Raw genomic sequence first — 72,089 nt, forward strand, 5'->3', positions numbered from 1 at the left:
TTGCCTGTGCCTTCCTGACTGTTCGCTCAATTTCCACTCATGGGGGGTGGGGGGACATAGGATGGGGGTACTGAAGCTGTACCACTGGGATGACATCCAGAGGACCTCTCGTCACAGCCCACCCTAACCCCACCCACAGTCTCTAGGATTACATGGTGCCCTGAGGATGAGAATGAGAAGTGCCTCAGCCTGGAGAGGGAGTTCACAGGGGCACACTAGACAGGACAGTGATGTGGGGCAAGGGCCATCAAGGACAAAGGGAAAGGGGATCCCTGGGTGGCTCAGCGGTTTGGTGCCTGCCTTTGGCCCAGGACGTGATCTTGGAGTCCTGGGATCAAGTCCTACATCAGGTTCCCTGCATGGAGCCTGCTTCTGCCTCTGCTTCTCCCTCTGCCTATGTCTCTGCCTCTCTCTCTCTCTCTGTGTCTCTCATGAATAAATAAATAAAATCTTTAATAAAAAATAAAGGACAAAGGGAAAGGCTGGGCCATCGAGTGTCAAAGAAACACCACCGAGTCAGTGTCTCATGTGCTAGGAGAAGACAGACCTAATATTCATGTGGAGATCATATATTTATGCGCCTCAACTCAGGACACGTGGTTTGAGACAGAGTCTGAAAATGGAGCAGAATATTCAGAACTGATACTGTCCCCCAAAGTCACTGACATGCCAGATACTGAGGTGCTTTTCAAGTCACTTGCAGAATGTTTGGCTGCATTCAGCTGGGGAACAGGGTCACCTTGTAAAGGTGTGTGTGTACACACTTGGACGTGCAGAACTGCAGGTTCCAGATGGCTCTGCAGCCCCCTAAACAAACAAACAACACTGGTTGAGGACTGCTGGACAGACCAGAACACAGCCCATTCATTACACAGAGGCCTTGGGCTTGATATCATACACTATTTGACATCATATATTCAAACATCCCTGCTGCATCTCTATATATTTAGAGAGAAAACAAAACCCCAAACCCCCAAATCTTGCCTCATATTCATGGCACACATCTCTGGCATTGCGGAACCTTCTGAGGGTTCTTTAATTAATTACAATAGAACAATAATCCTGACCTCCCTCCCTCCCCTACAACTGCCTGAGGCTTCCGCAAGCTGCCTTCTGGATAGCTCTGTCTTCCGATAATAAGAGACACTTCAAAAGAAATGTCCCCCTTTTGACATGGAGAAGAGCCAGGGGAAATTCCCTTCAGACAATCTCCCATAAATGCTTCCATTTCCTGAAACAGGAACAGGAGGCCACAAAAATGAACTTGGATGAGGCACTATGGTGGCATTTGTCACAATGCATTATAATCATTTATTGTGATTTTCTGGTTCGACTATAAGGGACTCTGTTTTAGCCAGCATTTACAGAGTAGCAGGCACACAATAGATACCCTCTAAATTTTTGTTGAAAGGGATGAATGAATTCACTGCTCCTGACATGAATAAGGAACTTTAAGCTCAAGTGAAACACACACACACACACACACACACACACTTTACTTCATTGGTCATTAAGAAAATCAAATGAATAAACACAGTCATTCCCACAGTTATGACAATATTTCTTTCTGCAATCCTTTCCCTCTCCTTCCCCGAAGAATAAAAAAATAATCAAATAAAAAGCCAAAAGAATTAGTTTAGCTTTTTTTTTTTTTTTTTTTTTTTTTTTTTTAAGTAGGCTCCACCCAGTGTGGAGCCAAAAGGGTGCTCAAAGTCACAACCCTGAGGTCAAGACATGAACCAAAAGCAAGTCAAGCCACTCAGCCGACTAAGCCACCCAGGCGCCCCTAGCTTATAGCTTTTTAAACTTTCTTTTACTATCAGTAAAATACTTCTTCCAGGAAACTTAGAGTATGACTCTTCTTTCTTAGGGATAGCGAACTTTCAATGGGTGCTTACCCATGGTAGGCCAATCCCTACACAAAAGGCATTGTTATCCATTCAACAGAAGAGAAATTGTCTCAGGGAGCTACAACAGCCTGCTCTTTGTCACACAAATATTAAGTGGCGAGGTTGTGATTCAAACCCGAGAGCTAGCTTTCACCATTACAAATGACCTCTTCACCAGGTTCATAACCTTGCCTTTTTTAATCTCAGAGAAAAATTGAGCCAGACTGGGAGGAGTGAGAGAGTTGAAGAGCAATCAGGAGCAAGAACACTGTCTTGGAGGAAGTTAGCCTTAATAGGAAACCTAGCATGCAATGAGACCTCAGGAGCTGGAGGCAATGGATCGTTTATGGAAACGCCAGGCAGTGGTTTTGCTAAGAGTGAATTTTAAACCTAGCCAGAAGGATAATGATATCGGGATCATTTACTCCTGCTGAGCAAAAGAGAGATGATGACACAGAGCAGCACAGAGCTCCAAAACCAGTGAGTATCAATATGAACACAATTAGTAGGGCGTTGGGCTGTTTGCTGGCTGTAGGGCTTAGAAACACAAGAACTAATATCAGAAACTTGAAAAGCTCCTTTATGAGGGTAAGGGCACATAAGAAAAAGCCTCTGTGAGGCAGAAGAAGTAACTAAAGCAATTGCAAAGGTGCTAAGACATACAAACTTCAACACTTCTTAAAAACCACAGCTTGTGGGGGTAGCTGGGTCTCCAGTGGAGAGGTGGATTTGGAGGGTTTGGCCCAATTGATGTTGGACATGGACTAGGGTTGATCTACTCCTAGTTTAGTTTTAGGGCTACCAAAGGTCAGTCTCCAAAAGCTACCCCCGAAGCCTGACACGGCATTAAAAAGTCCACCAGTAGGATCACAATCGGTTGGGACACATGAGTGGCTCAGTCGGTTAAGCGTCTGCCTTCAGCTCAGGTAATGATCTCAGGGTTCTGGAATCAGGCCCCACATCAGGCTCCCTGTTTAGCAGGGAGTCTGCTTCTCCTGCTACCTCTGCCCCTTTCATGCTCATGCTCTCTCTCTCTCAAATAAGTAAATTAAATCTTTTCCAAAAAATCCTGTGGGGTTAGACATAGGATTCAGAAAACCCCTGCTGCTTTGCAAACTCCCAAGAGTTAGAAACACACCACATTGTTTCCAGCGCGGTATGGAAGTTCCCAAACAGAAAGCAAATTGCCACAGCGATTGGGCAAGACAAGCAGTGTCTGCAAAAAGACAGAAGGTGTCCAAAGCATAGAGCACACAGCTGTGCCTGAGAGGAGGCAGGAGAGGGGATGGAGTGGGAGGTGGCAAAATGCAAATCACTCCCTCAGTCAGCAAATGTGACTATGTGCCAAGCACTCTTGGAGGCATTCCGTAGATGTAATGAACAAAAAACCAAAAAACCTTGCCCCTTGTGTAACTTTCAAACAAGGAAAAATATAGGTAAATTGTTCTGACTTGACCATTTCCCTTTGGCTAGTCCAATAGCATGAGTGGGAAGTTCTTCAAGGGCATCAGCAATAACAGTAAAATAACAAACTTGGTCCGGCTTAAGCCGATGGTAGTCTGTTAGCTCTGTATTATTCTTGTTTCACCAGAGGAAACCAGGGTTAAAGTCCAGGGAGAGATGATGCAGCTAAGCAGGGACTGAGCTGGAGTCACTCCTCAGGACTCGGTGCCTCCTCAGGAAGCGGCCCAGGGTGGGACATGGACTCTGGGTCAATAAAACTAGAACCAGTGTCCTCTGTGCTGCTCACGTGACCTTGGGCAGTGTATGCATTTGCGATTTCATTCACGGTTCTGGTATGCAGAGTGGGGGTGACAGCCTGCTTTAAAGGGTTTAGGTAGGGCAGCCCGGGTGGCCCAGCGGTTTAGTGCTGTCTTCAGCCTGGGGTGTGATCCTGGAGACCAGGGATCGAGTCCCACGTCGGGCTCCCTGCATGGAGCCTGCTTCTCCCTCTGCCTGTGTCTCTGCCTCTCTCTCTCTGTGTGTCTCTCATAATAAATAAATAAAATCTTAAAAAATAAAAAAAAATAAATAAAGGGTTAAGGTAGAGCTAGCATGAAAACTGATCTGAAATCCTTAGACCAACCCCTGGTGTGTAGTAGGTGCTCAATAAATGAAAACTGTCCTAAACAAGCAACAGCAACTAATCCATGTTCTTTCCCTTTTCCAGTGCCTCAGGCTTGGCCCCTGGATGGAACATCCACGTGAGGCTGCAGGGCCCACCCCTCCCCTGCCCGTCTCCCTCTGCTCCTGCAAACTGTAGACAGGAAACAGTTGCAAAGAAGCCCCAGCCAGGGATAGTCGTCGCTCCCATTCCGCCCGCACAGCAATTACACAGCATCAGCTGGTCGGCTGTGCCTTATTTTTGGAGGCCATGTTTGAAAAGTTGTCCCTTTGAACACACAGAAGTCAGGAAATGCAAAATTAAGGTTCTCAGAGTAACCATAACTCACTCACAATGCACACTGAGACATAAATTTCACTGGAAGCACAACAACATAAAACACTGAGCACACCAGAGTGGGAAAAGTTAAGACTGTTGCTAAAGCCATAAATTTGAATTTTGTGACTTGGGTGCATTTTCATTGTCACCCATGACACTATATTAACACAGCATTCACACTTAGAAACTGCAACATAATTCAGAGGCCGTTGTGCCTATGACTGAGGAAGTTTTTTCTGTAGGGACCTCTTCTCAGACATTCATAAGGATTTTCAAAATAAAAAAAAAACAACAACAACAAAAAAAACCTGAGAAGAAATATTAGTCCCCTGGGGGAATGCAGCTAAATCTACTCAGCATGAAAGGATTAGCTACATTTATTTTCTAGCAAGCCCTGGAAGCAAGCAACCTTTTTCCTTTCAAGGGCTACAGCCCTGAGAGAAGGTAGTTTACTCAATCCTTGCCATCATCTGAATGTTGCACTGGGTCTTGAGGGAGTGTGGGATGTAGATGTCCTATCTCCTCAGCGGAGACAGGAAGGATCAAATAAATGGGTATCAAATAAATCCATGTATGTAAGTTGATAACTTGTATATTTACGGTGGCAATCGATCCAACATTCCTGCAAGTTGTAGAAGTCAGAGTGAGAGCTTCAGGGTTCTCAGGGTTCACAAATTGTCAGAGGCCCATAGGATCAAGGTTCCCAGAAAGTGGCCACCTCAGTTCCAGGTCTCCCTCTACCTGGGCCCGGGTCCCTTAAAAGGAAATCTAATGAAAATAACACTTACTTTTCATTGAGGGAGGAGACTATGGGAACTCTTATGGTCCTGCCTTCTCTGTGATCAAATATTCTTCTGTCATAAATTCTAATTTTAACATATTTTTTGCACAGATGATATTCCAAGACTAGAATTTCTCCAAAGGTTTGCAATTCTTTCCCTTAAGTATCTCCTTGTCTCAGAGAAGGTACACACTTCCTGCACAGAGAGGAGACTTTTCAAGGGCTATTAGCGATAGAGATAGTCAATAGGGTGTTCACTTGATGCTCGTTGCACCTCTTCTTTGTCTTATGCTTCCTTCTATGGTAATTATAAGGTTTAAACAAACAAACAAAAAGTATAATAAAGTGCCTGACACCTCGTAGAAGCTCAATGAATTTCAGTTTAGTTTAAGTTACTTTGCCAGGTAACTAGTGCCCTCTCTACTAGTTACTAGAGGGCATTCTTCTCTACTAGTTAATTTTGGGTTGTGGAGCATTCCCTTGCACCTTCTTCTCTATTCTCCCCACCCCTCACCATACAGAGCAAGGAGAGAGGATTGCCATGCTATACCCTGGGCTTCCTCTACTCAGAGTACAAGCTAATCCTTCGAGGACTTTCAGACTCTAACTTTGTAATACCCCCTCCAGTTCCTCTTGGACATTGCCTCTTTCATTTCAGTAACCAGAACACAAAATCTAGTCAAGATGTGCCTTTGGTCTTCCTTGCTCCGTCCTTCATCAGGAAAGTGCCCTTGGCTTCCATATGTCCCCCTATGGCTATCATACATCTGTACTTCACATGTAATAAAAAGCTGTGACAAACTGAATGCTAGCCTTTGCTCAAAGTCGCACCTGTCTGAGGACTGGGGCTGCTAAGTACATTACACAGTCAAGGAGAGTTCAATCTCTGATAGCTCATCCATCACACATCTGCATATCACCAAGCTCTGCAATCCTCCCTTTGTGGTGTTTCTCTGGTCCTCCCATCCTTTCCATGTGCACTGCTCTGCCCTGAGACCGGTCATGAGAGACTTACAGTTGGGCTTTTTCCCAACTTATTCAATATTGTGACTCAAAATACTTTTCTTTAATTCTTTTTTTTTTTTTTTTTTTGGTCATGATACAACTCTTAATCAGAGCCTGGTGGAGGCTTTATTTCCCCTCATGTCAAATCCTGACTCCTAATCAAGTTCTACAAGGCTCTTCACTGGAGCTTGCCTGTTCCCTAAAGACTGAGAGCTCTTAAAGTTAGAGGCAAGAAGATCAAGGGGTGACTTAATCATCATTTTCAAACACTTAGGTACTTTTTAGGTGAAGGATGTGTTTTTACCCAGGAGACATAATACGAAAGTTTAAATAGCCATTTTTAAAAAAAAGAAAAAGAAAGAAAAGAAGAAAGAAGAAAGAAAGAAAGAAGAAAGAAAGAAAGAAAGAAAGAAAGAAAGAAAGAAAGAAAGAAAGAAAGAAAGAAAGAAAGAAAGAAAGAAGGAAAGTGTCTTGACTTGACTCTCGGATCTAGCATATGTCCAGCCATCTCCACAAGGGTCTCCTTAAGCCTCTGGCTCTCCCTACTAAAACTTTCCTTCATTTGACCTTACAACCCTTTTCTGCACCATTTATTTTGAATTAGTCTGCCACTTGGCTTTCTGACAGCTGTTGTATTGTTGCTTTGCACATCATTTACCTTGTTCGATATGTATGTCACACCTCTTCTAGGCATGGTGTGCCTATTTTTGTTCTATGAATCCTTTCCAAAGCATTTGAACTGCAGCTGGTTCCCACAATTTCAAAGTTCCTTCCATTGAATGTGATCTGTGTACTTGTGTACTTGCCCAACTCTCCTTGTGCCTCTATGACTGTCTTCTCATTCCTCCACCTACGCTCTAAAAGCTCATGCTGCTGAAGTATCCCCTTACCGGTCAAAATTATTTTCTGGTCTTACACAAGGAAATTTTACATTTTAAGGCTGTGGAATCTTTGGGAACCTGTGGATAGTTATAGACCATCTCTCCAGAGAATTGCACGTACAAACTAACTTTGGCTTCTCTGAAGTCAGAAAAAAAAAGACTCTTTAGAATAAAATGAATCCCAGGAAATGCATGCGTGCTCTGACCTGCTTTCTGGTTATCTCACTGAAACTACATGCTGCTGTTTTCCACACTGGTATCTTCCTTCTCGGTCTCCCCCTTGTGCTTCTAACACTCAATCTTATTGACCTATTAAAATATAGTGTCTGACCCCTGTTCCTAATTACTAAGATATTTTCCTTATATTTAAGGTAAATACTGTATCTTCTATATCCCAGCACTGTTTCTCTACTGTGGGACACAGAGAATGAATGAATCCTTCTCTCACATGGTAACCCTTCCCATATATGGAGACAGCTGTGACAAACCCAGCTGCTCTGGTCTCTCTTCTTAAAATGAGTGTCTCCAGAATGCTCATCTTCATCTGAATGAGTAATGACTTGTCATTGTCCCTCTTAAAGTTGGGACTTACAGTGGATCACAATATTCCAGATAGGTTTTGACAGTGTAAAGTATCAATCATCTCCTGTGTTAACACACATAACATCTTAAAATTTGATTTTTCTCATTTGTGATTCATATGAAGACGTTAACTAGAACTCCAAAATCTTTTCACAATTATTGCTGTTCAAACACATCTCTCACATGCTGTAATTCTATGGCATGATTCTTTAAAATCAGAATTCACCTTGGTTTAAACCTGCTATTCCAACAGCCAACGTCATTTTTGAGTATTTATTCAGTCATCCAAGTTAGTGCCAAAGCCCTGTGACATATCGTTAGAAACACCTTCCATTTTGATTCTGGTTCACTGCTCTCTCATTACTAGCAGCAATGGGCACCTCTAACTAAACTACAGTTAAAACCAATTTTTCAGGGCACCTGGGTAGCTTAGTGGTTGAGCATCTATCTGCCTTTGGCTCAGGTCGTGATCCTGGGGTCCTGGGATTGAGTCCTGCATTGGGCTGCTTTCAGGGAGCCTGCTTCTCCCTCTGCCTGTGTCTCTGCCTCTCTCTCTGTGTCTCTCATGAATAAATAAAATCTTAAAAAATTTTTTTTCAACAAACATATAATGAAAGACTTTTCCAAATAGGTGGAGGAAAAACATATACTGGAGGCAAATAGTCACCTGGCTAATCAGTCAAGAGATTCTTTTTTTTTAATGTACTGTAGGATATAATGTATCTGAACCTAAAGATTTCAAAATAGTTTAAAAGTTAGATGCCTTTTGCAGTAGCTCACCTATTTGGGGCTTCAGTTTCTTTTTTTCCCATGTTTTTGTTATTCTTTCTGGTTTGAAGACAGTTTTCTTTATCAGAAAGAATGAACCCCAAGGGAGTAGAACAGCTCAGTTTCCTGCCTGCCATCCTTTCCCAATGTATTCCAACCCTTCCCTTGTTCTTTACTATCTGTTCATCACTGATTTTGGTTGTCGCATTTTCCAATCACTTTTCCCTGCAGCTGGGTCATCCTTTTTATTCTGTTCTTACCCAGTTTCACATCATCCCTTTGCAAGTGTTCTCGACTGTATGCTCTCTCCTCTACCTTTGACCTGCATACTTTAAAAATCTGACTTCAGGGACACCTGGGTGCCTCAGTGGTTGAGCGTCTGCCTTTGGCTCAGGGCGTGACCCGGTCCGGGGATCAAGTCCCACATCAGGCTCCCTGCGAGGAGCCTGCTTCTCCCTCTGCCTGTGTCTCTGCCTCTCTCTGTGTCTCTCATGAATAAATAAATAAAATCGTTTTTTAAAAATCTGATTTCATTTGAAACCTCTTTGGTATGAAGTATACTGTGACAGCCTTTTTGGGTGCTGTAAACTGCTACACCAACATTATTATCTAGAGGAAAACTGCTTCTCTTTTATTGAACATTTTAGTTACTCTTGTGTAAGAGTTTCCCTTTTATCTTTGAGTCTAAATTATTTACATACTAGAAAATTGCTCTGGCTTAAACAGGGAAAGAGGAGATTTTAAAATTTTGTCAGTAGGCCAAGAAGATTTAAGACCTTGTGGAAATGGTATTTATTCCTCCCAAACTCCAAACTTCTCTATCCAGGCCCTCTCAGAGTCCTCTCCCGCTGAATGACACTTTTTCATGTGGACATACTTCTGACGTCATCATTCTCTCTCATAAGGGCCTGTGAAGCCCAGCTGGGATTCTTGCAAATGATTTTCAGTTGAAGTTGGAGGTAACCTGTTAGAAACGATCCATCACCCCATCCTGGAGCCCCGCGTGGACTATTCTGGAGACTTCTTTCTTAGCCAGACTTTTCCCGCTACGATCCCTACTGTCAAGTAATTTCTCCCAGACATTCAACTGAAATCACTGAGTTCCATCCATGTCACAGCTGGGAGGCTGATTTCCTGACAAGGGATGCTACAGTGACGGTTAATGGAGACTTTCTGATAGGCCTTTATCTGAACTCCTTAAAAGCTCAATACCAGGAAAGTACAGATTAACATGTAGCAAGAAAATACATTCAGTCAAATATAATCCCATCTGTACCTGCCAAAATCTTCAGTCCGCTTTACTAACATCCTTGTAATAACATTGTTAAAAGGTTCTGACACTTCTCAGATAAGCGCTTCATTCAGTTCCTTGCCTCCGTTCAGGAGGAAACAGGAAAAGTCCAAATACAGTCAACTGAGTTATCAAGGTCTTCTTATCCAGTCCGTGAAGGATCCAAGCCTTTTGTTTGGGATGTATTAGTTCCACTCCGTACCCCCACTTTGGGGCACTTTGAGAGAAAAGACTCTTGGGTTGCCAGCAGTGTTTTTATTTTACTTTTTATTAGCATGCCTAATAAAGAGCCGGGTGAGTGAAGTCTTTGGAACCAAGGCACAAAGCAAAGCTTGATGGTTCCAAGTAAATCTGACTTTGAAACACTTAGTTCCAAGATATCCTGATTTAGGAACAACAATGGCTACCCCCCAAAATGGGCCTCCTTCCCACAGAAATTGCTAGAGATTTCTTTTTGCTTTCCCTGCTGATCCATTTTTGTGCTATTTTCTCTGTCAGAAAAGATAAACTATCCTTTGTGAAGCAAGATTCGTTGTTGTTGTTTTCTTTTTTCCGCAAGAGAAAGACAAACATGTTTTTTAACACTGCATAAAAAACAAAAACAAAAAAAACACTGCGTCACACATACACATGGGACACCCAGTGATGAGTGACCGGAGGGGCTGGTCACAGCTGGGGGTGGAGGGAGGCTCACCATTTTAAGTGAAACAAAGGGAAAGGGCTTGACTTCTGGGTGGTTGAGGAAGGAGTCAGGGAAGGATGATGGTAAAGGAGGGCTCCATGGTAAGGTTTGTCATGCAGATTTAAATCAAGGACGTCACCATCCATAGAAGCTGTGTAGAGTCCTCTTGGAGCTAAGGGAGGGTGACACCTTTACAAATGTGGATTTCCTTTGCGAAAGGAAGACTTGTGCTGGCTTTTAAGAGTTTTTCCTGCATGGTGGGTCTTTGATGACCTTAGCTCAAAATCATCCATATGCCAAAAACGCCTGCTTATTTATTTATTTATTTATAAATTATACATACACACATATATTTTTAAGTAGGCTCCAAGCCCAGTGCAGAGCTCAACTCGAAGCTTGAACTCATGACCTTGAGATCGAGACCTGAGATCAAGCGTCAAACACTTAACTGACAGAGTCACTCAGACACCCACAGCAAAATTAGTTATGATAAATAAACTGTGTGCCATTGGTCTCTAAAATCTTTGCAAATGTTGAGAAACCTCGATCATGATATCCATCAAATTTCCATCCATCTCTTATCCTTTTCTAATTAAGGGATACAGGAAAGGAGGGAGATGAAAAAAAAGAGAAGTTTTTAAAAGCCAACCCCCACCCCCTCAACACTCCCCGGTTTTGTATGATTATGTGACTGTTCTCTAGTCTTTATGTAGTAAAGGGGATTTGACCTGCATCTGGTTTAAATAGGCTTCGGAGGGTTATGAGAGCCAGAGAGCCTAACTGTGTCTACCTCTGTTTCTTTACAGAAAATGTGTTTGGGCTTCCAAAGAAATGCTTCACAGGCAAACGTTGGAACAAAACTTGTTTATAACATAGAGCCTACCTAGGTCCCTGGACTTCCCTTCCTGCAGTGCTAACGGAGAATCTAGGACTCAAACATTCCCAGTAGAACTGACTCTGAAATGTTTTAAAGAGAAGTTAGAAATTGATTCAGGCAGTTAGTTTGAGCATGCAGGCTAGGACATTGCTCGAAGTTGTATTACTTCCTATGGCACCTGGGACTTAGTTACTTTAAGTGCATAAATCAGCCTTCTGAGAAATATTCCGTTTCCTGAGCTTAGTTTAAGCTGAATTACGAGTGACCCTATAGAATTATTTTATTCCCCTTTTGCCTGAATTCCTGTGGAAAGGATTAAAATCCTACATTGTCTGTTTTCATTGGCATGTCTCCTCTCACCCCACCCCATTTTAATAACTTCGTCTCCTTGAATCTGTATTCTGTACACGACATTTTATAGCAATGTGCCAAACGTGTAAATGCCCAAAGTTAACTAGGCCCTAACTATTTCTACGACAACCGGTGCATATAGAGAAGTGATGGCCCTTTGGGTACCAATAATTTCCCAGGGACATAAAAATGAGAGTCGCTGCTTTGCCAGATCTCCCAGCACTTTATGACATCACCAGGCGTTTTGTGACACCATCACTTTAACATACAGGCTTTGGCCCTAGACTAGAGGCAAAGGGACATGTTTATTGATGGAGGCAGTGGAGGAAGGACTGGAGATTGGAAAGGAAAGAGACCAAAACTTCCTGGAGAAATGTTTCTGTGTCAAAACTAGATCCAGAGATTTCCTAAGGGAAGCAGATGCAGGGAAGGCAAGGAGGACCAAGGTTGAGGCAACACTGAGTTGGAATCAGACAGTTTTTGAAAATCCCAATCAAATACCAGTGCATTGTGGTGGTGGTCAATTTTTTTTTTCAATTTTAAATTACAAGGTGAACGTGAGAGTTTCTGAGGTTCAGTATATCAGACTCTAAAAGAGGCAATGAAGAAGCAACGCTAGACGTAAGTTGTCATCATACAAAACCGAACTGAATTTGGTCCTTCCTTCAGGCTCCCTTACCCCACACTATTTGTTTTAGATTCCCTGGCCCTGGAGTTAGGACACTTAATGCTTTCATTCTGGAATTTCTGGCCCATGAGGGGCACGCTGTGGACTTCATTGACACAAGTGCCCGTTCTCCATTTCACACTATGTGAAGTTGGAAGTCTCTAAAGAAATAGTTACTAGAAAAATTTTTTTGTGAGCTTATGAATTACCAGGCACATAAATCAATTGGGAAAAAAAACTTTATGATAAAGTGTCGGTTCCTAATTATAGTTTCATAATATGTAGACAAAAGTAAGGATGGTTGTTACTCATTGCAGGGTTCTGGGCTTCTGGACCCATTTCTACATCCCAGATAAAACAAAAACTAAAGTGAATGTGAGGCCAGATTTTTCACTTTTTTTTTTTTAGGGGCGGGGGAGAGGAGGGGTAGAGGAAGAGAGAGAATCTTAAGCAGGCTTCACTGCCAGCACTGAGCCCAGTGTGGGATTTGATTTCAAAACCCTGAGATCATGACCGAAGCCAAAATCAAAAGTTGGATGCTTAACTGACTGAGCCGCCCAGGCAGGCACCCCTCCACTTTTTTTTTTTTTAACCAGAAGGCAGATTATAGTGAGTACTGCAACCACATTTCATGGAAATATGTGTTTCTCTCATCATATGATTTAGGCATGATTTTGGATGATACTACTAAGCTCCCTTGTAGCTATTGCCACAGAGAGAGAACCCTGGACTGTAGAGCCTGGGCATCTGACCACTGGTATTTCTTTTTTTTTTTTTTTAAGATTTTATTTATTTATTCATAAGAGACACACAGAGAAAGGCAGAGATATAGGCAGAAGGAGAAGCAGGCATCTCGCATGGAGCCCGATGTGGGACTCGATCCCAGACCTGCAGGATCAGGACCTGAGTGGAAGGCAGATGCTCAACCACTGAGTCACCCAGATGCCCCACCACTGTGATATTTCTGAGACTTTATGTGTAATAAGGAATCTCCAAATTCCCCCAATAAGACTCAAATTTCTTCTATCTCTGAGTCCATAACTGAAAAAAAGAGGTAACAATGATATAGACGAAAAAGGGTGAAAACCACAATCACCAAAGCCTCCACACACAGCCAGGACTTATTCCCACTTACTCGTTACACCCACTTTATTGAGAGAACCCAACAATTCAGTTCTTGAGCCTCAGAGGACTCCCTTTTCCCCACAATCCCAGGGCAGGTGTGGAGGCCTCCATTTCTCCTGGGTGATACACTGATCTTGCTCTTACCAATCCACCAAGAGAGCCACTCTTCCTGGTGGAATCTCAGTGAACAGAAGGAGAAAAAAAATACAAATGCTTCTCATCCAGAGCTATGAGGTTTACAGTCCCATTGCTTTTCCTCCTCTGAAATTAAAATAAACCAGAAAGAGAAAACCGGATAAATGAAGTAAAATGATAATGATGTTTCTCATCTTGGTAGACTGCCTTCGGGAAATAACGGAGTTCTCACTGGAGAATTTTATTACACACAATTTCCATTTGGGAGAATCTTTATGCTCCTTGGAGCAACTAGGTTAAGGTTTGTTTGGAGTTTGTTTTTTTCCCCTTTTTTGGGGGTGGTGGTGCAGTGCTGGTCTAACAGCAGCTTTATAAAACCCTGGAAAATACATAAAGTCTAAGAACTATAGCAATTAGAGATGGAGTAGACCCATTATATCATCCTGTAGGCCCGGGGGAATCAATGGAGGATTCTTTCCTAGAATAGATTTTCTAATTCCTTATCCTGTTGATTTTCAAATGGCTCCAGGGATGGAGTTTCCACCACTTCCTTTAGTACATATTTCCCCAATCTCATAATTCTCGCTGTCATAATTTTTCAGGGTGTTTAATCCAAATGTTCCTTTTCTAAAAATGATGACTGCTCTCCTTTACTCAAAATTGTGTCCACCTGTTAAAATGGACAATACTCTTTTGAAGCTGTAACCATTTTCCATCAGAATTCTTTTCTGATTTTTTCTCTCTCTCTGTCTCTCAAAGCCTTGTAGCTGTAGGTGGGGCAGTGAGCATGTCAAAGAAATCTCTGCCATCGGCAAATGGCATTTTAGGCTGTGTGAGCCGTGATGTCTCAGAATTCCAACACCAGAGCTCCTCTCAGTGTTTCTGGGCTTACACTGCCAGGCTGATACCTCCTTGCAGCGCCAAATACAGAGCGTACTCTTAACATTGACACCTCTGGAATTTTGCAGTGCACAACCTCAACAAACCTACACGGTCCTCTAAAACAATACCCTTTCCTCATAGTCAGTAATGCCTCATTCAAGTTCAGCTTGCACATGAATGCACGTTGATGTATCTATGTGCCTGTGCGTGTTGGGATTATAATTGTAAAATTCTTAGGTGTATTTCCCCTCATGGGGGTCCTGATAGAGGACTGGCTGAGAGGTGTAAGAAAAGCATAAACCCATGCTGTCCAGCCTCTTTATTTAACAGGCAGAACTAGAAAACCTAGAAGTTCTGAGCCCAGATGGAACTTATCCAGACGATAGAATCGGAAAAGAACCCCAATATCCTCTGACGGTCTACCGCTTCTACTCAGCTCTTGTTCTGATAATTTCTTCACTACACCTTTGAGAGTATCTTTCGCTTTCTCTGGACCTCATGTTTCTAAGTCTGAAATGAAGAAGTGAGCCAGATAAAAGGTGGCAAACTGGGATCCCCAGAATGACATTCCTAGCAGTGTTTACTTTTTAAAATTAAGTCAATAGATTTTTTTTTAATGTAACCATCTGCATTTTTAAATTCCAATGAATGCCACTTAGTTGTCTCCTCACATACATTCTTATCCACCCTTCCCTTACCCCCCCACTTTCAGCTCCTGCTTTCCTCTCTGAAGAGATGTCATCCTGGGGGACCAGCTACACCAGCAACTCCTCTCTGAGCTGGTTTCTCATTACTTACTTCCTGCAAGCTCCCTGAATCACTGGTTTCACATGATAGGCAAGAAGATCTCACAAGCCAGGCCAAAATTCCTCATGGCAAAATGAGCCGGAAGCCACAGTGGCTGTCTCCTTTCCATGGGCTGTGCACCTTCTAGGCTCGACTCATTCTCTCATCTGGCTACCTGTCTGCCCGGGCAGGGATTTTAGCCTGTGACTCTCAGGTAAATGGCACATTACATTCTTTTATACACTATATACATGCATCACATGTGGATGTGGCCCTGGGTGGACACTGTGATACAATCATCTACTCAATTAGGTCAAATAGCGAGATTTTACTGTGTGACCAGGCTGTAGTGTAAACTGACCAAAGAAACTAGTGGTTTTGGCTTCATGTGAATGCTGCCTCACTAAGGCTCTGCTCAACTTCATGTAGAAGTATGGGCCAAATTATATGCAAATTTGTATTTTTCATGGGAGCTGAGAGCTTTGGCACTTAATTTTGATTTTTTATAGCTAACTATGTAGCATTGGCCAAGTTCTGCATGTTTAATCCTTTTAATCATTCAACATAAATCATGCTCTCAGCCCCTTAATCATTCTTGCTATTCTTCTTTGAACCTGCTCCAGTTTCCTTACATCCTTCATTGCATAAAGAGGAGTTCTTGAACAGGCCTGTTTCACTTCCAAGAATCCATTCTGTGATGGAAACAGTGGGGGTTAGAAGATCCAGTGCCAGGAGAGAGACTCCAAGGGAGATGCAAGGCGTGGTTCTCGAAAAGTTGCAGACATTCACAAGAACTAAAAGGACATCTGACCCACTCGTCTGCCACATCTGACCCAGAAAGATGAGTTTATATCCTTTTTCTCTCAAGTAATACAGAGAAGGATTTATATGAGATCCCTTGGTAACGTCTTCTACATTATTTCCTTGTGTATTTATTTATTAAGCATTTACTAGGTCCATGAGAGAGGTCTTGCCCTTCCCAGGTTGAGTCAAGAGAAATTAATAGCTGGTAGGATCACATCTCTTAGGATCTGAGATTTATCTATCATCCATCAACTCTTTCCCCTTTAATCTGGTTAGAGGGGTCCTGGAGAATAGCATCTCAAGGAAACTCCAAGGACAGACAGACCCTAGAGGAAGTGGGAAAAAGTGAAGTTGGCAAAGTGTCTTAACATATAGCCGCCTTCTCTTGTATGTACTCCACCCCTCCCCCCATAGGTCCTCCCTGCCTCCAACTAGAGTATGAACTCAAAAGAAACTTTGTTTTGCTCATCAGTCTACCCCCAAAACAAGAAAGGAGCTTGCCACATGGTAGATGTTCAACACATGCTTCAGGAATGAATAATCACCTTCAGCCTATCACTTCATGCTCTCATAAGGATAATTGAAATTTATTAATTGTATGTAAAGTTTTACACAAAATATAGCTTCAAGACAATCACTGAATCCTTCCTCACTTTCTAATATACCTTTCAAATTGTCTTTGTGCTAAATATCCTCTTACAGAGAAATTTAGAGCCACCATTGTTCAGGATCATTTAATCCCACTGATGCACGAATCTCCCTTACAGGCCATCCTGCCAGTAATCATTCGGCCCTTGCTTGAATACCTCTAGAAACAGAGAGCTCATTTTCTCCTAGAGCAGCCATCCTGTACAGCTGTGGCTATTAGAATACTCATGCTTAAATTTAGCTAATATCTTTTTTTCTACAGCCTTTACCCGTCTTAGTTGTCAGAAGCATATTAATCTTTCCTTCCACTGGGCAACCCTTCAGGTATTTTGAGACATTAACATGTCCCTCCTAAACTTTCTCTTCTGTTTATGAAATATCCCTTGTTCCTTTCTGTACCTAGAAACGTATGACACAAAATCCAGCTTGGGAGTCTTGGATATATTCACCTCGAGGAGTCAAACACGAACAACAGGAATGGACCAGCAGGGTGTCTATTTAGGGGGAAGATGAAAGAGCTTCATAGGGAAATAAGTAAGTAAGTGGTTAACCAACTACCAGTCATCTTTCAAGAGCCAGAAATCAACAGGAGAATGGAGGAATGTTCAGGGACATGGGTTCAGCTTGTTCTGTGGATCCAGTTTTCTTCCTCGGGGAGCTTGTGACAAACTTCAGGAGAAGGGACAAATGCCAAGATCACAGAAATCTCTAGGCAACACTGTTTTGGAACCTGAGTGATGTTGGATGACACCACATAGGCTGGAGAAGTGGGGGAGATATCGGATCATTGGAGAAAGCAGTACCAGGGTGGCGGGTTCATTTCCAGAGCAGCTAGAGTGGGAGGGAGAAACAGTGCCCCAGAAGGAGAGAGAGGGTCTGCTTCGGGAAGGGAGATACCCCTGGGTAGCATCTGAAGAGGCCTGTAGTTCTTATAAATCTGCTAAGAGAATTGCTATTTCGTTACTGTTATTCTCCAGCCTCAGGAAACAGGGTTATAAGTCATAATGCTAACCCTAGCTTCTCTCTACTCAGTCTGCCTATGGCCCCGGCACTGCACTGACACCCAGGCAACCCATTCAATCCCTGTAATAATCCTCTGAGGCAGGTACAGTTCTTGTTCTCATTTTACAGATGAGAAAAGTAAAATATAGTGGCTCCGTCATATCCAAAATTATAGTGCTAGTAAATGGCAGAGCTGTGAAGCAAAGCTACTTCTAACTTCAAGCCTGATTTCTCAAATGATATAGAATTATGTATTGTAGTAAAATTTCCTTGTATCACAGCCCAAAGTTCAATAGGAAAGCGTTTACATTTGAGTCAAATGTGTTTGGTGCTTTAACTAAAGCTTTTTTTAAAAAAAAAAAAATTGCTGAACCTAATACGTACATATAGCACATCATATAAAACAAAAACAAAAAACAAAAAAGTAAACACACGCACACACACACACACACACACACAAAAACCAAACCAAACCAAACCAAAACCTTATGCAGAGAAGACAAGCTAGTTGATTTCTGCAGAAACTGTCCTTATCAACAGTGACTACGGGATCCTCCATTGCCTGTCACAGAGCTGGGGGTAAGTGACCATTGGTCTTCAGGTCCGTGCAGCCCCCCATTTCAGGCGCAGGACTAGCACTTCACCAGGGGCTGTTTATCTGAAGCAGCCTCCTCCATTAAGCATCAAGTCAAGAGTGATGAAGGAGATGAGACCCATCACTATCTTCTTGTGTCCCTGCGTGTTCCCCTCACCAGAGAACTTTTCTTTCTGGTCCAGTGAAAACTGAATCTGCCCACAAGGAATTTTGGGGTGTCCTGCTTTTAAGAAACCTTTTATGGAACCATAAAATACCTCACCTCCTCACTTTTAAGAAATTGGCTTCAGAAACTGTAGAGCAAACCAGCACAGCACTGAGCTGAAAATAAGCAAATTGTTATTTCTCCTGGATAAAGCACCTCTGACTTCCTATTGTTTCCTTACTAAAGCATTTAAGCAAAAGGAAACAGTATTTTATTTTATCTTATTTTTTTTTGGAAACAGTATTTTAATTGCAAGTTCCATGTTACAGCCCACAGACTCAGGACCTAAGCCAGGGGCAGACTTCAGTATACAGAGGAAAGTGTTCCAGACAAACTAATACTTTATGTGCCTAAAAACATGGCCATTTACAACCGAGATCTACTTTATTGCTAATGATCTTGGAAGTTAACAAGGTTTGCAGAATCTTCTCGGCATTATTATTACTATTTATATTAATAGCATTAGTGATCTCCTTTATTCTTCCAAGATTTAACACTACTAATTGGCATCAGTATAAACAGAGGTATAAATGCTATCGTGCAATGCAAGCAGAGCCAAATCTGGCAGCTTTGTGGGTTTAATATGGAAATGTTTGCTATCTAATGAGGACACAAAATGTTAATCTGCAGAACAAATTGTATTTATAGAGAAACTAATTATCATATGCAAATGTGACACACATCACTTGCAAAATTCCTGTTGCCTCTGGGGCGGCCCTCTGTGACCTTTATGAAATGCAGCACTTTGAAAAACTAGCTAATGGTTTCATGCACTAAGGCAGATTACTTTCATTTTCATACAGAAATGAGCTAAATGGGAAGGACTCTGGCTCCGAATAAACACAACAGAGGCATCAGCTTCATGATTTCTTATCCTTCCTTTTAAAACCCAGAGTTCTTCCACTGCTTTCGTTGTATCTGAAAAGCCAGATTACAGATGACCAGAGTAACGAATGTCTTAACCCATTTAATAAAAGACTTGAGATGCTCTTATCCTGCATGTAGTCTTATTGAGTGAAGGTTATTTTGATGTTTTCATAATTATTTTTGGTTTTTGCTGTTTCTCTTCCTCCTTGAGTAAGAAGCCCCCAGGTATAGATTAAGTCTAATGGAGTATGGTGTTTAACTCTTTTTCTTAGTGCTTTTTCTTCTTCTCTTTCAAATATATGTATTCTGCAGTTTGAAGCCTCACAGGAGTATAAAGTGCTGGAAATTAAATGGTCGTAGAGATCATCCAGTGAGTCCAAATATTTCATTTACAGATGAGGAAAGTATGGCTCAGAGAGGTCAGATGGCATACCCAAGATCACATGGTGAATTGGTGCAAGACACTGGAAGGTAGGTGCCCTTTCTCTATGCTTAAACAATAAAGAAACAACAGCCACAGTAGCAAGAGCAACAATGACAAAACACACCTCTACTGTAGCACTGCTAAGTTTAGAGCTATGTGAATGCTCAAAAGTGTTCTTAACTCTGTATGAAAGATGCTGCTGGCCAGAGATCCTTGGTCAGCCATGGATATGTAGTTCTGCTAATTCTCATCCTGAGCATGGGGATCTGGCTCAGCATTCTCCAAATGCCTTTTGGACTCCAAGGACAGGAAGGTGAGGGAAATGTGGCTTCTTAACTCTCATAGAACCCACAATTTGCTGAGGGAGAACAACATGCAGTGAGACAATTTCAATGAAACAGGGTCAGTGCATTATCACAGTATACAACTTCGATGGAAGCATAGAGAAGAAACAAGCACTCTATGAAAAGAAGTCTGCAGGGTGGGGTCGTATGAATTCTATCTCTATGTAACAAATTATCTCAAATTTAGTGGCTTAAAAATGTACATTTATTATTTCCATGGGTCAGGAATTCCTGTGTGTTTCACACAGTTCTTCAGCTCCAGGCCTCACAAAGATGCCGTCAAGGTGTTGGTCAAGCTGCAGTTTTTTCTGAAGCTTAGTGGTCTCTTGCAAGCTCATGCGGTTGCTGGCAGAATCCAGCTCCTTGTCATTGTAGGACTGAAGTACTGCTTTCTTGCTGGCTGTCAGTGAGGGCTGGTCTCAGCTCCTGGAGGTCCTCCAGTTCCCTGCCATGTGCCCACCCCCCCGCCACAAGTATGGCAGCTTACTGCTTCAAAGTCAGCAGGAGAATCACTTTCTTCAAGAAGGCCCAGTCCCTTTTTTTAAAAAGAGCTTTCACTGATTAACTCAGGCCCACCTAGGATAATCTCCCTTTCAATAAATCCCAAATCAGATATCTGACTTGAGATCTTAATTACATCTACAAAATCCCTTCACATTTGGGATATATATAATATGACTTGATCATAGGAACGAAGTCCCTTCATACATAGAAGCCCCATCCACACTCAAGCAGAAGGTGTTATACAGGGTGTGAAGGTTGTATCAGAGGGGTGAAGATCCTGGGACACATGCTCGCCTCCCTCAAGTGGAAACCAGAGGGGTAGAGTTAGAACAGGTTTTAGAAAGCATGAACTGAATCATAAAAGACAAATAGAGGTAAACACCTGAAATGATCAGTTATTTTTGTGATTTTCTTTTTTTAAGGTTTTATTTATTTATTAGAGAAAGAGAGAGAAAGCAGGAACAGAGGGATAGGGACAAGCAGACAGTGCTGAGCACAGAACCTGTTGCAGGGCTCCATCCCACGACTCTGAGATCATGACCAAAGATAAAATCAAGACCTGGATGCTTAACCAATGAGCCACCCAGGTGCCCCTATAATTTTCTTGAAATTATTTTTTCAGCAGAAGGCCGTGTTCACCAGCTATGATTTTATGTATCTAAGTCAGATATGGACTGAGAATGAAGGAAAAAGAGGAAATCACCAAGAGGAAAAGAAGAGAGAAAGAAAAGAAAGAAAGAAAAAAAGAAAGAAAAAGAAAGAAAGAAAGAAAGAAAGAAAGAAAGAAAGAAAGAAAGAAAGAAAGAAAGAAAGAAAGAAGAAAGAAAGAGAGAAAGAAAGAGAAAAACTGTTAGGATGAAGGAATGAAAACATGAGACCTAGGTGTGAGCTTAGAAGAGAAAGCACTTTTGGAGGCCTCCATGTTCTCAATTGAAAATACAGTGATTATTTGCAATATATGAGAAGAAAAGAACATTTAAAATATTCTCATTAAGTAAGAACATATAAAATATTCTCATTAAGTAAGAAAAGAAAAAGAAGAATATTTAATTATAAAAATGGGCTGGCAAGGCCTGGATGGCACAGTGGTTGAGCGTCTGCCTTTGGCTCAGGGTGTGATCCCGGGGTCCCGGGATCGAGTCCCACATCTGGGTCCCCACAGGGAGCCTGCTTCTCCCTCTGCTTATGTCTCTGCCTCTCTCTCCGTGTCTCTCATGAATAAATAAAATCTTAAAAAAATAAAAATGGGCTAAGATTGGAATTGTAGGGTCAGGTTCCTATTATGGGCTCCATCTTATAGACACAGAGAAGTTAAGTTAGTTGCCAATGGTCACCTTGGCAAAAAGCAAGGGGCAAAACCCCAGTTCCTCCCAGGTAGTCTGGCTGTGCTCTAGCAGCACGAGTTCCTGCCTGGAACATGCACCGAGAAGTCAATGGTGGTTCGTTGGTACTTGTTCAAGGAATGCCTAGCTTTGATGAGGATTTGGGAAAACAGGCACTCCCAGATGCCATTGCTGAAAATGAAAACAAATTAATCATTCTGAGAGGTCTTAACAGTTTGTATCTAAAGTCTTCTTTAATGTAGCATTTCTTTCATGTTCTTTTATCCCAATGAAAACAGTACCTGTATAAATATTTAGCTCTAAGAATATCTGTCAAGTTATTCCTAATTAAAAAGAATTTCTTCAATGGGAGCAAAGGAGAGGTTACATCAATTACTTGCCATTCATGCCATGGAATACTATACAGCTATTGTGGCTGTGTTGTACATTTTAGAGTATGAACAAGAAAAACTGTACTGCATATGAGGAATTGAAGGCAGGTTACATAATACCCCATATTTGTTTTTTTAAAAAATCCTGCATATAGGAATATTGAAACAGGGGAGGAGGGGAGCCTGGAAATATATTTACCCAACTATTATATGTGATTGAAATGTGGTAGAGTTATATTATAATTATATGTTTTTAAATTTTTTTTTGAGTATCTCTTTATTCAGTAAGTATCATACAACAAGAAAAAGTAATATGAGATTTAATTACATGATCTATAAATGCATTTTCTTCACAATTCAGTCTCACACCTATGTTTTGTCAGTTGTTTCATATAAGCAAGCAGTTGATCTCATTTTGTGGCATCAACACTGAGCTCAGAGTCTGGTGATCTGCCTTTTGCCCTGACCTCAGTTACAGATTAACTCCAGCAAGTTAGAACTCCAGAAAGTTGGTCATTAGAAATCAAATGATTGAACATCTCAGTTTTATAGATGAGAAGCAAAGGCTACAGGGCACAGATGATGTGCCCCAACTGATACCTGGGCGGGAGGGGGGGCAACATATCCACCCTACCTACAGCATGGGACCAGTTTTTTTTACTGTGCTGTCTTTCTGGGTTTGCATGCCCTTAGTTGTGAGATCAGAACCCTAGAGCAACAATTTCTCAAGGCAGAGTGTGGTGGTCCCAAACGTTGGATTTGAGGTCAAGCAGCCCATGTTCAATGCCAGCTCTGTTGCTGAGAGACCTTCAGCAAAAGAATCAACTATTGTGAGCCTTACTTTCTCAACTGCGAAATGGTAAAGACTTAGGCTATGATGAAGATTTTTATTTTATTCTACTTTTTTATGATTTTATTTATTTATTCATGAGAGACAGAGAGAGAGAGGCAGAGACATAGGCAGAGGGAGAAGCAGGCTCCCTATGGGGAACCCTATGTGGGATTAGATTCCATGACTTGAGCTGAAGGCAGATACTCAACCACTGAGCCACCCAGGCACCCACCCTCTCCACTTTTTTTTTTTTTTTAAGATTTTATGGTCAAGATTTTTAAATACGATAATATATTTAAAATGTTTAGCGCAATACTTGGCTTCTTGAGGCCTCAACAAACATAAGTTTGTTATCATTCTATTATGTATCTTTGGGTATTAGAGCCTGATTCTGACTACAGTGTGGTCCTGTCCTCTGGCAGGAGAGAAATTGAAATGGTGATTGGCTGCCATGGCCATGGTACCATTTTCCCATCTTTGGAGACAGAGAAGAGCCTCATAGGGGTGCCTGGTTGGCTTGGTCAGTAGAGTACACAACTTTTGATTTTAGGTTTGTGGGTTCAAGCCCCATGTTAGGTGTAAAGTAATCTCTATTACTTTAAAAAATAAAATCTTAAAATTAAAAAAAAATAGACTCATTTATCTTTCCTGATGAAGGAGGAGTTACTATTGTCTACTGCCTACCCTCTGGGGAAATCAGTTTTGTGCCACCGACATGTCAGTAAATCACTGAGATTTATAAGGAACATAATTTACGACCTGAGGAACGTCAGCTCCTCACATGACCAAGTAGTTAAAATAATTGCTGAGGTTGGCTCACTCTGGAGAATGCTGTTGATGTTGGGATCACTACTCACAGGAACCTGGACAAGATGCATAGATGAGGACACAAGCACACACAGACCTATACCCACAAGTCCTTCCTAGCTTGTGCAAAATCACAGAAGTAACCGGGAGTTCAGCTGCCATTACAGTGGGGATAGGACATGACAAAACAAAACAAAAACAACCTGATACTTAGGCAGTGGGTGAAAACCCTGTAGCCCAGTTCCATTAACTAGCTCTGTTGCATGCACTTGGGCAAATCTTGTCAATTCTCCAAGGTGCAGGAATTGGGCCACATGGTGGGAAAGGTACCTTCTGAATCTGACACCTTATGAAAATAAGATTCACAATCTAAGGCCTCATCTTTGTGTATTCAGGGTGCATATACTCAAGTTAGAAGGTAAAACTTCTGTTTCTATGGAAACAGTGGGGAAAGCTTATTGAGAAAGCCCTCCTTGAGCAACCCTCCAGCCTCTCCTGGCCTGTAATTCAAATCTGTGTTCCCACCACAGAGAAGCCAGTAGAATTTATGAGGGATCTTGAATTCCCTAATCCCATTAGCAACCTGCCTGAGGATTTGGCCTCATTCACCCGTTGCTCCCTTTCCAATATTCAAACACATTTAGGTTACATTTGGTTGAATATCGAGGAGCTATTTTAAAATGGTGATAAAAAGAACTCATCACATTTGGCCAAGCCAAGTTGCAAGTCTTCCAACTGTTCATTTGCGCCTCTTATTGGAGCTCAGAGAAGGCATAGGCTCACATCAGCCCTGTAAAGTCATCTCCGACATGAGGGGAAGGCAAACACTGCTGTTCCTGAGTAGTAGGGCAGTTATTACCCAATGACTTCCAGAGGATCCAGTCTATCAAAGCAACTCCAGATGTAATTTTAAAAATCCTATTTTCCATTATCATTGCAAGTTTATGATCATTTGACAGTTGAAGACTCTCTTGTCTATCAGGTGGCAGAGAGGAGGATCCATCAATAATACCCATTCCCTTTGCCCTCAAAATATCTATAAATGCACCACCACTGAAAGGCGACAAGCTTTTTATGGATTCATGGTGACTATCAACCTTCTGCTTGACAGCAGAATGGAAAAGATCAGTTCTTACACATCATGGGCAGAACAAAAGGGAAAATGAAGAACTACCTAAGAAATGCTCTTGAAAATTCCTGAAATCAAAGTCAAATAGTGTGAAGGCCTGAGTTTATCTTCATTTCAATTCCATGGTCCAAAATCCCAGAGGTTCTGGAGAAATGGACTCCGACATAAGCCATCCTATCCAGGTGAGGAGGAGCAGAGAAACAGGGTCTCCAGGCTGGCTTAGTCATCTAAATGGTCTAATTAAACAAAACAATTAGAGGTTGGCTTCTGTCCTGCACATTATTCTCTGACTGATGAAATCCCAAGGAATGGCAAGGAGCCAAAATTTCTCAAGTGACTTCTTGTTTAACTCAGCCATTTAAGTGCTCATCAAGTGTTAAATTTAAATGTGTGCAAAGATTATTGCAAAACACACACACGCACACACACATCAGGGGAAAACTGTGAATATGCATATAGAGGGCCACACGTATAGGTCAAGAGGGAAAGAGCTTCGGGGATATTTAGAGATTTAGCTTTTAGCAAAAGTCATTTTTCTCCCTCCAGTAAGCCTGTGAGCTTTTAATAGCCACTTTACTTGATTGCTTCTAGATCATCGTCTGCTGCCAAGTGCCCCAATATGAATACATAGACACTAGGTCTTGAGGGGGAAGAGGGATTTGAGAGGATCTTCATACCAGAATTCTGAAAGCTTTCCCAGACTGAGTCAACCATGTCATTCTCCTAAATTATGCAATAAAATAAAGTCTCAAGCTCAGATTTCAGGAATCATTCCTTTTAGTTCTTAATATTTTTATATTTTGAGTAGCAAGAAGTTCAGGAAAATGGCCCCCTCCCTCAGACTGCCTTACATGTTTCTGAAAATATTATGATGGCCTTGCAATTAAGATATTTTAGAAAGATGTGACTGTTCACTAAGTGAATTATTAAAATAATTTATTATCTTGAGAGTAATGATACTAACTTGTTCTTTATTTCTTTATTAGTATTCTTTTGGTAGAAATTATTGACATTTTAGTAGGTTTTTTTCCTCACAAGTAAGTATGTTTGTTGAACTAGACCTCATAGTTTTTGGTCCAGATTCTAAGAGTAGAGAAACTCTAGCATAGTCTTTGTTCTAATACAAAAAACAAAAATAAAACACCCAAAAAAGACAAAAAGTAAGCAAACAAAAAACAATAAAGAGGCAAAGGATATACCCAAGATCAAAGACACAGGTGAGGGAACATAGGTGCCCAATACTCCTCCCTTAGACCTCCCCAAGCCCATGACTCACCTCATTATCTACCAGGTGAGAAATCTAAATCTATGGATTTACTGGCATTTATACCATTTAGCCTGCCTGTGAGCTTCCCAAGAGCTCCAAACAGGACTCAGAGGTCCATTCTATATCAAATAAAGGCTTTTTGGATGGACCACTACTGCATACTTACTCTGTTTTATTTTTTACCAAAACATTGGGTCTAAAGGAGATTTTTGCCCAGCGGGTTGGGTCACATCAACTACTGTGGTGATCTTCAAAGAGGGCAATATTCTTCCTTTTGAAAAACCTGCTCTTATTTATTTTCCATAACCACTTGCATAATATAAATAGTTCTGAAAAAGAATTCAATATTGTCTACATCTGAAACACCACATTTACTGAATACCCAGCACTTGAATAGGTGTTGAGTTTGCTTCTAAAGTATGTTGAAGGTACAGACCTTGCCTTGAGTGAAATTTGGAAGAGAATTACCAAAACCTAAACAAGAATTCAACATTGCAAACAAAGGGCCACACTTTTGTTAAGTGTGGAGTATTTGCCAGGCACTGAGCTAGGCAGTTTACGTATATTATTTTAGTTTCTTAGTATCTATTCACAGTAAGCTACAGGAGACATTTTATAGATGAAATAAATTATGTCCTAAGAGATTGACAACTCTTAAATATCACACAGAAAATATCAAAAGATTGCAAGTGGGATAAGAATAGGAATATTTCGCCTAAAGCTGATATATTTCTTCCATTATACCACATTGCCTCCTAGCAACTAGGAGTTCACAACACTCTCTCCTACCCGTCTTTTCAAAAAGAGGCAGATAATAAAAGAAACGTATGTTTAAATTTTTATTAAAATGTTAATGCTTGGTTATATCTACATCAAATCAACATGTTGTATAATTTGAATATATTATAGTTTTGTCAACTGTACTTCAATAAAATTGGAAAATTAAGTTGAAAATAAAGCCTTATGAAAGTCAGCCAAATCTATGGTATATTAATAAATCTCCAATGTCAGTTTCAGGTGGTGATCCTCAAGCACTGAAGACTCTAGTTCTATGCAATCTTAAATTTTGCCCATCAAAGGCCAAGGGTCTTTTGTTCCCTTTTTACTGTCCATGGAAGGGAGAGAGGAATTCATTCTGAACTTTTTGAGAAGGTGTTGATGGGAATGTGTTGTCAATATTCTAGATTCCAAGCTTGAAACATAGACCATGAAATTACCTTTACTAGGTTGCTGAATGGATATTCAAATATAGGCAGAAAGCAATGTAACAAACCATCCTGGGCTGCCTGGTTCTGTAGGGGTTCATGTTGTGAGAACCAGTGAAGTCCCAGGCAAACCAGGACAAGTTGATCACTCTCTCTGAGTGTGCTTCTCATAGAATTTTGTACCTGGACAGCTAAATTTTGAGTTTAGATATTCCAGTAAACACACTGTTTTCATGCTGGTCTATAAAGAGATTAACTCCCCATGCAATTTAAACAGGAGCAGAAGTAACAGTATCCCCACATTAAAGTATAATGGGTATTATTATATTTATGAAATGTTGGGCAATTTATATTCTCTTTTTCAATTTTTTTATTTTTTTGCATATTCCTTTATTGGAGTTCGATTTGCCAGCTTATAGTATAACACCCAGTGCTCATCCCGTCAAGTGCCCCCCTCAGTGCCCGTCACCCAGTACCCCATCCCCCTGCCCACCTCCCCTTCCACTACCCCTTGTTCGTTTCCCAGAGTTAGGAGTCTCTCACGTTTTGTCACTCTCTCTGATTTTTCCCACTCATTTTCTCTCCTTTCCCCTATGATCTGTTTCACTATTTTTTATAGTCCCCGTATGAGTGAAACCATATGATTGTCCTTCTCTGATTGACTTAACTTCACTCAGCATAATACCCTCCAGTTCCATCCATGTCAAAGAAAATTGTGGGATCCGTCCTTTCTGATGGCTGAGTAATATTCCATTTTATACATAGACCACAGCTTCTTTATCCATTCATCTATCAATGGACACTGAGGCTCCTTCCACAGTTTGGCTATTGTGGACATTGCTGCTATAAAAACATCGGGGTGCAGGTGTCCTGCCATTTCACTGCATCTGTATCTTTGGGGTAAATCCCCAGCAGCGCAATTGCTGGGTCGTAGGGCAGGTCTATTTTTAACTGTTTGAGGAACCTCCATACAGTTTTCCAGAGTGGCTGCACCAGTTCACATTCTCACCAACAGTGCAAGAGGGTTCCCCTTTCTCCGCATCCTCTCCAACATTTGTTATTTCCTGGCTTGTTAATTTTCACCATTCTCATTGATATGAGGTGAATTTATATTCTCTTAAAGTGTTCTCTATTTTTTCTGAATTCCACCTGCCCATTTGGGATTTGAGGATTAGACCTTTTCTCCACATGGATCCTACACTCACCTAACAAATAGTAAAATAAACTCTATGACAAATTTCAGCAAAAAGGGCCGGAATAGATCTGTTCAGAGACTTGCTGGGCTCCTGCATAGTCTGGAAACCATCTGGAAAGTTCTGTTTTGCTTTGTGAAGGGATGTGAAAAGTGGCTGATGATACCGGTTATCTTAGAAGAGGGGTGTGCATCTCTGTTGTAAGGACAAAGGAGAGATGCTGCAGCTAAGGAAATGGTGCCATATGGCAAATCTGAGCTGATTTTCAGGTTATATATAACTAAAGCAGTGCTCCAACCAATGAGGAGAGAGCAGCCCATGTGTTTACCAGCAGCAGGCCATATTAGCAGAAGTCAGCAGGATGAGCTGAGATCTTAGATGAGCCATCATCTTCCAGAAACTGGCTGTTATTGACAGAGACTCACCTCATCATCACTTCCGAGATAATAAGTCTAGACTTGACTGAAGGTACAAAGGCCCTTCTCCATCCTCCTGAGGGCACAAGATCCTTCCCGGTACACCAAGACTCATCTTGGGAAGGAGAAAGACGTAGGTTCAGCTCTGAATACTTGAACATTAACCTAACAGCAACCACTATGAACTGAAAGGAAATGATTTTTTAAAAAAGAAGACACTAAAGGGCACCTGGGTGGTGCAGTCAATTGAGCCTCTGACTCTTGGTTTTGGCTCAGGTCATGATCTCAACGAGATTGAGATTGAGATTCTCTCTCCCTCGCCCTGTCCCTCCTGCTTGTGCGCACTCTCTCTCCCTCTCTCTCAAATAAATCAATAAATCTCTAAAAGAAATGAAAGAAAACACTGAGATAGCGTTTATTGACAAAGTTAAGTTCCTCAATGATCCAGTAGAAAAGGGAGCTTGTAAGGAAGAAGATGTGGTAATAAAGAAATATTAGAAGTGAGCGTGTGACTGAAAGACAATAAAATTTATTCTGTTTGATTTTCATACTTCTAAGTAGTCCTGAGAAACTCTGCCCACCCACTACAAAGTACTTTATTGGAGGGCTTGGAAATCAAGATAAGTAAATAAAAGTACAATAATTCTACCTCCCAGTAATAAACATTATCAATATTTTGTTTTCAGGATAGTGTGATGATAAATAGGGATTGTATATATGTCATTAAGCTCTTTATACAGTTTTGTATCTTGCACATGTTATGACTGCAGAACTAGGTCAAATTTTTAAAATAATTGTCAATAGTTTTATGATAGCCAATAGTCTGGAGAGACCTTGACTGATTTGACCATTCTAATATGCGCCCACTAATTTATTTACTCCTACCATTATAAACAATGCTGCAATGACTTGATGCATAGATCATTTCCACATATTTGACTGTATTTCGCTTTAATTATTCAAGCTGAAACCATTGAATGAAAGGATGTGATTTTGTTTTCATCTTTTGTTAGGTTTAGCAATGTATTTCCTGGAAGTCTATGTGGATTTTTCCTGTTGGCAGCAGCCCCCTGAGCAAGCGCCTTTTCCAAGGCACCCTTGTAGTAGGTGGCATTTTCAAATCCGAAAAACCTTGATAAAAGAAAGATAGGATCTAATTTTTGTTTTAGTTTGTATTTTTGGTTTGATATTGAAGTTGAGTATTTTTTTAAGATTTCATTTATTTATTTGAGAGAGAAAGCATGAGCAGAGGGAAGGGGTAAAGAGAGAGAGGGAGAACCAGGCTCCCCACTGAGCAGGGAGCCCAAGGGGGACTCGGTCTCAGGACCTCGGGATCATGACTTGAGTGGGATGTGGATACTTAACTGACTGAGCCACCCAGGTACCCCTGAAGTTGAGTATTTTTATTATGTTTATTAGCAACTTGAGATACGTGAAAACTTCTTTCTACATTTTTGGGGTATTTCCTTTTTTATTTGAACAACTTCATTGTAAAAGCATATTAAATGCCATACTTGTTGCCTATATTTTTTACCTTTTCTTTTTCAGTCTTTGAGACTCCCATTTTTGTCTTCATGTGGTCATATTTTATCCATTGCCTTATGCTCAGAAAATCCTTGTTCTAAAATAACATACACAAATGGTTTTTGCTTTTTTTTGATTCTACGTTTTCTTTTTCACATATATGTGAAACATACAACATTTCAAAGATAGCATTTTAATCTACCTACTAATTTTTCTTGACATACTGGGATTTTTACTTTCTTCTATATGGTTAATTATTTGTCCTAGCAGCATCTATTTCCTTAAAATCTAGTAATCTGAAATTATTTCTTTATCAGACAGTGATCTTATGAGCGGTTCCCATGCCTTTTATTCTACTCTAATGATCCATCTGATGATTTTTGTTCTAGAAAGGGATCATTTTAATAATTATAGTTTTCTAAAGTATATCCATATCTTATATTGTTCTTCTTTTTCAAAACTTTCTTGGGTACTTATGTCACTTTATTACTCTACATTGTCAAATTTCAGAAGAAAAAACAAATATTGGGATTTCCATTGAAAAATTAATCTGAGACAATTTTGAAATTATCTAAATTTACCAATGTAAGACCATGTTTTGCCTCTCCATTTACTCAATTCTCCTTTTGTTTCCATCAATAAAACTTTTAAGTTTTATTAGTTCTTGCATAAATATTTTTAAAATTTATTCTAGTTATATAATATTTTGACAACTATTTAATATTTAAGAATTTTAAAATAAATTTTTAATGGATACATCTGGTATATAGGAAATACTTTAAAAATGTACTTGACTTTATATGCCCGACTTTTAGAAATCTTATCAGTTTTAAGGATTTTAAGCAATTTTTAAAGATTCTACTCTGCATTTTTTAAATGTTTAAAATGTTTTAAAATGTTTCCTCTACAATCAATATTAGTTTTCTTGTTCTATAATTGATGCAAGACTTCTACTAGTTAAATTAATGAATTCGTTGAATTAATTAGTACTTATAACAAGATCATTGAAGCTAAAGTGTATGTTAATCATTAAAAATTTGACTTCATGTGACATATATAATAAAAAAGAAAAGACAGCAGTTTCCTATTGCAAACAAACAAACATTATAGTCTTGTAATATGGTAATTATTTCATTGAATTTCAAGTAAATTCACAGAGGAGAGCTTCTTGCAAACAAACTAGTCATGCTTCAGTATTCTGATGACAAGATACAGAATAAATAAAAGTCTGCTCGGAAGGATCTTCACCCCAACATCCCTCATTTTTATATGGTTTAGCGTCTTCCAAGTAACCATGTCTAAATCTTTTCTAGCTCTTCTTGTCTATATTATGAAATGTAATAGCAAGCTCGAGTGCTTTATACTCTGAAACACTGGGATGTGAAAGCCAAAGTATATTAATCTCTGAAAGACTCAACTCTCAAAAATTGTGTGGCCTCTGATTTTTCCTTTAATTTTAGTCAAGGCTGAATTAAAGAACTTGAAATCAGAATTTTTCACAAAATTATGTAATTAGCAAATACTCGTAATTTTACATTTCTGCTTTATATTTTATTTTATTCTGTTCCATATAGATTGACTAGAATCTCCCAAACAAGCTTAAGTAATGTGAACAACAAATAATGTGAAAAACAGTGTTTTTCTTTAAAAAAAAAAAACATGAAAATCTTTGCATTATTACCCATTCTATTTATTTTTTATTTTTTTTTTTAGATTTATTTATTTATTCATGATAGACACAGAGAGAGAAAGAGGCAGAGACACAGGCAGACGGAGAAGCAGGCTCCATGCCGGGAGCCCGATGAGACTCGACCCTGGGACTCCAGGATCGCTCCTTGGGCCAAAGGCAGGAGCTAAACCACTGAGCCACCCAGGGATCCCCTATTACCTATTTTAAAGGGAAATCATCCACATTCCATTATTAGGATGTTGACTGGCAGGTCTTTTTTTTTTTTTTTTTTTTTTGAAATTTTTGATTTGTGGTTCCTAAATGATTTCTTTTATTGTAGTAAGAAAATATTCACTGGTTCCTGATCTTTTACAGGCTTTGAATTTTATCAAATGCAATTTGCCATCCCTTGAGATTATTGTTTTCCTCAACCTATTAAAGGAATTTAAAAAATATTTTTCTTTTTTTTTTAAAGATTTGTTTATTTATTTTTGAGAGAGAAAGATGGAGTACACACACACAAGCAGGGGAAGGAGCAGAGGGAGAAAAACTCAAGCAGACTCCTTACTGAGCCTGGAGTCCAATGTGGGGCTCGATCTCACAATCTCGAGATCATGACCTAAGCCGAAACAAAAGTCAGACACTTAACCAACTGAGCCAACCAGGTACCCCTAAAATGTATTTTTAAACACAAAACATCTTCACATTTCTACGATAAATTCTCTGGGGTTATGGTAGACAATATATTAAATTTTTGTCACACAAAGGAGTGTGGACTGGAACTGGTAATGTTGAATGGACACTTAGAATCAGAAAAGTTGCAGAACAGCCACCATCACCTTGACTCTCTTATCCTACCTTGGTATGATACAGCAGGACACATCAATGGAGGATCTCCACTGCTGGTTCCTTTACCAATTTACAGGGGGAGTGGGGGTGGTTAGAAGGGATAGAACATGCTCAGTGACCTATGCAACAGAGGGACCTTGCAGGTGAGGGTAGGAGGCTCTGTAAGAAAAGGAGAGCCTTTGGAGCCCAGCCTTGGGAATTAACCAGAGGGCCCCTGATCTTTCACTGAAGCACCCACACTTGCTAAGCTGGCTTTTTGCTAAACTACTGAAAGGTGAGGAAGAGCATTCCAGAGCCAACCAAGTCCTTTTTTTTTTTTTTAAGATTTTATTTATTTATTCATGAAAGACACACAGAGAGACGGAGAGACAGAGACACAGGTAGGGGGAGAAGCAGGCTCCATACCAGGAGCCCGATGCAGGACTCGATCCCCAGACTCCAGGATCACACCCTGAGCCGAAGGCAGGCGCCAAACTGCTAAGCCACCCAGGGATCCCCGAGTCAACCAAGTCTTAATGTACCTCAGTCCCCCTTCAACTTGCTAGTATATTTTAGTATTTTTGCGTATTTGCTCATATACACATCTACAATATATACGCAGGCCTATTTCTTAAAAAAAAAAGATTTTACTTATTTATTCATGAGTGACACAGAGATAGAGAGAGAGAGAGAGAGGCAGAGACACAGGCAAGGGAGAAGCAGGCTTCCTGTGGGGAGCTGATACAGGACTCGATCCCAGGACTGCGGGATCACTATCTGAGTTGAAGGCAGACACTCAACCAACTGAGCCACCCAGGTTCCCCCAGGCCTATTTCTATATTTATCTATTTACCTATCATCTCTGCTTATCTATCTACCTCAGCTCTGTCACTTTACTCAACATAGTTTATGGCCTTAACATTTAGTGTCTCATTTGCAAAACAAACTATAATCTCCTATTTCATGAGGTGGAGGTAGTGGTGATACAGTAGTTGGCACAGTGTCTGACACATAATATGCTCAATAAACATTAGTTTTATTATCAGTATTATTCTTGTGTTCCCTTCATTTTCAATATTTTTATTTACATATTTGATTACATTTGATTTTATTTACATATTTGATGATATACAGTATATGACTTTGTAGACTGTGCATAATAGCCTTACAAAATGGCTCCTTGTCCATTTTATGTTCTGTGTCTTGGATTCTTTATCATTAACTCCTATTTTGTTTGATATTTTGTGTATACCATCTTGTTCATGCTTTTTCTGTCACTTTTTAGTTTATTTTGTTTTCGTAAATCACTTCAAGTATCTTCATATTTTAACCTGTTTATTAGTTGCTGTCATAAGTGACATAATAGGACTTATTTCTGTAATCTTATTTTTTATGCTTCCTTAATATTTTGTCTTATTCTCTGCCTCATATGGACTAGATATTAATTTTTTTCTGAATACCTTACTTTTAATTTTATTAGTAATTTTCTTTAACTTAAAGACAAGTAACATAAATGTTTCTGTGCCTACTTTTGTTGTCTCACCTGAATATCATCTCAAAAGTATGGCCATTGCCCCAGAAGTATTTTGATAAGGAATTGGATTTTACTGAAGAACATGTTACACTGCAACCATAAGAACCAACATTTTTAAAAATTCTGCTTGAATGACTTTCTTTCCACAGGACTCCTATCTTTGAAAGTCTTCCAATCATGATCATCTCTTCTCTCTCTTTTTTTAAATTTTTTTTTTTTAAAGATTTTATTTACTTATTCATGATAGACACAGAGAGAGAAAGAGAGGCAGAGACACAGGCAGAGGGAGAAGCAGGCTCCATGCCGGGAGCCCGATGCGGGACTCGATCCCAGGGCTCCAGGATCACGCCCTGGGCCAAAGGCAGGCGCCAAACCGCTGAGCCACCCAGGGATCCCCCTCATCTTTTCTCTCTATTTTCTTCCTTGAACCTGGTCAGGTTGCATATGCTACTTATGTACTACTCCCTCTTCTACAATGTGTTTGGGTTAGGCTCAAGTCTTGGGATTCTGCGAGTATAGAAAAAATAATTCACACAGTTCAATAGCTGTGTTCATTTATTGATCATTATGTATGCTTTTTGTGCATGGGGTTGAGATGGAGTGGGAAGATTCAGGGAACCTCACCACACATGTTCGAGCCTATGTTATCAAATTTAACAAAAATTATACTTGATTCTTTGCTTATATGAGATAAGGAATTAATTTGCTTCTTTTCCTTCTTCAATTCCTTTTCAGTATTTTCCACCTTTATTCTGAGATTAAACCCAGACTGCTGTTATTATTGGAATTTGTATATTCTTCATGTTCCCTTTTGAGAAACAGTTACACACACACACACACACATACAAATCTTCCTTGACTTACAATGGAGTAACACCCAAAAAACCCATCATAAATGGAAAAGGTCACAGGTTGAAAATGCATTTATTACATTTAACCTACTGACCATTATAGGTTAGCCTAGCCTACCTTTTTTTTTAAAAATATTTTATTTATTTATTCATGAGAGACACAGAGAGAAGCAGAGACGTAGACAAAGGGAGAAGCAGACTCCTCTCAGTGAGCCCAATGTGGGACTTGGTTCCTGGACTGGGATCACCCCCTGAGCCAAAGGCAGACACTCAACTGCCTACCTTAAACATGCCCTTAAGAGTTATATTTAGCTTACAGTTGGGCAAAATCATCTAACACAAAGCCTATTTTAAAATTAAGTGTTGAATATCTCATGCAATTTATTGAACACTCTACTGAATGAGAGAAACAGAATGACTGTACAGCTACAGAATGATTTTATACGTGTGGGTTGTTCACCCTTGTGATAGTGTGGCTGACTGGGAGCTATGCCACCCACTACCCCGCATCATGAAAGAGAGACATCCTGCATATTGCCAGCCCAAGAAAGGGTCTACATTAACAATTCCAAGTACAGTTTCTACTGAATGGGGATTATTTTCACACCATCGGAAGTCAAAGGATAGTAAGTTGAGGACTATATATATTATGTATTTATATTATAAAATAATCATTTAGGCCGCATGTATTCTTGAGAGCTTGTTTGGAGATTCTAACTGGGGAACACAGGTATTCATGTACACTTGATGGAAGAAAGGTCCTTCTCCATGGAGGAAGGTCACCCTCTTCCACTGAGGGCACAATTTCAGGAGGGACGCACAGGGAGTGATGAGAGCAGGAGAGAGAGCACCCTGCTAGCTAGCCAGATCAGCCAAATCAACCTTGGCAATCAATCAGTGACGGATATCACAGCCAGAGCACGCTCATATTCATAGACCTCATGCATTCTTAAACTTTTGCTTCTTTTAAACATTTTTAGGTGTTGACAGTTTAATTCAATAACTGTACCAAAGATAATAATGTGAAATTTAAGACAAACAATGAGCTTTTGGCATATATTTAGTTTGTAGTGAATTATATCAATAAGACACATGCTTAGATAGATTTTATGTATTGAGATATAAATGGTTACAGTGAAGGATTAGGTTGAGCCTAGAGTTAAATATCCTAGAAAAAGAAGTTTGTGGTCATTTTTCACAAAACAGCCTGGTGCATATCCCAACAGTATTATGTTTACAAAGCCATGAGTTATGATTGCTTTGGATCTACTAGAAGAAATATGCTGGAAATGCAGGTTGCCTCTACCTGGCCTGGTGCCCATCGCCCTGTGAGGTTGGTGGACTCAACATTCCATTGCACATTATATAAAGGGAAGAATTACCAATGGACTTCAGTCAGAATTCTGGCAGCATCCCTCATGAAGGGTGAATAGCAGAATTTGTTTAGAACTTGTCTCTTCATTCTTAATTTATTTAAAACTTTCCAGAATACTACTTCTTTGAATTTGGTATTTTCTACATAATGCTGTCTGGACAGATATGTGGTTAGTTCAAATGCTAACTACGTGTGGGCATTAGCCCTTCTCTTATCAAAAGTTTATGCAGGCAGCATTTGCTGCAATAGTACTGCATAGAAAAACATCTCAGTCTCAGTTGATTGCAAGAACAAACACTTTTTTTTTCTCACTCACAGTTCTGTGAGTTGGCTATGGCTGTTCTGTTGGGTTAGGTCTACTTGACAGGCTTTCTCATCCATAGCACTAAAATTAAAGTGCTTCTATCCAGAGTGCACTATTATTATATGGAGACCTGAAGTGCAAGAAGACTGGTTGAACCTTTGAGTGCTTCTTAGAGCCCTCCTTTGGACCTGGCACAGTATTCATTCCCCCCAATTCCCACTGTTCATAGTAAATCACGTGGTCAAATGGCTTATCCAATCACTGGTGGGGATCAATAGTATTTATGTTCCATGATGGGGAGAAAAAAATATTTGTTGAATAATAATATAATCTACCACAATCCATCCTCTTGGTCTCAAATATTGATGTATTTTCCTTCTGCTTTCAAAATAAGCTCATACCCTTCTTGAGGAGAACACTCTAAAACACACTGGATTTGAAGTCCAGGGTCTTGTCATATGAGCCTCTACAGAAAGTCCAGATATGGTTCCTCTTGAACTACAGCCCCATGTCCTAAGAGAAAAATTATAGCTATCCTCTTTTGAGTACACACACATGCACACACATATACACTCACAAACACACATACACACACACACACACACACACCATATAAAGATAAAACGAGACCTGGATGAAAGCAATACATAATTTCATTAGGAAAGGTGGAAAAGGGGAGGTACAGGCTAGTTGCTGGTCCATAACAAGTCTGAATTCTCTCTGTGAACATGCTTCATAAGAAACAACCTCAGAGGGATGCCCAGGTGGTTCAGTGGTTGAGCATCTGCCTTTGGCTCAGGGCCTGGTCCGGGAATTCTAGGATCAAGTCCCACATCAGGCTCCCCATGAGGGGCCTGCTTCTCACTCTGCCTATGTCTCTGCCTGTCTCTCGGTGTCTCTCATAAATAAATAAATAAAATCTTAAAAAAAAAAAAGAAGCAGCCTCAGATCTCAGTGGCTTATGACCACCAACAATTGTTTCTCACACATTGGTCTGCAGGTCAGCTGTGTCCAGGTAGCGAGGCAAGGTCACAAGTGTCCCCCATCTTCTTACTTACAGCCAGGATGGAAGAGCAGCTTTCTGCTGGGACATGTTGCTTCATCAAGGTGGGCAGGGGTGTAAGGGGATTAGGGGATAGATACTGTCATAACCTCCCATATTTCATTAGCTAAGTCATGTGTTCAAGCCCAGCATTAATGTTATACTCAATCTGTGGCAGGAGGAGGGAGAGGGAATATTTGCTGAACAATAATAGAACCTACAAATAATGAGATATTTTAGGTAATTTTTCCTTTTCCAAAGGAGCCCATTTAAGTAATTTTTCTTAACACTGGAAGATCCCAGGGAGCTGTTTAATGTTCTTCATGTAAATTAATTTTGTAAGCACAAGATTAAGTGATACTTACCCATTGAATAAACGTAAAGGAAAAGTGCATAGTGGTATATAAATTCCACTTTGTACGGAAAGCTGAATAACACACAGTTCAACAGAGAATTGGGAATCAGTTCGAATTACCAATAAAAAAGGGCAAGAGACAGAATGATACAGATGAATTTCACATAAATTCAAATAAATTCAATAAGGTAATCTGTAATTCTTTCCCTATCTGTGCTGCCTTAATGAAAAAGTAGATAATTCCCAGGGCACTAGACTAGGTTTATTTGAGAGGCCAATGTTGGATGCGCACAGAAGAATTAGAGCAGAAAGAATTCATGAAGTTACAAAAAAGATTGATCCCATGGTTAGGGAAGTTATATGTCTGCCTCAGAATAGTCTGTCTTTCTCTATAAAGTTGTCACAATATTTCCGAGTAACCAAGTACTGAGGCTAATATCAGAATGTCAACATGGTTAAAACTGTCCATTAATCAGGCAGGGCTTGTGATAAATCTCCAAGAACCTTAGAAAAAAGCAAAGTGTAAAGAGATAAAACAAGCTTATTTTTCCATCTCTTCGAAGGATGGAAACTTGGATGGGCCTTGCCCAAACATGACTACATGGCTGTGAGAGTCATATTCTTTGGCATTACATATTATAGCATCACATCAGTGCATCCAAAACTCAAATGCTCAGCCCCTGTGAATATATGGGTGCTACCACCATGTCACAAAAATCAGACTTTACATGCCTTGTGGGTTAGTTCATTCTACTTTTTTTTTAATTTTTATTTATTTATGATAGTCACACACAGAGAGAGAGAGAGAGAGGCAGAGACATAGGCAGAGGGAGAAGCAGGCTCCATGCACCGGGAGCCCGACGTGGGATTCCATCCCGGGCCTCCAGGATCGCGCCCTGGGCCAAAGGCAGGCGCTAAACTGCTGCGCCACCCAGGGATCCCTCATTCTACTTTTTTAAGACCAATTTTCCTTTGGCATTTCTGAGTCCAGCTCATAGCCACTTCAATGGATAAAAAGATACTTTCAAATCAAGCAAGACATCATAAAGCTAAAGAAATCACACATTTCTAGAAAGCTAAGTCTTTCTAGAAAAATCACTGATAAGTATCAAACTAGATGAAAAACTTGTAAAACCTAAACTGAAGTAATAGGTGAGGAAAGACGTTTAAATTCATTGTTTGGAAAACTAGATTTTATAATTTGCATGTTCCTCCATTGATTTTACCAAGTCCCGGCTTTAATTAAAAAACAAAACAAAACTTAGCTTTCATCAAGGAATAATATTTGTAGTCCTTCTGGTACTGAATGGTCGGGCAGTGTAGAGAACACATCTTCCACAAAGAAGCCTGAATTAGGCATGCTATATGCAGATAAGTCAAGGAAAGCAAAAATAAGAATGAGGAAGTTGTTTGCCAAAAATAAAAGACATCCTTTATTTCTCATTTAACATGCTTACTAAAATAAATAAATAAATAAATAAATAAATAAATAAATAAATAAATAAAAATAATATGCTTACTTAGCAGCTAATATGTACAAAGTACTGTATATAGTACAGTATATATGCATATATACATACATACACATATATATTATATAGACCCAAGAGAACACTCAAATAAGTCAAACATGGAATCTTGTCTCAGGAGCTCACGTTTCTGGAGTAGAGACTAAACATTCACTCACACACATGCACACACACATACACACCTGTAATACAAGGTAGAAACTATGAGCATTCAGAAAAAAGTAATCAGTAATTTAAAGCACAAGAATCAGGAAAATGATGCCCCCCAGTCGAAATGAAATCCAGAATGCCAAAAGGTATTAATGCAACATCCTGAAAATGTCGGGAAAAAGTTAACTTTTAGTGAAAGGTCATCACAGATGAGAAAAGGAAAAGAACATTGCTAGCAACCATAAGATAGAAAGAATTCAAGCAGGAGGGAAAACGTTGGCAAGCATAGAGAAAGAGGTTATTTCAATTACTAAAGTATGTGAATGGTAAATTAATGATTTTTGCACACTGGCAGAAATTAATGAAATTGCCAGTCCCTGACACCCTTTATATTAGGGTCCTTAAGATAATTGCAAATGTGATTAGAAACACTATAAGTTAATAGAATTTTTTGGACGAGAAAAGGAAATCAGTCCAAGAATGGATGAAATATGAATACACACCTTTTATGTGTATATATATATATATATATATATACACATTCAAATAAATACACACAAATTAATATAAGTATATTTAAAATAATATAAGTGGATACTCACTTAGGACAGTTTTAGAAATGGGTGATCTTGGGTGATCTTACTACTTATAGATTAGTTGTTTTTACCTTTGAAATCTGGGATTTACAAGTACAATTTATCCAGCACAATTTATAATCGCTTCAAAGAACACAGAATACAACATGGCAGATAATCCTGGTTTTCTAAGAATCAGGCCCACTTATGTGACTTCTATAAGGAAATAACTTGTCACATAAATAAGGGAAAAACAAAAGATATAATATTACAGTGTGATAATTAGGTTTTAGGTATTATTCCACATGATATTTCCTTTGTATTCCATTCTATTAGAAGGATATGGATGAAGGTCAAACACTGAACAGCCTAACATATCCAAAGGCAGCTTTGTTTTCTTTATTTTTACCTTCTTAGAATAAATAGCTCAGTGTTGTGATTATTTACTTTAATTCTTTCTTGTTAAAAAAAAAAAAAACTCTAAAGAAAGGTTTTGCCTATCTGAAGAAGTACTTGTCCGGCTGCACACCAAAGTATTTAAATGTAGAACTTCCACTATTCTTGTATTACATAGAATCATAATTCTACTTATGACTATTATTTGGGATTTACTTTTTGTAAGAGATTGGATTTGGGGAAGAACTGTAAACTTATTTATAATATTAAAATCTGTGAATTTTCAACTTTATTTTCACCAATAAATATGGCTTGTGTAATTTTAATTTTGAGGTCAGAATTGAATCCATTTTGTAAATATTTCATGGGTGCTTGAAAAGAAGATGAGTTCTTTCTCTGGGTAGGGACATAGGAAACAAAGTTTATTATACCAATCTTCTGCTTCTTATTTATATTTGCTGTCTAAACATCAGCAATTTAGGGGATCCCTGGATGGCCCAGTGGTTCAGTGCCTGCCTTTGGCCCAGGGCATGATCCTGGAATCCCGGGATTGAGTCCCACATCAGGCTCCCTGCATGGAGCCTGCTTCTCCCTTTGCCTGTGTCTCTGCCTCTCTCTCTCTCTCTCTTTCTCTCTGTGCCTCTCATGAATAAATAAATAAAATCTTAAAAAAATTAGCAATTTAGGTTTAGTCTAAGTTCTTCCCATAAATTCCACCTCCCTACATTCTGTCATGGTTAATTATATGGATTAGGAGGCAGACTGACTGTTTAAAATCCTGGTTCAAAAAATAAATAAATAAATAAAATAAAATAAAATAAAATAAAATAAAATAAAATAAAATAAAATCCTGGTTCTGCTCTTACCAGCTGTGTCACCTTGGTCATATTAATGTCTCTATTAAGATCTCCACTTGTGAAATGCAAATAATGGTCCTCTATATCTTAAGAACAGCTTTAGATGAAAAGATATGGAGAAACACATAGCAATTGACAGTGTCTGGCACATAAAATGGTCCATAAACATTAGTTTTCATTATTATTGGTATTATTATTGGTATTTTGGTATTACTAATTTATTATTATTGGTATTATTATCATCATGATCAGTTCATTTCTAATACTTTAAAAATTTGTTAATTTTCTTTTCCCTTTTACAGGTATGTACTTGCAGAGAGATGGAAAGATTGGCCTTTCATCAAACTGATCAGAATACTTTCAGCATGTCGGCCAGTGATTCAAAAGCAGGCATTTTTTCGACTAAGCTACCAGACGAATAGACTAGAGAGAGATCCTCTCTCTTGCTGCATTAAAACCACCAGGACAGGGGCGCTTAGGTGGTCCAGTTGGATAAGCGTCGGACTCTTGATTTGGCTCAGGTCATGATCTCAGTCAGGGGCATGAGATCCAGCCCCACATCAGACTCCAAGCTCAGCATGGAGCCCGCTAAAGAGTCTCTCTCTCCTTCTCCTTCTCCCACTCCCCCAACACCTCCCCACTGTCTCTCCCTCTTGAAAAAGACAACCCCCCTGGAGAAATTTTAAAAATCATTCCTGCTCTGATTTTTGATTTGCTAGATAGACTGTCGGAGACAAGCATGTAAATAGCAGAAAGAGCAAAGGCAGTGTCCCTATTGAGAGGCAGGTCTGGGAGAGACAGAATGGCCTCAGCCTAGCCACAGGTAGCAAACATTCCTGAGCTGGCGCACATCCATCCGTCCAGATGCTGTGGGTAGAAACCAGGCCTAACAATGGAATCCCCTATAGGAGGAAGAGGAAGAAAGGGCAGGCTCAGAAAATTAGATAAAAATTGGAATGGGCTTAAGTCAGACAATGGGTGGCATGGTTTCTCTGTTCCAGCTAAGCCCAGACTTTAGTGGGAAAGATACGCCTCCCACCTAAGTAGTTACATTACCTCTTGGAGAGCCTCTGGAACCATCGAGGTGAGAGAATTCATTTTTTTTAAATTTATTTATTCATGAGAGGGGGGAGAGAGAGAGAGAGAGAGCGAATGAGAGAGAGAGAGAGAGAGAATGAGAGAGGCAGAGATACAGGCAGAGGGAGAAGCAGGCTCTATGCAGGGACCCTGATGCGGGACTTGATCCTGGGCCTGGGGATCACACCCTGGGCTGAAGGCATGCGCTAAACCGCTGAGCCACCCAGGCATCCCAAGGTGAGAGAATTAGTTAAGAAAAAGGATGGTGATGGTGCAGGGAAAGCCTCACAGAGAATCCATGTGGCAACTCTAAGGGATGAATAGATATCCACCATCGAGGAACAAGGAGTGGATACAGAGAAAGATACAAAGAAATACAAGGGAAGATGCAAGGAAAAAAGGCAAAACTGGAATGAGCTAAAATCATCAGAGAAATGAAAAACTCAAGTTTAAATAGGATAAATAAATCTCGTAGGTTAGTAAACAAGCCAGATGTTTGCATTCCAGCCATTTAAACTTGGGCTACTTCCCCTCCATGTGCCTCCATTTACTCACTTGTTAACCAGGCATCACACGGCATCCACCTGCCAGAGGTGAGGGAATCAGGTGAACATAAACCACTTAGCCCATGGTAAGCAAGCCAAGAAGATTAGGTTTTATTACCTTACTATATTTGCAGTGGTTTTTGGTTCATTGCCCTTGTTGCTTCATCTTTAATATCTTTAAATTAGAGGATACAAAATGAGCAAGTAACTTCTTGAATGATAATACACAGTGCTACTGGAGGGTCGAGTGAAAAGCACACCAGTGTTGCTGGAGGGCAAGCAACTATTTAGGGAAAAGAAATCAAAAACACAAATGAAGAGCCTGAAAACTTAATGTTTTCCCACTTTAACTCAGTAATTCTCCTTCTGGGCATCTACCCTAAGTAAATATTCTGAAATCTGTAGAAAAATATTTATGCCTAAAATTTCATTACAGTATCATTTATGATAGAAAAAAAAAACACAGGCCTGGGAAGATTTCAATAAGGCAGCTATGAAAAATAATGTTTACCAAGCATTTACAACTCCATAGAAAATGTATATGAATAAACGAAGAGAGGAGGACACAACACCTGTGTACATTATAATCATAACCCCACATTTGTTTATGTATCTGCATAAAAAAAATCAAATTGCATAAGAATGCTAATGGCTACTTCGAGCGGTAGGATTATGTGTAAATTTTCCCTTTTACTTTGTTATATTTTTGAATTTTCCAAAATCAACATTTATTAGCTCTATTCTAATAATATTCTTTATGCAGAGACTGGGTGATTCTGAGCTTAAGGCAGTTGAGGCACACAGGCTCTCTCGTAAAGATGTGTGCTGGGAAACACTTGGGGCTCCCCCCATCTCTATGCCTTTCCAATGGATTTCCTTGCGAATGTTTCTTCTCTATAGCGAGAGCATTAAATGACAACCCTGTGCAGGCACTCGTGACCCTCGGCTGTTTACGTGGAAGGTGACAATAACAATTGTGACCTGGAATGCATCCCAAGCAGCCCTTCAAGCCAGTAGTGATATTTCACAGGGTAGAGCAGTCTTGTGGAAGGAAAACACTCCCTGCGTCTTTGGAACTTCCCAGTGCGATGACGCAGGCCACCTGCCAGGCCTCTCCTTGCCACCCCTCCCATCTTCTCTAGCATCACATTTCCTCTTTTTCATTCAGCTGCAGTCCACACTCCGGGTGCTGCCTGGCTCGCCCTGACCCTTGGTCGTGATGCCACTGCGCTACTGCTGTGCTTGTCCGCGCCTCCCTCCGCTCCAGAAATCAGATGTCCCCCCAAAAATCCAAGTTCATGCAGGACTCTTTCATGGACAAATAAGCTTTCTCCTATTTATTGACACAAGAGTCACTTGGTTGTCTTTTAAAAATACATGTGTTATTTATAATACAACTGTTGTTCTTTATTACAAACAAATTTCCTTAGGAAAATAACTCCTCTTGATGCTGTAATACACATATTATTGAATAACTGACATGTATGGTCCATAGTACAATGAAGAATCATCTGCCCAATAAAAAAAGCATGTGATCAGGGAAGTGGTCAAATGAATAATTTTTTTTTTCTCTCCAACACTACATATCTAATGGTTACATTTGTAAAGCTTATTCCTGAAGTATACAATTTTGAAAATAATGACCAGCAGAAAAATTTCAGGAGTAATGTTTTAAATCATTTTTGGGGAATCCATTATTGCCAGACTTCTGAAAGGAAAAATCTAAATTGTGAGCTTCAATATTTTCCAGTTGTTTATTTACCAAGGCCTGGAGAATTTGGGAACCTGGAATCATATCACAGTTGGAATCCATGGCAATTGTATGTTCGTGTTCTTAAGATGCCTCCCAAGCATCTGTTGGATATTGGTATATTCTGAAAAATTCTGTTGTGTTTCTTATGATATTACTGATACCAGTTGGTGATTTTCTTACTTACTGAATGATTATTTTGCTCTGTTCATATATTTTTTATTCTCTTCTGGGAGATGTATATGGCAATATGAAAAAGTAAGCTACCAATTTTCCACAGTGGCTGTATTTTCCTGCCATTCTAGAAATTTTCTGGAATAAATATTCTATTACTGTCATCCACTAAAATCTGAGTAGCTTTGAGTATATTTCTGTTGTTGATCCCAGAGCGGGCCGGTTCTGAATTCCTCCAGGCAACAAGACTAAATGGCAACAAGTAGCACTGAAGGGGCTGGAAACGGCTGAGATGTGTGGGTACAACCTGGCAGGACTGCTGCTCTCTGCTCGAGAGGACGACTTTCCTAAAAGCCACGGGATGAAACCTTCCCTCCTGTTCACAGGGACTCACAGAATATATGCAATAAATTTCAAATACCAATGACCTGGAGAGTAAACAGGATGACCAGGTCTAAACATGTTCACGATCTTCTTGGAAATCAGCTGTTTGCTGCATCAGATATTTCCTTCATCTTTACGAATGACACAGCAGTAGTGCAGTCTTCAATCCCACTGCCTCAGGCGATAATGCCTCAGAGATAGGATGTGGTGTCAAATAAGCATCTTCAATTTAGAGATGGAGGCACCAGGCTGGAGCTGAGCTACAAGATGAAACTCCTGATCTTCAATGACAGTCTCTGCCCGGGGGTCCTCCTCCCTCTGGATCAGGGTGAATAGACTGGAAAACACATCTAATTTGCTTCAAATGGGTTTCTGATGGCGAGTCACACTATCCCTGCTGAAGCAAGATCTCCTGGGAGCGGTGACCCACACTAGAGGGAGAATCTTCCAACGTGCAGCTCTTGATGGTTTGGGAGCCCAAGAAGAGACCAGCAGCAGCAGTGAGGCCTCAGCCTCGAGGCGTGAGGGGGCCTTTTGCATGATTAGTTTTACATTGTGTATCTGGAAGGGGAGAAGTCCCCACCAATTTGATCCTAGCTTGCAGTCTACACTCTGGAAGAGACCCCATCGATCCTGAGGTGTGAGCCCAGAGGTAAAGACGAAAGCTATGGCCATCCTAGAAGCTTCCAGAACAAAAACAACAGGCTTTTCAAGGTGGAGCCATCTCCCTATGTGAGCCCAAACTGACAGCTTACAAACTTCTCACCCCAGGCCCTATAACTGATCAGTTTTTCCTATTAATATCCTTGAAGAATATACCAGGGCTCACAATCACTTTTCTCTCTTTTTTTAAATCTTCTTTCTCTTTCTTTTTTCTAAATTCACATTACCTTTTACTCTGTGTTTTTTTTTTTTAAGGTATAATAGCTATATCATATAATCCACTCATTGTAATTTCACAATTCAATGATTTTTAGTAAATTCATGGAGCTGCACAACCATCACCGCAATCCAAGATGAGAACATTTTCATTACCCACCCCCCAAAATTCCCAGGAGCATGTGTGTGGTCTGTCTCTGCTCCCATCTCCAATCACAGGCAGCAGCTAGATCCACATGTTATCTTTATAAATTTGCCTTTTCTGACTATTCCTTTAAATAGGAGCATTGGGATATATCATCTTCTGTGCCTATCACAATGGTTTTGGGTTTCATTCATGTTGTAGTAATATTTCAGTATTTAATTCCTTTTAATGACCCAACAATATTCTTCTGTATGGGTATACCCCATTTCATTTATCTGTTCACTAATTTATGGACATTTGGATGTTTTCAGTTTCTTATGAATAGCCCGGCTGAGAACAGTCATGCACAAGTCTATCTGTGGACATCTGTCTTCATTTTCTTTAGATACAAAAATATTTTTTTTAATTTAAATCTTTTTTTAAAAGATGTTTTTAATCTATTTTGGGGGGAGGGACAGAGGGTGAGAGTCTCAAGCAGACTCCCCACTGTGCATGAGGCTCAAGGTGTAGGTGGGGGGAAGCTCAATCTCACAACCCTGAAATCATGACCTGTGTGGAAACCGAGAGTCAGACACTTAATTGACTCAGCCACCCAGTTGCCCCTCCTTAGGTATATTCTTAATAACAGAATCACTGGGTCATATGGTAAGTAAACTTCTCAAGAAATTGCCAAACTTGTCCAAAGTGTTATTCCATTTTACATTTCCACCAGTTTCTTTACATCTTTGCCAACACTTCCTTTTGACTGTCTTTTTGATTAGGGCCATTTTTGTGTACATAAACAGGTATTTCATTGTGGTTTTATTGTGCATTTCCATACTAAGGAATAATGTTGAGTACCCTTCCATGGACTTATTAGTAATTTGCATGTCTTCTTTGATGGAATGTCTGTTCAAGCCTTACACTCACTTTTCACTGGGTGGTCTTTCTTCTTCTTAACTCAGACTTGATGACCGAATGGACTCTCCAGAGCCTCTGCTCATCTCTTTCCCTAGTCCTTTATTCTCCTTTTATTTTTTTTTTCATTCACCAAATATTTATTGAGGCTTGAATAACATAGGCACATTAGGAAAGAAAGAGAAGAAAAGAAAGAAAGAAAGAAAGAAAGAAGAAAGAAGAAACACCAGACGAAAGAAGCAACAGAAGACCTACAAGACTCCATCCACTCCCTCCCTACCTCCCGCGCCCTCAAGACCGCCCTCCTCCCTCCCTCCTCCCTCCCTCACTCCCCTCCCTCCGCCCCCCGCCCTCCCTCCCTCCTCCCTGCCCTCCCAAAGAAAGAAAGAAAGAAAGCAAGCCCTGCATATATTTTTGGTAACTGTGCTCCATGAATTAACATATGTATGAAGTCATGTGAGGTTTTTAGTTTTCGTTCTCTCTCACCTGGATTCTTCATTCTCCCTTTAAAGCTCCCAGTCACCACTGTACAAATTAAAATTGATTTCAATTCATGCTGAACTTTTCCCTGTTTCCATACTATATTACTGATTAAAATCTGTCTTTATTGCTTCAACCAGTGTCTGGCTTGGCTTCTCTTTGACATGAATGATCTATTATTTGGATGTTTTCTAGCTGGGAAGAGGGATTAATAGTGACTTACAACTTCCCCAGCATTCTATCAGGTGATTGAGCTTCATAGAAACAATAACCAACTTTCAGAGAAATTTGCACAATTCTTCAAAAAAGTAGTTGATTTTTGAAAATTTTTTTCAAAAATGATTTTCTCAAGTTAAAAATAACACCATCTGAAAAAAAAATAAAAAAAATAAAAAAAAATAACACCATCTGTCAAATAAAGAAAGGAAAATAGCACTAACAGTTATCAGCACCCTGAGAAAACCACCATTTTCATTTTAGAGTATTTTCTGGATATTTTTTCTATATATGTTTTACATAATTATAATAATACTATTTATACAATTTGCCTATAGTTTTTCACATAATACTTTTGCATCAGTATCTTTTCCTGTTATTACTAAAAATTATACAGTTGCATAATATTTCATCATTTGGTAGAAACTACTTGTTTTAATAACTTTCTATGTTAGCATATTTAGATTTTTCTATTTTTTAAAAAAAAATTTGTTTATTTGAGAGAGAGAGAGAGAACATAAGCAGGGAGAGGAGCAGAGGGACAAACAGATTCCCCACTGAATGAGGAGTCTGATGCAGGGCTTGATCCCGAGACCCCGGGATCATGACCTGAGCCAAAGTCAGACACTTAACTGCCTGAGCCACCCAGGTGTCCCATAGATTTTTACAATGTTTTTATACCATACATAATGCTATGGTGGATACCCTTTGGCATAGTTTTTTTGTTGTTGTTGTTATATTTAGAATTATTTTGTTAGGTTAGAGTTCTAAATATGGATCAAAATACATGAATAATTGGTTAAGCCGAACTAAATATTTATTGAGCCTCGTGCGCTCAAAGCAGGGTGTTACAAGCTCAGATAAATGGCATTGCATTGAGGATAAATTATTCATAAAACTAGAGACATAATCTCTCAATCACTGGGAAAGATGAGTGGTCATTTGGGGGACCAGGTGGGTGGGAAGTAAATCACACTAATGGCCTTGGCTTAGTCTTCATCTGCTGTCACCAGAGATGATTACGTTGACTTGGTATCGGAAAAAGGTATAAGGACTTTCAATTCTAAAACTTAGGAAGTAACACAGATTTATTAGTCAATTCATAATCTAAATAAGTGGTGCAAGGCATAAAACAATCAAACCCAGAAATATCTCCAAAGCATGTAATCATTTTTATATCATTCAATCCACACCACAGGGCACATTAATGCTAAAAAGAGCAGGAGTGGGAAATGGTGTCATTAGTATGTAGCAGCAATTGCCTTATTAATGATTCAAAGCTCATTTTTCTCAGGCAAGTGAGATTCATGTGGAAGTTTTACCATGATAATCCCTTTCCCAGACTGCAGGTAACCAGAAAGGAAATATGATGTTGTGGTCCGACTTTGGGGATGGGAGGCCATCTCACTGTGAAAACTGGGACCTGCCTGCTCCCTGTGTGCCTCCCTATTCTCATGCCACCCCATATCTCCTAAATGCCTTGGGTCCCATCCTTTTTTTGCTGTAAGGACTTGGCTTCATGTGACTTTTTATTTGCAACCTTTTGGTCTACCTTCTCCTATCTGCAATAAAAATAATCATGTGTGTTTCCTGAGCTATAATTCTAACAAGGCAGAGATAGTAACTGTCTTGTTCATCATGCATATCAAGTATCCAAGCAATGACTGGTATATAGTAGGGCTCAAAAAAAAAAAAAAAAAAAAAAGATCATTCAATTAAACAAATGGAAAAAAAAAAGGTGCCTAAGGGCACCTGGGTGGCTCAGTGGTTGAGTGTCTGCCTTCGGCACAGGTCATGATCCCGGGGTCCTGGGATTGAGTCTTGCATCGGGTTCCCTGCCTGGAGCTTGTTTCTCCTTCTCCCTATGTCTCTGCCTCTCTCTCTAAGTCTCTTATGAATAAATAAATAAAATCTTAAAAAAAAGAAAGGTGTCTGATCCCTTCAGGAGTTTGCCTACTGGTAACTCATACTAAAATATTACTCATGCTGTGGGTTATTCTAATTAGGTAACCATGGTATTTCACCAAAGCTATTCTGCACACTAAATTAAAGGAATAAGAAATGTGGGAGTGGGGCATCTGGGTGGCTCGTCAGTTAAGTATCTGACTCTTGATTTTGGCTTAGGTCATGATCTCAGGCTCATGAGATCGAGCCCCATGTTGGGCCTGTGCCGAGTGGGGAGCTTGCTTAAGATTCTCTCTCCCCCATCCCCTCGGCCTCCACTCCCACTTTTCCCACTTTTCCTCTCCTGTCCCCCTCCAAAACTAAAAAAGGAAATGTGGGAGTCTCAAGTATTAGAAAAGTCATTAGGAGAGATGAGGGGATGGATGAGAGAAGTGATTTGCCATCTGCTCTAGCTTCAGGCCCTAAAGATCATGTCAGTCCCCTTCTCAAACTTCATGGTGTTCTGTTGCCTTTAAGAGTCTGTCCACCTGCTTAGACAGGCCTTTAAGGCTGCCACCTCTGAAGCCCAAGGATCAAGAAGGCTCCTTGAGGGGCATGGTCATGCTGAATTCAAATCTCAACTTCCCTGCAGTCTATGACTGCAGCTTTGAGCAACTCACAGAAGCTCAGGGAGCTCCAAACTTCTCATCTATGAATGGGAAAAAAATAATGTGTCTGGCAGGACACCCTAATGATAATGAGATGCTGGAGATATAGCAGCTCAGACAGGGTTTGGCACACAGCGAAGGCTCAGCAGCCAGAGCCGCTCCTTGTTGCCACCACTGCCCTTCAGCATGCACTTCCTCGGCCAACGCTGAGTTATCTGTTCTTCAGTCACGCTGAGCTGTACAATTTGTGTTTATCTGTTCACATTGCTTCTTTGACTTGGGACTCTGCCCTCCTCTTCTTCACTACCTGTATTTATTCCTTCCCTGACAGCCTATTAACCACCTGCGGTGTGCAAGATTGTATGCTACACATCAGCACATGGTGATGAGCAAGAGAAGACAACGTCTCTGCCTGGTGGAGCTCAGATCTCAATGGAGGACATATAATTACAAAATGGGAGGAGAACTAAGTAGTCTTGCCCCTATTCCATGCAAGCCTCAAACCAAACCATGTTTCTGGATGGCTTAGCACTCACTTGCACATACACTGGCCATGAGATACCAGTACAGAGATAGCAATGAGCATATAATGTTTCTGCCTCTTTTCTATATTTCCAAGCTATTTGCCATTCTGTTTCAGTTTTGCTGTCCAAGAAACAAACATGGAGCCAATGATTTAGGTTTAGTGATTTAGTAAGGAAGAGCTCCCAGAAGAAAGCTGTAAAGAGGCAAGAGAAGTAGAATAAAGAAAGAAGAAACAAGCAAGGTTTGATCTTGAGGAAGTCCCAGCCTCACATTGCTCTCACAGACTACGCTGGGATAAACATGACCTTGGAGACTGTTGCTCTACCTTGAGGTAGAGAAACTGGGATCTTGTCCTCCCATGCCATTCAGTCATTGACTATGGACCAACACGAGGTAGGGGATTGGGGCTGGATGTAAACTCCCAGGCACAGAATAGTTCTCTGAAGGCTGCCAGTAGAGGCCATTGGCCATCAGCCATTAGCAGAGGCTGGGGCAGGAGAGCACAGAGCTCAACAAAGAGATAGGAAGGGATTTGGACAAAAATCAAAGAATGTTAAAGAGTGTCTCCAAGGGGCGCCTGGGTGGCTCAGTGGTTGAGCATCTGCCTTCAGCTCAGGGATGGTCCTGGGGTCCTGGGATCAAGTCCCGCATGGGGCTCCCCTGCAGGGAGGCTGCTTCTCCCTCTGCCTGTGTCTCTGCCTCACTCTCAGTGTCTCTCATAAATAAATAAATAAATAAATAAATAAATAAATAAATAAATAAATAAAATCTTAAAAAAAAATAAAAAGAGTCTCTCCAAACCAGAGACTGCTGCTACCTCCTATTTTCTGCTGGTAGAAGTTCATTCCTAATCAGCCTATGCTCTCCTCATGAGTATGCTCCTTCTACTGGACCAGATATCTACCAAACTGATGGGAACCCTAACCCTTTCTAGGTATCCTGGGGATTTCTCTCATTATCTGGTGACTCAGAGTTGATATATTTCTTATTATTTACCTGCTGGACTGCAAGATATCTTTCTAAAAACTGTCCCACTAATGACCTTAAAATATCTCAGCAAAAGACTGTTTCAACCTCAGAGAGATTAAGCAGGTCCTGAGAAGAGAGCCCAAGCTTTCATTAATGAGTAACACAACCATTTCCTAGCATTTGGGCCTGACAAATTGTGTCAGGGAGTCCATGTCACGGCATCCCACATAAGGGTTACATACATTTATTTATTTATTTATTTATTTATTTATTTATTTATTTATTTATTTTTTAAGGGTTACCTTTAATGCAGCATTGGTGTGTGATTCTATTATAGCTTCTAAGCACAATTGCACAAACTTGAGCCACCACTCAGTACCATCACAGTTGTGTTCAAAGAAGCACCAGTATGGGACTAAAGGGTAATAGAAAAATAAATCAAACCCTTCGTTTAGTTATGCCAAGAGGCGATTATAGGTAATGATGCATGTGTGCAAAAATCATGCATTCTCTTTTCCATTTTGCTCTCTTTCCTTCCTTTATATCCTATGGGTGGAACCCCAAATTCTCTTTCAACCCAAACTCCAAAAAGACCTTGTTTTACAAAGTCAGACCTGGAAGGCTCTCCTGTCTCTCACCCTTCTCTTTCCATGCCTGTTCTCTTCCTGTGGTCAGGGGTGGTTTGCCTTCAGCTGGCTTCTCTGGCTCCTCAGGTTCTGATGGTATTTAAAGGTTCAGAAGCTGACCAGGCAAAACAGAATGCATGTCATATCACAGCAGAGGAGGAAGGCCTGTGAGAGGATTCTACTAACTGTGGGGCAAGAAAAATAATGTGAGCGCTCCTCTCACCTTGTCACGCCAGCCTTCCAGATTGCCCTTAATGCATTCCCATGAGCCACTGGGGCATTATGCAATGAACACACTCAAAGGCCCAGGAGTCACCGTAGGTTAGAGTCATTCACGGCTAAATGAGTCCTGAGAAGTCCTCCTCCGAAACAGTCCTTGTAACAGGACTATTGACTACTCTGCTAACATTAAGACACCTGGGTCAGATTTACTTTTCTCATGACTTTCTTTAAAGGTAAATATAGTGGGGATGCCTGGGTGGCTCAGCGGTTGAACATCCGCCTTCAGCTCAGGGCATGACCCCGGAGTCCTGGGATCGAGTCCCGCATCGGGCTCCCTGCATGGGGCCTGCTTCTCCCTCCACCTGTGTCTCTGCCTTTCTCTCTCTCTGAGTCTCTCATGAATAAATAAATAAATAAAATAAGTAAAGGTAAATATAGTGAACAACTGCAATATGGTAGGACCTCAGGGACTCTCTCTAGGGCTCCCCAGACCCACAAATTTTTTTCTTTTCTTTTCTTTTCTTTTTTTCAAGATTTTATTTATTTATTCATGAGAGACAGAGACAGAGACACAGGCAGAGGGAGAAGCAGGCTCCATACAGGGAGCCTGATGTGGAACTCGATCCTGGGACTCCAGGATCACGCCCTGAGCGGGAAGGCAGACATTTAACCATTGAGTCACCCAGGCGTCCCACAAATTTTTCTTTTCATTGATCTTACTGCTAAAAATATTTTGATAGAGCAAAAAAGAGAAGAAAACCCAAAACCCCAAAATACAAAACCAGCCCTGGCAGGAAATCTGTCAAAGGCTTTCTGGAGCAGGGCCTCAAGTGGTGTGATGTCATAGGGACAGGAAGTTCACAGGGAGAGGGGCACATTGTGACTGGGGAAAAGGAAGCAGAAAAGGGATGTTGAGGTCTTCAAGTGAAATTTTATCTGTGTCAAAGCTCTGCCTGGGAGTGCTTATTCTTTACTTTCCCCTACCTCCGTTTCTGGACTGGTATCATAAGGAACATGCTAGCTAAGTCACATATCTATTGAGAGCATATTTTATAAGCAAAAATGGGAAGCCATGGTCTGATGGTCAGTTTATTTTTCCAGCTTTATTGAGATATAATTGACATAAGAAATTGTGTAAGTGTGAAGTGTACATGACTATATATGTACATATAAAATATATATTTATAATATGTATGTATAATATATAATATACATTATATTCTAATATATGCATATAAAATATGTGTGTATATATATTTATAAATATATAGAGATAAATGATGACCCCAGTAAAGTTAGTTAATACCTCCATCACCTCACATAGTTACCATTTTTTGTGCACGTTGAGAACAGTAAGATCTACTCTTTTAGCAACTTTCAAGTATACAATACCATGTTGTTAACTATAATCACCGTGCTGCATATTAAATCCCCAGAACTTGTTCTTAATTATAACAGTTTTTCTTTTTAAAAAATAAAGTGCCTCTGATTATATAAATTTTGAAAAATATAAAAATATATTAAATATAAATGAGTTGTAAATAATATTTTTACTATGGGTCTTATATAAAGGGACTGTCATTACTTTTTGCATAACATACACATTTACTTTTGGAACCATGGTGCTGATGGCAACTGAAATGGTCAGCATCCTTGTCTTCACCTCTGCAAGCATCTACTTGAACCCTGTAATTTGTTTAGAAGACTGAACATTTCCCTGGAGAAACATTGAATAGTATAGCGATCCCAAATATATTCAAAGATTAAAGGGCCTATTGGGTGCAGCAACTTCCCATAAGTCCTCTGCTGAGCGCCACTTTGTCACTCTGCTGCTACATACCAGATGCAGACATATTCCAACAAGTTTCATGTGGATACTATCACATCCTACAGGTACTGATTCTTGATGCTTTGCAGGTGTCAAAGTCCTTCCCCTGGTTCTGTTGCTGCCCTGCCATGCACTATAATGAATGCTTGGTGACATGTCCATGCTCAAACTGATTTTTAGTAAGAAGGCAAAATATCTCCCTTCTCTTTAGGTTTTAGTATATCAGCTGGATCCTGAAGCCCTGTATGGTATCTCAGTTTTAAAAGGATTTAGTAAAGCAGGTTTATTTTTTTCTCTACTTTGTACATTTAGACTCCCCACTCTCAGTGACACTTAGGCATACATTCATGTTATCCAGCTCAAAGATGAATCTAGATGACAAACACCACACTGTACTCAGGCCTCCTTGCTCCTCTGTTGGGTAAGTCTGTCTTCATGGGTCAAACTCTTGTTGCCAGGCAACTCCTTCCTTCAGAGTGAGAACTCTCCCAAGAGGACCCTCAATCCATATGCAAACAGGCTTCTGGCAGCTGCTCCCACCAATTCAATAGACAGGCCCAGGCATGTTGGACTCTTAGAGAGCTAAACTGAGATCTCCATTACAGTAATTGAAAGGATCATAGATTCCTCTTTCTACTCTTTCTTCTGAAAATTTTTTCTTTTATGATATATTAGATACATAAGAAAAGAACATCATTATAATATCATAATTTGTCTTCATTTATAAAACCATCCTACAACTTCCACCCTTCCTCAACCAAAATAGTCCATTGCCATTCATCTTGGGTAAGACTAGTACAGAGAAAAATCTTGAGTGGATTAAATTACTTCCTTCTGTAGAGCTTTATGATCATCCCTGTTGACAGTTATGCCTACAGCAGTCGCCCTGAACAATATTTATTAAGGACTTTATGTTTCAGGCACCATGCTAAGCATTAGAGCTGCTGGGTGAGTCCAACACAATCTCTAGCATCTAGGAGCTCCCAACTAGTTGGAAGTAAGCCATAAATGTTAAATCTAAAATGATGTTGATAATCTAAAATCAAAGAAAAAGTAGTGATCTGGTCTTTCTAGAAGAAGTTGCACCAATTTACAGAGAAGCAAATCAAGCTGTCCTTCTAATCTCGACCTTGAGGCTTGGAATTCTCATTCATGGTAGCCGAGCTTACCCTATTGTCCATAGTACTGACTATAGTTTGATAGCCACACAAACTATTTTCTATTGCTATATTCACATTGAGACCAGGTCCCCTAATTTTCAAAACAATCATGAATAAATATCTGGGTGACTGGAATTGACTGGAATCACCCAGCAGCACTGATTCTGCAAACCCCAGTGTTCCACAGATGAAAGTCACACCTGTGGCATTCTGGCCCTGTGGTTGGCCAGCCTAGTCCTCTCTGACATGAAAGATTTGCCACTGTCTGTGAAGACTTCATTGAGACCAATTAATTGATTAAAATAATTTATTCCCTGGAAGACCAAAGGGGCAGATAGTTCCACAAATGTTAAGTTAAAAATCATCGGTAGCATTTTTAGTAATTTCAGAAGTGAGAGAGACACATTTATTCCTCTACGAACTATCTGAATGCCAAAAGGGTAACACTTTTTCCATGGGGGATGGTAAGATGAAGAAGAGCAGCAGGAGAGGTTTCCAAGAACACCCTAGACATCTTTAAAAAAGTGACACGGTACTGGGCATGGCATAGGATGGTAGAAAAACAGTGGAAGGATGGTATCAATAGGTGAGGACAGAGATGAGTGGTATGTGAGTGAATGGACGTAGATATTGAGGATGGTGTGAGTTTCATGTCTGGCTTAGTTGAATGTTGATTTTATAATAATAAATAGCTTGAAAGTGGAGACAGGCTGGCTTCAGTTGGATTTTCCTCTCACATGTTAAACTCAGAAACATACTATCGCTCTGGAGAGATGTTGACTTCATTTGAAGAGGATGATCTTCTTAAGTGGCTTTCTAGTATGAATCCTATGAGGTAGGCATCTCTATAAGAGGAGCAGATAGAGGGAAGTGGATAATAACTGGAACTTTGTCATCAGGCAAATCTTGGTTGAGTTCCAGCTCCAATATTTGCTGGCTACATGACGTTAGACAAGATTCTTAACATAGCAGAGCCTTGGTTTTCCCATCCATAGTATGAGAATGATAACACCTGCTGGAAAGATTAAATGATTAAGTGAAGATACCCACATAGATGGTAGCACAGCATGGTTCTTAGAGCCTCCAGCTTCAGTCGGGGTCTGATCACACTGAGGAAAAGTGCTGGCTTTAGCTCAGGCCTTGTTTCTTGGACTTCTGTAAGTGAGTGAAGAGCGTTTCATCAAACTTCTAAGAATAGATGTTGGCAACTGTTCCAAAACCCAAACCCAATGACATCCTTGGATCCTTTCCCACCTCACATACCACTTCCATTTAGCCATTAAGTCTTTTCCTCCACTTCATATATTCCCTAAACTCTGTCTCCTAGTCACCAACTCCCTGGCCACTAATCCAGATTGAGTCCTGATCATCATCATCAACTACAGTATTACCTTCCCCTCCTAAATTCTTTCTCCACTCCCTTGCCCTGGTGCCCTGGTCTCCAGGATTAGTTTTATAAATCCCATTTCTGAACTTGTCAACCTCCTTCTTAATTGCCTCCAGTGCTGACACAATGATATTACCCCCAAATTTAGTCCCACACCTAACATTTGAATCCACCTCCATTGACCTCCATCTACCATTTGCATTCTCTATTCCAACTTGAAATGTACTTTTTTTTTCTTTCTTTATACTTCTCTGAGCATTTTTTCATGAAAATTAAATTGCAATAATCTTTAAACAATTCTATGTTGGGTGAGGTATATCTCTTCTAAAACCCAGCTGAATTATAACCCTCAGAGAGTAGTTATCTTTTCTGTGTTCTCATAGTACTTGGTGGTATCATTATCACAGCATCTTTAAATTCCCATCCAAACAATTACTAAGAAATTTCCCAGAGCCAGATGACAATTTGGTGATATGCATATATAATGAATTCCTACTTCTCTCTTAAGATTATTCAACCCTCACTGGCAAATAAACTGAGCTCTACGAGTAGTGACATGCCAAAGTTCATATAATACCTATGAGGCAGAGTTACATATGATGCAAAATCCCAAGTCCTATGTTCTTGTCATTCAAACACAACCTCCTTGACCCATCACGTTGCAGCTGCCTATGCATTAGTCTCCAGAACTAGGATGTGCTTTCTTAGAAGAATTAGATGTATTTAAATGAGACATATTTTATTCTTTGCACACCAGTTCTTAGCCCAGCATAATTCATTGCATATAGTCATTTGTTGAATGAAAGAGTGAGCTTTGTGTACATGAATGAGATTTGAATCCATATTCTTTGAGGATTGATCCTGGAAGGGTTGCAGGACAGTGCTGGAGATTGATTCTAATGGGTAGGCAGCATGGTCATGGCTGGGAGTCTGGAGGAGGAATAGAGAAGACTAGGTTTCCAATCCTCCGGAGGGGAAGTGACTATACCCATTGACCACTTCAGTAAGCCAGTATTTTGGGCCATCTCTGGCACCGTGTCTTAGGCTGCAGTCCTTTTCATAAGTCGGATGACTAGTTACAGGTCTCTCGAGAGATCATTTGTCACTTGTCTAAAGCTTTCCTCTTCTCCATCTTAACAGACAATCCCTGTCACATGGCCCTCACCCAACCAGTTATCTTTCCATCTTTGCCTTCTGAAGCTAGCAAGTGAAATGGAACAAGAGAAGTGTGATGCCCCCTCAGGGATACCTTTCTATCCAGCCTGAGTGTAGCTGCCAAGACATCCTGTGACTTCAGGGCCTCAGTTTGTTTCATATTTGAAAAACAAATTCTGTGAAGCTCAGTGTCCCCAGCAAAGATAATCAATATCAGAAATTGTGCACGTCTGAAATCTTGCAAAAGCACAAGGCAATTTGGCATCTGTAGAAACAAGAAAGAGCATCATGGTCTCCTCAGCTTCTCTGCTTAGGCCTCATGCGTTAAAGAAGCTTCCTGCTAACCAAGATCCTGGCTGCTCTGTAGGGGACATAGTTGATCAAGGTCCCAGATGGCTGGATTTAGCTATCTCCATTGATGTCTTCAAGGTCCACTGGCCACAGAATAATTTCAAGGTCAGACAGTGGTTTTGCTGATTACTTCACTGCAAGCATATTTTAAAATGAGCTCGTAGAGGCAGAATTACCAGGTGTGTATTGCCAGGGAAGCTTTTCTTAGTCACCTTGCCTGATCCTGTTGAAACAGAAAAAGTTTCACTGCATTTCCCATCCGCTGATGAGTCATCCAGCATATTTCATATTTGCTGAGCTCTTCTGGTTGCCGGTGGGCAAATTGGAGCCCATTCTGCAGCAGCACAATCTTGCTGCTGAGCTATTAAAGGATATCTAATTAAATTAAGCCATAAGGCAGGAGAAAACTGTGCCATAACCTTCATAATCTGTGAAGCCTTTCATCTTTTGCCAAGCACCAATTTCCTAAAAGTGGGGACTGCGGCACATCACCAGGAGACAAAATCCTAAAAATGGAAATTGTGCTTGTTTACAATGTGTGCAGGGATGCTGAGCCACATAACCAGAGAGGGAGTGGCGCCAAAGCACTAGGCATGTGAAGGAGGAGTACACCATGCACAATGACCTTGAAATCTAAATTAGCTCTTGCTAATTGGATAGAGCGAACTCTCATTTCTTTTTCTGAATTTGTCAAATTGTTTTATTCTCAGGGAAAAAGAGACAGTTGCTCTTCAGGGCTAACTTGCTTCTGAGTAAGTTTGTCTTTCTGGGTTTGGTGTAGTCGGGTGAAGCAAGAGGGGACTTCATCCTGGCAGCAGAGCCCAGAATCCAGCTTTCTGGTGACACATCCTCAGCCAGCTTCCCCAAGAGAGTTCTGCATAGGCAGGGCAGGACCACCGAAGCCAGTGAGGCTGCTAAGCTTGGGAGCACTGTCCTCTTTTCACTGTCAGACAAACTGTCTTTCCTACACAAGGAATCTGCAAACAGTGAAGATGTCATATTACTGAGCCCCTACTAAATGGCAATGCACCATGCTTGAGCTCGCACATACAATTATTTCATTTAATCCACATAGTGAATCTGAAGCTCAGGGATGTTATCTTGTCCAAATTGCCTGAGTAAAAGAGGAAGAATTCATACCTTGATCTCACGGTTTCTGAATTCATGTTCTTTATACTGTGTAATTCTTGTACCATAATGTAGGTAGATTCTAGAAAAAAATGCCAAAGATTTCTCAACCTCTAAAGTGGAATGTGGATATATGAATATGGGTAAGAAAGAGCAGGCCTTTTCTAAACTTCAAATTTTCTTCCAAGGCTTTAAAGTCTGAGTAGCAGAATGGCCTAATTAATGATAGCTGGAGAATTGTCCATTCCTCTTTTTAGGGCTTCATCTTATTGGCTGGGTGATTGTGGGCAAGCTCAATCATTTGACGTGCTCAAGTTGTGAGTTCAAAGGGAGGAGTAATAATCATCCAGGTGGCTTATTTTGAATCTCTTGGACCTTGATCTTATAAAAAACAAAAAACGACAACAAAATATCCCACAAAAAAGTCCTAACCTTGTCTTGAAACAAGGATATTTTGGTCTCATACATTTGATCATGTGCCAGCTCCTGAGTTAATCTTATTTCAATATCTCTTTGTCAAGCTGGTGCATTTGAGGTGGAAAATGACAATATCAGGAGCAATGTGGTACCTGTTATCCTGCATGCTATCCACAGTGCTGGTGCCTTAGGGTCACTGAATGGGAGACTAGTTCTGGGTCTGACAAGCATGGAATTCAGCAGGGACTGCAGCTATGATCAGCTCAATGCCTGTGATAACCTTTGCACTGAAATGTCAAAACTCTTGGTATTCATTTCCAATCCAACTGTCTTTCCTCTGAAGTTTAAAATTGCATACAAAAAAAATTAAAAAAAATAAAATTGCATACAATTCCATTGGCCAGCAGGTAGCCATATTATTGGTCTAGTATATCAGCCATGAAATTCAAATAACTACACGATTATATTCTTTTAAGTTCTGGATAACTAAATTTGAAGTCTGCTTTATCCTCTCTTGGCTAAACACAACAAAAAATGTATTACTTTTAAATAGAGAGTTTGCAGATCTTTCTTTTAATCAATAAAGAAGACTATTTCTAGACTAGATAAACTCTTAGGGAAGGAAGTCTTACGTGGTAAAAGGTAGATGTCCTTCCTCTTCCTCACAACTGTCAAACGAGACCTAACTATGAAATAGAATCATCCAGAAAATATCACTGAGTACTCGGTCTTACAAATCATCATTCTAATTAGAATGACAAATTACGTACTCCACTGACTTATAAAGCACGCTACTTTTATATGTTTTACTCCAGTTGTGGATTTAAAAAACTTTTGAAAGCTTGTTATGTGCAAGGCTCCCTTTGAAACTTTCAGGAGATTGGAGACTCAGGTTGGTTTTAATGCAGTGGTCATTATGGTCATTATGGCTCCATTATAAGAATGACCAGATTGAACAATAACCAGTTAAAAAGCTTTATTTTCAGGATCTTTCTAAGAAGTGAAAGGAATGAAAGGAGAACAGACGTGAAAAGTTTATTTTAAGCCAGAGTTTTTGAGTAGAGAGAGAGCTAAAATGAAATGCAAAGTGTATCTGAGATAGTTATGTGTTCATTACCAAATCTAGTTTGAGCCATGGAGCTTCCATCCCTTAGATCCTGTGTGGTGTTTTTTTGTTTTGTTTTGTTTTGTTTTGTTTTTAACCATGATTCAGCAAACTTGGTTCCACCCCTATATGTTTCTGATTTTGTCTTAGCAACTTATTGATTACTTTTTTCTTTTTCCTTCACAATTTTTTTTGTTATTATATGGAAGTAACCCAGATGTCTATCCATAGATAAATGGATAAGGAAGACATGAGATACATACACATATATTATATATATTGGAATATTTTTGTATATTGATATGTATATTTGATATACATAATGTATCAATGTATGTACCTTATATATAATGGAATATTACATTGAAATAAAATGCCATATGTATATATGTAATGGACTACATTATATATAATGGAATACATTATATATATAGTGGAATATTACTCAGCCATAAAAAGAATGAAACCTCTCAATTCACAAGTATGCGAAGTAAAATAAGTTAGTCAGATTACTCATTTCTTACTCTTAGCTTTTAAAAATGCCTATGGTCACCTGGATTCCTCACATGCTGCGCAACCCATGTAAATACCCTAAGTCTTTAGTTGCCAGTGATTTATTCTCTAAACATCCAGCATCTGTCATGTTCCAAGTACTGTGCCAGGCATAGATACACACAGAGAGGACGATGTCTCTGCCCTCAGAGAGTACATGTCTACTAAGGGAGGGACTTCAGTTTGGTAGAGGTTGTGAACTGGATGGAAAATACTATATAAAAGCTTGCATGACAACAGATCATGAAACAGCAAAGGAAAAGCACTTTTCACGTGAAAGAGGCAGATATTTGTCATGGAAGGATTCCTAGACAAGGACACTGTCTCCATCCACAGAAGGCATAAAGGAAGTTCGTCAGAAAGATAAATCAGGGGCAGCCCGGGTGGCTCAGCGGTTTAGCGCTGCCTTCAGCGCAGGGTGTGATCCTGGAGACCTGGGATCGAGTCCCATGTCGGGCTCTCTCTGCCTGTGTCTCTGATGAATAAATAAATGAAATCTTAAAAAAAAAAAAAAAAGAAAGATAAATCGGGAGAATGGTAAAACGAAGGGCAGGGTTATGTAACAAGCACAGCACTGCATGGTTGCGTAAGATCTGGAGGTGACTGACTGTTGCATCCAAAATGATTTTACTATCCAACATTGAATAACATTGAATAAAACAGTAGAAATGACTTCCTGTCAACTCCCTCTCAATACTGGCTGAATCAAAGGATAAATCTTTCTGTGCTTCTGAATATATTTCCAACTTCACCAACACTTGCTGAGCTCCCCCTTTGTCAGAGAAGACCTTTCAGCTCAGATACTTTAGCAGGCAACAATATCCTGTTAGAATTTAATTACACTGTTTCATTTTGTTTTATTTACTTCTACAGCTTTATTTTGATTATGGCAACTGGTTGAAGTTTTCCACTCATAGCACTGATACAAAGTTTCATTTGAAATGACTTTATTTTAGTTAAAAATGCAATCAATTTAAAAAAACAATATGCAAAAAATAATACAGGTGGTACATGAATATGGTAATAGTCATGAAGTTGGTACGCCAATGAGTAGAGTTTGACAAACACTAGTGTGGCATACTTGGAGAATAGAAAATTCTAAGATGGTGTAAAAGGTGACATGGGAGGTGCTACAAGAGTTTGGCAGAAGCCAGCCTGTGAAGAGCATCCTATCACAAGCTGAGGCATTAAGCTTCATGAGGAGCCATGAAAGAGTTATAACCAGGAGAATGTGCAATAAGGTTTGTGAGTTAGAGAGAAACTTCCAGCAAAATGTGAAAGATGTCCTGGAGGAGCTAAAGGAAGCAGATCAGTTAGAAGGCTAATGGAGCCTGGTGAGAGAGGAAGAGGTGCCAATGGTACAAGTGGTGGGACTCTGAGAGAGAGGATGGATTTGTTTGACATGTCAGTGGTACAATCACCATTGTCACCAGTTAGATGTGGAGGAAGAAATCTAGAATATTGCTCAGGCTCTGGCTTGCTCGGTGGGTGACCTGTGGCTCTCCTAATCAGACAAAGGGATATTTTCCCTTAGCTGTTCCTTTGCTGGATAACTGACATGAGTTTGACACTGAGTGGTACCCTAAATCCCATTAACTGTGCATCAACAGCTTAATAGGAAGGGCCCACGGTCCTTTTCCTCACACTCATGGCTAGAGATCTAACTCCTCAGACAAACAGGACAGAATTCAAAATGTATGGGGAATTAGTACCTTTTCATGTTATGAAAGAGTTTTTGGTCAAGCAAATACCGAAAAGGATATAATGCTCTCTGACTCGGCCCTAAACTTTTTTTCAAGGGTCTACAACAAATCAAGAAAAACTTTTCAGCTTTAAAAAAGTACTTTGAGTCCTAATTTCTGTTCCAAATGTGAAGTTATATTGCCCTGTGATTTCATGTCTTTCAAAACACAGGGATGAGGGGGCTCTAAACTGAGTTACCAAGGGAGGTCTCTATTTTGCAAAAACAAGGTGACATTGAAGGAAGGATGGGATCTTTACAGAGAGATTCTTGCGGGAGGGCAGAATCATTTCATGATTGGAACGAAGCTGGGTACTTGGAATTGGCTCTGACACACAGCATTTTCTGTCTTTTCATGGTGGAGAGGGTCTTGGGTATAATGGGAATTTGTTTTGTTACCTTGTTACCTGCTTAAGGACATTCTGATGAAGCCCCTTCATGCAAAGAAGATGGAAATTAGGCTCACTGTGAGAAACCAGAGGGGCCTCTAGAAAACTTGCCTAGCCTGGGGCCCCCAACCCTCTTGAAGAGAAAGGCTCAAGGTCGGGCATAGGGCAAGAAGGATCCACCTAATGAAAGTCACAGAATGGAACACAAGTGCTTGCTTAACTCTGATGATAACTAATAACATGATACAAAGTTTACATCTAGCTTATCTCTTAAAAAAAGAAGGAAATATCCTTACTTATTAGGGAGCTAGAGTTAGGATTATTTTCAATGACATATAATTTTATTTAAATGAAGGATAATGTATGGGGATTATATTAGACTCTCTTACCATTAACAATAGAACTATATTAACTACACCACAAGCCTGATGATGAATATCATGAGATTAAGTCACCCACCATCCTTAATGTAGGATGAAATTTTAAAGTATTGAATCCAAAAAGCTTCAGTCCATAAATTATTCATAAAAAGAATCCTGTTTTATGCATAAAGAATAAGTGGAACCTGGAGAATCACTTATTGGACAGATAATAGAAGGTAAGAAATATCCAGGAAAGGGTGAGAAATATCCATACTCAATGTGGTTTTTTTCCACATAGGAGTTAATTTGAGACCTGACTCCTCTAACTTTATCACTATGCAGATTTTGCTTAGATTATATTTTTTGAAAAAAAGAAAAGAAAAAGGAACATATCAGGATATCCTGGGTGCAAAGTAAGGAAAATGGATGTGCAGAAACATCCTATCAATTTAGGATCATGTTTTGCTTGTCTTACTACACATTTGAAATGAAGTTCAAAATGGTATTCTGAAAACTCTACAAAGAGTTATATTACAGTATATTTCTGTGAAATTATAATGAAACACTCATGCAAGAAGCCCTTAAAAATTACAGACTTTATGTGAAACAGTGTGGCTACACAAGAAGCAAACATAAAATAAAGAACTTAAGTTACAACTTTAAATGCTGTTCAGTGATTATGCTGCTTAACATACAGTTGTTATTAAAGAATAATTTGCTTACTGACATAATATTGGAGAAATGATCAAACATGTTTATTGGATGAGTTTGCATGATGTAAAATATGTCATTTGGAACTAAGAGATATAGTCTCCAAAACCTAAGAACCTGGGTTGAACCAGGAAGAAGCAAATAGAAGATAGCATTTGGATGTTGACTATGTGCTAAACGTGTATGGCTTCCTTACATGTATCCAAGTGCAATCCTCATTACACACCACAGCCTTGTAAAGCTGCTTGGATTCCTATATTAGTGGTCAAGGAATAAGCGTGGAGGGGAAAATTGTCCAAACTGCCTAAACTGCTAAGTGGTGGGGACAGTGCTGACTACAAACTCCTCCTCTTTTCACTGCAGGATGCTACCTACACATCGAAATTGGGAACTCATTCCCATGACTACACTTCATTTCCTTAGAAAGCTATGTTTAGAAAAAAGCACATAGTCACTGAGTCAGGCAAATTGGGTTCTCGAGTAACTCTAAACCAAAGCCAGAGGAGCTCATATTCTTTCAAACAGAAACTTGGTTTTGGAGGTACCTTGTCTTGATGCAACAAAAGGCTGTAAAGGACAGCCTTATTTGAGTCTGGAGCGGGAAGGGGAGGAGTGCAGTGGGTAGAAATAGGAATTGTAGTCAGAAAACCTGGGTACAGCTATAATCTCTGCAACTCACTACATGTGTAGCTTCAGGAAACATTTTTTACTTTCCCGAACCTAAAATTTCCTCATTATTTATCATACCAACATCCCATGGGTTTAAGAGGATTATAAATGATAAAGGGTGTGTTAAGCCATAAAATATTATAAAATATTATTATTTATGCTTGCTAGATTATTTCTCTGCCTATGAGCAAATCTATACAGAAGCTATTAAAGATTTTTGTATCTATGAAAGTAATTCTCTAGCCCTTTTGGTATGTTGTGGAGTGGGAAGAGAGTCGCTTCCTCCATCAAATTCTATCCCAGTACGTACATTTGAAGGGGGGAAGGATGGAACTACTATCCCATTCTCTGTCTCCTCTTATAAATTGCTGGTCTCCCTCACCTGGCTTGCCTTTGAGAAGATCAGGTAGGTCATGATGGGTTTCTTCCAGGTAACAAAATCCATCTGCTGTCCCCCTGCCAAGTGATGTTTTGAAGCTCAAACACAATAGCTCACCAGAGAGGTCCAACAATGACAGTCCCAGGATCTGAGCAGGAGCCCACAGGGACATGCAGGATTAGGTCTGACTTCTCTGTCCAACAATGCCCTAAAGGTGAGGAATATTGCAGCTTACTGTAGCAGCAGGATGGTCCTGTCTTGCAAAAATGGAAAGCACTTCCATTGCCTGCCAGATCAATCTTTTGGAGGAATGGTTTCCATAAATTTATTTTATTCTGTGTCAGAAAGGGCAAGCCCAAGATAGACTACAAAGTGATTCACATGAGGTCACAAAATTTTCTACTCCCTCCAGCATCCTAAATCTCTAGATTTCAGAACTGCCTCACTGAACTCCAAATCCCTGAAATCAAGTCCTTTTGTCATTCATCTTCAGGGCAGAGAGCAGGGAAATCTAATGATGTCTTCCCCAGATATTAGGCTGCCAAGATGTTGTTGGCCTGGGTTTGACATTCCAGTCTATACTGTTGAAATGAATGGAGAATTGGAATAATAATCTAGATATTTAGATATTCTTCTTTCTCTGTACCACAGTCCACCCCATAGGCTTCTGCCTCAATTATCAATATATGTTAGGTATCTGATTTTAACCTAAGCTACTAAGATAGCTGCTTATAATTTTCAGTTTGAGGGGTGGACAAAGCCTCAGTTTCAACTTGAAGACACAGAGAAGTGTTTCAGTCTTCAATTTTTAGATATTCGTGCACTCCCTGATTTGCTGAATGGCTGGTTGACTGGATTGAATGAGTGGAACAGTGTGATGGCTTCAAGATAGCGGTGTATTAGGAATTGTGTGTGTGTGTGTGTGTGTGTGTAAATGTGTGCATGTGCACACACCTGTGTATGTGCATGTGTAAACCAAAGTTGACACAAATCACAAATATGAGGATTCTGAATTGTTTTGAAAAACTCATAATATAAATAATAACTAGTATAGTCAAAGGCCACTATTTGAATCTCTTAGATATCCAGACTGTTTAGGAAATGACATCAGTGGAGCTATTGCTAGGTACTAGGAATCACACATGTATATGGAGGTGGACTTTGATGGCAAGCATCAGGGAACCCTCAAGCTCCAATGGAGGCCCCTATGTACCCCCATAGGATTGTTGAACTCTATTTCATATACTTCAGAAGCCCTAATCTTATCTAGAATAATGAGTTAAATGCTTGAAATATATAAAAAGCATCACCCATGCAAATACCTATTTGTTAAAATATGGCTTTTGTTTAGGCTAATTTCAATAAGAAAAGTAATATCCTCATTTCTATGACTAAATTTCAGAATGTGGGAAATATCTCATGCATAGCCCCTTCCCTGAGCAGTAAGATGGGCATTTAGTTTGATTTATTGATAGAATGAGGGGAAAGAATCCAACTTAGCCTTATCTTCTCTTAAAACTGAATCAATAAATCCTGGGCCTGAATCAATAAATCCTGGGCCTGATGGAAAATAAATTTACTGAAGCTATATGAAAGCTGAGCATAGGTTCTGACTGGCTGCCTTTTGGGTCCTGCTGGCCACCAGATTACCTAAACCCTGGTAACAGGTTTTCCTTTCATGACTGCAGGGGAGCGTCACACTGACATTTCCATTAGTCTGAATAAGTCTCTTGCAGTCATTACAGAACATGTCAACAGCCAGGATCCAGGCAATCATGCCCTAAAATGTCCTCCTTGATATGTTATTGCCTATGGGGGGTGGGGATGTGAGAGAAAGGGAAGAAGACATCGTAGTGCTTGCTTGCGGGCCCTTTGACATGGAAGGCAGTGGTAAGCAGACCCAACAGGCAGAAGGTGATGAAAGAACAGGCATTGTGGCAAAAGCAACAGACAGAGTAGATGATCACGGGGTCCATCAGACACATTCCTACATTAATACAACTGTCGCCATCAGCTGAAAGGTGCTGGTCTAACAGACTGAACATGAGTCTGCTGAGCAACACTCCCACGCCTCCACAGAGTAGCATTTTTATTGCAGTATGTCTTTCATGGAAGATGAACAAAACTTTAAATAAATCACAATTACTTATTGCTTAGTATTTTGGATAATAAATTCTTTAGTTTATCAGTACCTCGGGGCCTTCAAATGTGCATTCTTCAAATAGTTTCAATTACATATACATTCTTTCTCCTCAACAATAAATTATTCTTAAAAAAAAAGAAAAAGGAAAAGATACATAATTTTAAAGCAAAGAAAAACAAAAAAAAAACCCATATATTTTTGACATTGATCTTAAACTTATATGAAAACAACTCTATGTTAGATGCTTAAATATAAATAATAAAGGACATTATGTTATTTACAATGTTACATGGTAAGTTGAGAGAGTCAGAAACTGACATTAACTCATAAAGACAGTAAATGATTTAGGAAAACATCCAAGTAACGTACAATGTGTATTTACAAAAGAATATATAATAGAACTCGTGATATGTGGCCATTTCCTTTTGCCCACATTTCTCTGCAGTGTTTCACGGGTCTTTGCAGATAGAAATCTCTGTGGGTGGTGGAATGGAGCCAGTACTAAAAGATAAAACCAGGCCTTCCTTATTTTCACCAATGTGAGCCATGCACCTTTTAACTCAAGCCAAAAAAAGGAATAATTATGAGCAAGTTACCCTGGATAAACTCCATCTATATCAAGACAGTCACACTTAAACAAGGAAGGTATGGTCTATTGGTGTTTGGGACACATTCACATAGACTCAGGCAGAGTGCCATTTTGTAGAAAGCATGAGGCTGTCCAGGCACTCTTGAAAAAAACAAACAAAAAGTCATACCAGGCAAGAAGGGAGAAAAGGAATCTCGAGTGAGAAAAAGAAGTTCCTCATATACTGCGCTATCCCTCAGTGGGATACGACTTCAGACTCTGGAAACAAAGTTGTTGTCCAACTTCTGGGCAATTTCTACTCCCTGAAAACCCCTGAAAGCTTGCCCCATGCTGGGAGCATTGGTTCACGCTCCTTCTTGGATTGCCACTACACTGCCTGGGTTTATAGACAGGGATGGTTGAGAGAGCCACATGGCAACTAGGCATCGCAAAGCTGGTGGCAGTAGTGGCCTCAAGTGCCCTGAGGGGGCAGCTTGCCTTTCTTACCAAGGCAAGCTCTTGTTCTATAGGTGAAAAGGCTGCCCCAGCTAATATGCCACCTCTCTGAGTGATCAGAATCAAGCTGGAAATAAAATTTCCTCTTGTCCTAAATGTTCATATATATTTGCAACCGGAAAATGTATAGCGATTTTCATACTGAGGAAAGTGTTGGTTGCTCTCAGCAGAAGATTTTATTTATTCCTGAAATTCTCCACAATGGGGCATCTGAATACTCCAATACCTAAAGAATTTTGAAACAGAAATTTTAGACTTTTCATTAATGGTAGAAAGTTCTTTATTGACATAGTCTCTGAATGAGCCAAGGCCTTCAAAGGTAATATTAGCATAATTTAAAGAAGCTCCTTGGGTTGACTGCCTTCTTCCCCCTGCCATGAGCTTACTTATTTCTACAGAACCAAGAGCACAGAGAAGTGGCATGTGAGTAAGGAAGGATGGTTTAGGATACCAAATATTCAGAGTAATTTCAAGGACCTGCAAACACACATCTCTGCAGGTTGTAGAAAGAGAAAAGGAGCTTAATGACATGACTCATGCCCAGCCTGCATTTTCCCAAGAACTGCCTGCATGTCACTTCTTCCCATGAATTTTAACATAGAAATTTGGTGAAGAATCTAATCCAGTTCACCTGCAAACAAGAAACAGTTGCTCTCGCTGACTTCATGCCTGGTATTTTGAAGCCCCTGACGACCTGTTTCCCATTTTGTCCCATGGATCCCAGGAAGCCACTGGGAATCTCAGTAAAGCTCTAGCCTGATTTGACACATCTCAGGCAGGGCATGAAATGGGGCCTGCTTTTTTTTTTTTTTTTTTTTTAAATCCCCTTACTTTCCGGAATTAGCATTTGTTCCAAATGTTAACACCTATTGGCCTTCCTTGGACATAACAGAGAACATGCGAAGTTTAGACCCATCTTCATCCTGTTTTGTGACAGTAAAGCAAAAGGTAAGGAAGGGGGGAAATAGATGATACAGTCTGCGGATTGAGAGGTCAGTACACAGATGGGGTCACTTCTGCAAGTAAAGATGCAACCTTTCCAACGCTATCAACATTCCCTGATAAATTGTCACTTGTGGAAGGCTCTTGCTAATCACAAATCACATGCACGTTGGCCATTCCTGACAAAAATGCATGGTTAGACCTGATCGATGCAACATTGAAAAACAAGAGAAAAATCATGAGGAGAAAGGAGTGGTCAACAAAACTGTTTGAAATTGCAACTAAGTCACACAGCTCTTCTCCAAACCAATGCCTTCTATATACATTCACTCCTTCTAGACAGAACTCATTCTACAACAGAACTACTTCCCTGTGATGACTAGTCACCACCACGCACGGCAGGCATATTTCACTGCAGAAGTATTGTAGACAAATCGCTAAGTGTGCCATAACATGTCTGTTCTTGAGCTGATAAGACACAACCAATCGTTTGCTCCAAAATCAGTGAAAAACACAAGTCAGGAACGATTGCACCTCTTTCAGCTATGGTTTGATTTTTCAACTAGATGACCTGCTGTGTCATTCCCCCAGAAAGTGAGGTGGAGTTCTCTTATAAGGTGATGGATTTACCCTGATAGCAAGTCGGAAATCGTTTTCTCTGCTGTCCCCCAAACTGTTGCTCTTTGTCAAGAAAAATAAACCCAAACAAAGCAAATGGTAGCTCTTTTTAGTGAGAGCAAGCTGTCTTCTGATTAAGAATATAGTTTTTTTTTAAATCACAATATTACTTTCTTCCTAATATTTAACATTACTTAATGCAGTTTCCTGCTGTAATTAATAGTAGCATGCTGTTGGATCTACTATTATCTCAGAGCCCAATGAAGCAAACCTTTGGCTGGCAGAGTAGACACAACTCATTTCATATACTGAAAGCAAAAGAAAACTTCGTACAAAAGAGAAGAGTATTTGGATGGATGTGCCATTACAAGACGTACTGATCGGGCGCTACTATAAGCAAACAGAGGGACAGTTGCAAGTCTTGCAAATCATACATC

General features: G+C 39.9%; 1 protein-coding gene and 1 long non-coding RNA gene across 20 annotated transcripts in view; one reads left to right on the forward strand and one right to left on the reverse strand.

The window, feature by feature from the left end:
* Positions 1 to 11,833: 11,833 nt before the first annotated feature.
* On the forward strand, positions 11,834 to 45,779 carry LOC102152509. Of its 10 annotated transcripts, none has more exons than XR_005371497.1 (7): positions 11,834 to 12,171; positions 15,072 to 15,359; positions 15,769 to 17,131; positions 19,662 to 19,737; positions 38,187 to 38,293; positions 42,393 to 43,174; positions 44,881 to 45,779. It is a non-coding gene; the product is annotated as an uncharacterized LOC102152509 (long non-coding RNA). The 10 variants fall into 10 exon arrangements; XR_005371489.1 differs by having other exon boundaries at positions 19,579 to 19,737; positions 44,881 to 45,777; XR_005371498.1 differs by lacking the exon at positions 38,187 to 38,293 and having other exon boundaries at positions 44,881 to 45,778.
* Positions 45,780 to 63,544: 17,765 nt separating this feature from the next.
* The window catches only part of NRG1 (neuregulin 1), a 1,144,545-nt gene continuing 1,136,000 nt past the window's right edge, over positions 63,545 to 72,089 (reverse strand). For all 10 annotated transcript variants that reach the window (XM_038560145.1, XM_038560144.1, XM_038560142.1 and 7 more), the window contains one exon: positions 63,545 to 72,089. This exon is cut by the window's right edge and continues 1,001 nt beyond it. The gene's annotated coding sequence lies outside the window, so the exon portion shown is untranslated.

The sequence above is a fragment of the Canis lupus genome, chromosome 16 (genome assembly GCF_011100685.1).
Source record: "Canis lupus familiaris isolate Mischka breed German Shepherd chromosome 16, alternate assembly UU_Cfam_GSD_1.0, whole genome shotgun sequence".
NCBI classification, from domain to species: domain Eukaryota; kingdom Metazoa; phylum Chordata; class Mammalia; order Carnivora; family Canidae; genus Canis; species Canis lupus.